At 39.7% G+C, this 70,445-nt stretch overlaps 6 protein-coding genes across 11 annotated transcripts in view; 2 read left to right on the forward strand and 4 right to left on the reverse strand.

The window, feature by feature from the left end:
- Positions 1–12,965: 12,965 nt before the first annotated feature.
- Positions 12,966–33,979, forward strand: LOC115731572. Of its 5 annotated transcripts, XM_048285236.1 has the most exons (10): positions 12,966–12,985; positions 18,345–18,527; positions 18,958–21,591; positions 21,683–21,786; positions 23,053–23,122; positions 24,213–25,004; positions 30,830–31,032; positions 31,558–31,681; positions 31,816–32,022; positions 33,321–33,979. In XM_048285236.1, the coding sequence occupies exons 2-10, from the start codon at positions 18,369–18,371 to the stop codon at positions 33,459–33,461; spliced, it is 4,434 nt and encodes a 1,477-aa protein (XP_048141193.1). In that variant the 5' UTR covers positions 12,966–12,985; positions 18,345–18,368; the 3' UTR covers positions 33,462–33,979. The 5 variants fall into 5 exon arrangements, with proteins under 5 accessions (XP_048141193.1, XP_048141194.1, XP_048141192.1 ...); XM_048285237.1 differs by lacking the exon at positions 12,966–12,985 and having other exon boundaries at positions 18,222–18,527; positions 24,213–24,962; XM_048285235.1 differs by lacking the exon at positions 12,966–12,985 and having other exon boundaries at positions 18,225–18,527.
- Positions 33,980–34,111: 132 nt separating this feature from the next.
- On the reverse strand, positions 34,112–35,568 carry LOC115731574 (probable WRKY transcription factor 24). The gene is made up of 2 exons (XM_030662238.2): positions 34,900–35,568; positions 34,112–34,463 (listed from the first exon to the last, which is right to left on the reverse strand). The coding sequence occupies exons 1-2, from the start codon at positions 35,340–35,342 to the stop codon at positions 34,286–34,288; spliced, it is 621 nt and encodes a 206-aa protein (XP_030518098.1). The 5' UTR covers positions 35,343–35,568; the 3' UTR covers positions 34,112–34,285.
- A 6,662-nt stretch (positions 35,569–42,230) lies between these two features.
- Positions 42,231–44,941, forward strand: LOC115740803 (endoglucanase-like). Its single transcript, XM_030674397.2, has 8 exons — positions 42,231–42,502; positions 42,717–42,929; positions 43,074–43,274; positions 43,365–43,442; positions 43,506–43,658; positions 43,763–43,871; positions 43,983–44,149; positions 44,368–44,941. The coding sequence occupies exons 1-8, from the start codon at positions 42,257–42,259 to the stop codon at positions 44,737–44,739; spliced, it is 1,539 nt and encodes a 512-aa protein (XP_030530257.2). The 5' UTR covers positions 42,231–42,256; the 3' UTR covers positions 44,740–44,941.
- Positions 44,942–45,603: 662 nt separating this feature from the next.
- On the reverse strand, positions 45,604–47,003 carry LOC115740886 (probable WRKY transcription factor 27). Its single transcript, XM_030674528.2, has 3 exons — positions 46,460–47,003; positions 46,259–46,372; positions 45,604–46,073 (listed from the first exon to the last, which is right to left on the reverse strand). Exons 1-3 carry the CDS (start codon positions 46,819–46,821, stop codon positions 45,614–45,616), a joined length of 936 nt encoding a protein of 311 aa, XP_030530388.1. The 5' UTR covers positions 46,822–47,003; the 3' UTR covers positions 45,604–45,613.
- Positions 47,004–58,862: 11,859 nt separating this feature from the next.
- LOC115740804 (probable WRKY transcription factor 29) lies at positions 58,863–60,545 on the reverse strand. The gene is made up of 3 exons (XM_030674398.2): positions 59,999–60,545; positions 59,798–59,911; positions 58,863–59,614 (listed from the first exon to the last, which is right to left on the reverse strand). Exons 1-3 carry the CDS (start codon positions 60,358–60,360, stop codon positions 59,155–59,157), a joined length of 936 nt encoding a protein of 311 aa, XP_030530258.1. The 5' UTR covers positions 60,361–60,545; the 3' UTR covers positions 58,863–59,154.
- Positions 60,546–66,946: 6,401 nt separating this feature from the next.
- LOC115740895 (G-patch domain-containing protein 1) overlaps positions 66,947–70,445 on the reverse strand; it is a 4,548-nt gene continuing 1,049 nt past the window's right edge. Inside the window, exons 5-11 of one of the 2 annotated variants that reach the window (XM_030674539.2) lie at positions 70,423–70,445; positions 70,242–70,308; positions 69,563–69,659; positions 68,716–68,894; positions 67,901–68,125; positions 67,700–67,816; positions 66,947–67,441 (exon numbers count right to left, since the gene is read on the reverse strand). The exon at positions 70,423–70,445 is cut by the window's right edge and continues 68 nt beyond it. In XM_030674539.2, coding sequence (XP_030530399.1) covers positions 67,376–67,441; positions 67,700–67,816; positions 67,901–68,125; positions 68,716–68,894; positions 69,563–69,659; positions 70,242–70,308; positions 70,423–70,445 — 774 coding nt within the window. In that variant the 3' untranslated portion in view covers positions 66,947–67,375. Of the gene's footprint in view, positions 67,442–67,596; positions 67,817–67,900; positions 68,126–68,715; positions 68,895–69,562; positions 69,660–70,241; positions 70,309–70,422 lie in introns of those variants that run through there. The other variant, XM_048285257.1, reaches the window with a different exon arrangement.

The raw sequence follows: 70,445 nt of genomic DNA on the forward strand, positions 1-70,445 counted from the left end.
TCCATAGGAGAAAGGGATTGGCAGGAGCGAGATTGGCCATCGGTTTGACTTGGTTTGGAAAAGGTAAATTGGCAATGTGAATTTCACTTGGAAGAGGAGGAGGTGAGCTTAAATAATTGGCTCCGACGAGTTTTGGCCGTTGGATATTCTCAACTGTTTGGGACCGTCCATGAAGACGATCATCCCAAGTGTTGTCATGGCTCGGTCTGCAGTCTTCTCCCAGACGTGCCTCTATTTATAGCCTCTGGATTCCCTGCCATAAAGGCAGGTGACATGGCCCATCCCCATTCTCCAAAATATTTTCCCAATTTTTTTCCCCCTAGAAACAAGAATGGAGGGTGGGGATGCAATGTTTCCGCTGCCATTATGGCAGGGGATCCGGTTCCCTGTTTATAGTCCTCTCGCAGGCGAGCCTGAAAGGTAATGAGAACCGTTTATGGACTCTGATGGTGTTGCCCTGCCCTTGCAAGCAATCCGCCGGAAGCGACCTGAAAGAGAAAGAGAACCGTTTGTGGCGTTCGATGGGGTGGCTCTGTTTCTCCGCTCCTGGAAAATGGAGCCAGTCGTGGGTTTGACAAGAGAGACTTCCTGAGACTTGCGTGTCTTCATTAAAAGCGATTGAGACTTGGCAGGGGCATTAATGGCCTACAGACACGGCCGCTGACGACACCTCTCTCTCTCTCGGCCAGTTGGCAGGATTACGACTGTGGCATTATGCACATTAATGCCACAGACCTGAGAGATGAGTTTGAAGAGATATTTTTTTTTTCCAAACATCCAGTCATATTTTAACACGTGTGTCTGATGACGTGGAATTAAAAAGCAAAATCTTGGTTGTTCCGCAGGCCATGGACACCAGTCACACTACTAGACACGACCGGTTCGGTGGAACCGCCGGTTCGGTGGAACCGCCGGTTCCGGTTCAAGAACCGGCCGTGTATAATTCCGGTTCCGGTTCGGAACCGCCAGTTCATTCCGATTCCTTTTTAATAATAATTTTTAAAATAATAAATAATAAAATAAATTATAAATTATAAAATACAATTAAATTGTACATTGTAATAAAATATGAAAAAAAAAAAAAAAAAAGGAATGGGCTTGAACTTAATGAATTATCATTAAGCGCCTACATATCTTCTTGGGGATAGAAGAATCAAAGCCCATGTAGTTCTTTTACCTTTGAGAACCCCAACTTACCTCATCGTCAATCGTCGCTACCCGTTTGTGGTACTGTGGCGGTGGTATCTCCAACATCATCGCTAAAAAATTCGTGTTCACGATCTAACTCTTGGTGTCGATATTTCGCCCTCGTCCAATCGCCGACACAAGCTTGAGCTTCCACAGAGTCCGGGCTTAATCTTGAACGGCGAGCGTCCAAAATTAATCCTCCAACACTAAATGCTTGTTCAACCGCAACGGTTGAAGAAGGGGTTGCTAATATTTGACGAGCGATGAGGGCGAGAACTGGATACTCGATTTGGTGACTCTTCCACCACTTCGGGATTTCGAAATCGTACTATGTTCGCATCACGAAACTCAAATTGAGTGGTTAAATATTTTTCTAATTCGTAAATACTACCTGTTGCCCCTTTTTGTTTTTTTTTTGCCTACTCTTAAGCATATTATACCCTCTACTAAGTGGACTACCACCTTCGCTACGTGAGGCGATAGATTGTAAAGATCCGTAATCACTTAAACCATATCTACTACAAAATTCTCCATATAATGCTACTATAGATTCTTTAACATGTCCTAATATATTTGAAATATCTATTGAATCTTCCAAATGTAAACAATCATGATAATACACATTCAAATAATCTTGTAAACCTTCTAATTTAATACGTGGATCAAAAACAATACCAACTAAATAGACAAGAGGAATTTGCAAATAATAATGCAACCATTTTTCTCGCATTACTAAAATAGTTCGACCTAATTCAATATCATTTTCATATTCACTAAAAACACTACCAATATTAACACACTCTATTAAAAATAAATGCGTTGTAGGATAATAAATATCGGATAAAGTCTTAGTAGCATCATTAAAAATTTTCAAAATATCTAAAATTTTCTTGCAAACGTCCCAATGTTGAGGAAGTAAAGTAATTTCGGGAATATTTTGTGAAATAAACATACATAATAAATCTTTATATTCAAAAGTTTGCCGAAGCAACTCGTACGTAGAATTCCAACGAGTCGGAATATCTTTTGGAAATCTTATTGCCCTTCTCCCATTTTATTTACAAAATTTTCCCCATGATTTCATACATTAGGGACGACTCCATAAAAATTTAATTGCATTTTTTATTGGGGCGAGAGAAGTGTCAAGAGTTCGTAAACCATATTGTACACATAAATTTAAAACATGACAAGCACATCTAATGTGAAAAAATTGTCCGCCAAAAGTTGGTTTGCAAATATTTTCTAATTCGGGAATAGAAGCGATATTTGCGGCGGCATTATCAAAACCAATTGAAAATACTTTATTTATTAAATTATATTCTTCTAAAACTTGCCTAATTATTCTATAAATATTATGAGCCGAATGGCTTTCATCAAAAACTCGGAATGCAATAAGTCTTTTTTGAATCATCCAATTGTCATCTATCCAATGACACGTGACACCCATATAAGAATGAATTTGCCAAGGATCACTCCAAATATCGCTACCCATATGCACACGTCCATTGAATTCCGCAAAAAATTTTGCTAAAGATTTTTTTCCTTTTTTATAAAGATGAAAAACTTCGCGTTTAAGAGTATTTTTTGGAATAGTTGGCGCTATGGAACCAACGCAGTATTTATCAAATATTTCATATTAAAATTTTCACCAGTATTAAACGGAGCATGATCAAGGGCAACATATTCACCTAATGTTTATTTATAAAGTGCTTCAGTGAAAAGAAATAAAGGATGAGGATTAGAAGTGGCGTACCCGAAAATTTGTTGTTGCGTATTGTCGATCCCCGCTTGCGTTGGATGTTTTTTCATCAAATGCCGACGGAATGTTCCGTAGCCGTCTCCTTTCGTAAATTTATATGTTTGCGAACAATATTTACATTTTACATTATACTTACCTTCGACTTCATCACGTACCTTGTCGAAGTGTAGCCACAAGTCCGATGTATTATCTCGACCCTTTCGTTCCGGCTCATTTGCCATTGACGTTTCTTCGACACCGGTGGGAGGATGAAGACTTTATTGTGTTGGGATGTGCTCGACGTTCGGAATCGGGACATAGTTGATATTATCGTCGTCGTCTTCCGAACTTGCATACTCACGAGGATCATATTCGGGAATGGGATACTCGGAATCTCCCATAGTCATCTTGCCCTTGTCGGCATTTCTGCTTCCACTTGCCATTTTTGAGAGAATTGATCGGAAATCCGATTGAGAGAATTGAGTCGGGATTGAGAGAATTGGGAGAATTTGAGCGATTTGAGAGGATTTCAAAGAGAATTCGAGAGATTGTTTAGAGAATTTGTGACAAAAATGAAAGGTGAAGCATATGTATTTATAGGCAAGAATTATTTTTAATTCTTTTTTTTTATTATAAAGCAACGGCCCAAAGAAGAGAGGGGGGAATGGGGGTAGTGGCGGGCCCAGGGGCAGAGAGCCCAACGGCTCTCTGCCCCCGGGGCCCCCTTTTTTTTTTTTTTTATAATTTTCGCGGTTCTGGGCCGGTTCCCACGATTCCGGAACCGTGGGCCCGGTCAACGGGCCGGTTCCGGACCCACGGGCCCAAATGGCCCCCTCTACACACCACCCCTCAACAGCACCGCGTCGGAGGCCTGGCCTCGAGCTCCTTCCATGGCTGGTTCTAGACTTGAGGCCATGGCAGAGCGAGGTTTGTGAGCGACACCGACGGCCATGGAAGGCCAAATTTGGAAAGCCAGCGGCATCACCTAGACGAGTGACGGCCGGTGGCATCACCGGCACGTCACCAGTCATGTTGGCTCATCCGAGCTTTGGACTAGGGAGGAAGAAGAAACAATTTCACTTCACAAAAAAATTTCACAGAAATTTTCTCGCGTGTATATTTTTAATGCATGGAAGGAAAAATGCTCGCTAAAAATTAATGTTGACAAAAGCTCACGTCGCCACGAAGAAAGATAAATAAGACAAAGAAAAATGACAACGAAAAAATAAATAATAACAAACAGGTGGGGATGAAAAATAGAAATTCCCTACAAGTAAATTCATCATCATCTTTTTTTTCCCCTCCGACTTAGCGATTGCATTTGATAAGCACAATTAATTTCCTCCAACAATGTAAATTCATGAATTCGAAATTATTTGGAGCAAATAGCTAAATTGTACTCTTCCGATGTAACGGTACGGTTGTTTTACTTTGCCGGTTATTTTATTCAAAATTACATCCTAAACAAAAGTACAAACTTTTCATTATCTCGACACCAGTTTCTTCTTTTGTATCTTTTCCCTTTTATTTTAAAAAATGCTTTTGCAGGCAATTTGGAGTTATTTTAAACCTAAAATATCAACACATAAATGATGACCATGTGGGTGCGCAATCAACAAACGAATGCCTGATAAACCAAAGCAAATAATTTGCAAGAAATGATAAAGCAAAACACGCCAATGTACTTTACTGGATTTTTGTTATTATCCTAGCAAGAAAATTAAACTACATACGTGTATGAATAAGATTAATTTTCTAGAGTTTTCTCTTTATTAAAGAGACGATAAAACAATGACATTGCGATGATGTGGCACACGTATGATGACATAACATGTGCAAGGTGTCATAAACATGGCAAGAGTTCGTGGCATAAATGGATGACTTGGCAACGTGAGATGACATGCACGATGATGTGAAAATCATGCAATGACATGGCAAACAGGACACGTTAATCTACGTGGCAAAATGACTAAGCATAATGACATGGCAACATCCAAGACAGTCTATGCACGTGACATGGCAATATGACGTAGCAAGTATGATGTGGCATGCATGATATGGCAAGATACAATCCTAATCTATACGATATGTATGTGATTTTTTTTTTGTTTATGAAGATTTGAAAAATTAATGTAATTAAATTATCTAATGCATGGTCCTATCGAATTCAAATTAAGAAGCAAGCTAATTAAATCTTATCGAAAGTTGTTAACCCATCCGAAGTCTTTAGATAATGCCTATGCGCGAAATCCTATCCGAAAAAGCTAAGACGCGACATTTTTTATATTTCCAAATTAGGAAAAGTTATCTGAATTAAAGAGAAGAGGCGTGTCCAACCCACTCAAGATATCATCGAAATCCAAGAGATCACAAGGTCAAGTTAATTCAAAAAATAACCTGATCTCTTACGGATTAAATTAAGATTACCCTTAGCCTTCCTAAAAATAAAAAGATCCAAATTCTCTACGGCTCAAATTAGTGATTACATTGATTTTGATACAAACACCCCTAATCGGATAATGCTTAAAACATCTGAAAGAGCAAATCAAGATTAATGTCAAATAATCCTACTTAGGCAGCACAATATTGAAATCAAATTCCGTTCGAGAAAATTACCTAACTCGGACGATCTGCTTCCGAATTGGACCGACTGCGGGACGATCAGGGAACGTAATAAATGGGAAGATTCTGCATGAATGTAATAATGGGAAAATCTTATCAATTGATCCTTTGTTTCCTTCTTTCCTCCGGACAGGTGCGTATATTCGGCTCTTCAATTGTCTGTGCCCAAGCCGTGAATCTCTCTTTTGCCAAAGAATACGCTTTCTTCGTCTCAAATTTTTACAACACCCACGAACTAGGCATAGGTAATTTTCGGCCGCGTGAATTTAATCCAATCAAGCTCACAACCCCACTTTGAGCCCGTTCGCTGTCGGTCCGATAAATATGCAAACTATATGCAAATGTTTCTCATATTTATATGCAATATAGCTAACATCTTTTGTTTAAGGGCCATAGTCGATCCCTAATTTTCTATGCAATGAATTCTTAAATGGGGTCGTCAAAATTTAGGTGCCAACACCGCCACGTCCGTGATTTTCGGCTTGACTTAGCCGAAAAATGGCTTAGTGGAGAGGTACATTTTGCCGAGCTTTACAATAAAATCCTCCATCATGTATTAGAGATAGTATTAGCTAGAATAGGCATGATGTTATCATAAGTATATCCTCGTTAGTCGTTTGTAATTTTGTATCATCCCCTTGACTGTATCGCTTTCATGACTTCATATTTACCGAAACAATTCTGTTTCGTGATTGGAATGACTGATTGGGAGGAATCTGGTAGGGCAAAGTTTCTTCAATAAAGTTTTAAAGATATTCTATATCATATCAAACTAAATTACTGAACTTGGAGGTGGGTTCTCCTCAACATTTCTTCGATGGCTGCCGTCGTTCACCCCATTTAAAACACATGGATTGAGCATTTCCTGAAGGCTGTAGTATGTTTCAGTCCTTCCATACTCCAAAGAACAATTGATGCATGGAGCGAAGATGTTTCCAGTTTCAATTTTAGGGAAAAAGTTTTTCAAAAAGTTAATTTTCAGAAAAATGACAATATTTTTTGGTGTTTGGCTAAAACTTGAAACTGAAAGGGAAAATATTCTTTTTGTAGTTTGGTATGAAAAATCGAGATTTCCCTTGAGAATACTACTAAAAAATTTGAATTTTTAATTACATTTGATTCTTTTTCTTTTTCTCTTTTCTTTCTTCCTTTGCCGATCGTCGGCCATGTCAACGGCCGGTCACTAGGGGTGAGCGGTTCCGGGTTCCTTACGGGTTTCACATAAAACCTAGAACTTACCCATTAGAACAGGTTCCTCATTTTTTGGAACCTGGAACCTACCCTGTCATAGGTTCTAGGGTCGGTTCCAATGTACCCGATAACCTATCAATTTCTTTTATTTTCTTTTATTTTTTTCATTTTTAGTTAAGCAAAAGGAAAGTGAACGCTACAACATCTAAGAAAAAGTAGAGGTGAGTGGTTTTAGGTTCCGTACAAGTTACATTTTGTTGCGACCTCGCCTTGAGCCTCCCTCGGAGGGTCCGGCGGGTTTAGAGATATTGCCATAGGTCAATGGTGTAGACTCTCCCAAGTCCTACCTCGCGTGACATTAGATTCATTTACAACCGATTATCAAACTAAAATGTTATTAAGAGTCGCCACTAGCCTATTGGGGTCGGCTAGAAACCCGTCGGACACGGGAAGGTTATCTCGATTCCTATGCAACCGGAGCTTCTAAGCTCGGAGACTTGTTTACGCTAACTAGATAATTAACGCCCTTTCGGTACCTAACCGATCGATATTCCTTAAGGTGAACACACATTCTGCATATCATTTTAAACTTATCGGGTATCTAACCAGTACTAAATGATCATGCATAATGTATTTCCGTCATTTCATGCAATTACCTATTTATACTTAACCTAACAATATAGGAAAATCGATTAACAGGTAATTTTTCAAAAGACAGTGTTATAAACATTCAATCGAGTAAATATGCCAAATAAATATCGGGATAAGCACATGCGGACCAAATCTATAATGGCAATATTTAAACAAACAACTCCGATACGCGGATCGAATTCACATGAAATCAAACCGGATTAGACGTCGGCCTTCATTCAGCAAGCCCCAATGGGCTACCAATTCCACGGGCAACACTGTCAATTGCCGCATTGGAATATCAATCTGATGCGTCGAGTATTTGGAACATGCACTCACTCAAAGCAGATGATTAGCAAAATTCAGTTAATTAAAAGATAAAACTAGCATTTTGAATTAAATTCTAATTGACATGCTAATTTATCTATTGAGATGTGCATTATGAAACAAATTATTCGGACATTCATATGCTAAGCTAGACTATGTCATGCGAATTAAACATGAAAAATAGATAACAATCGGGCATATAAAAGCCTAATTAGACACAATAGGCAAATAAAGGCATTTCCTACCTATTTCCTATTTTTTGCATTTTCTGATTTTTTTAAAAATATTTTTATTATTAACCATTTCTTATTATTTTATTTAAATAAATATAAAAAAAGGATCCGGGTTCGGCTTCAGTTTCTGACCCGACCCGGATTGGCCTCCCAGGCCTCAGCTCCATGCTCGGATTGTGCTCAATTCTAAGCCCAGTCCGAATTAAAACCCAAAATAGTTTTAGAGAGGAACAAGGCCCAACTCTACTAAGCTAAGCCCACACGCCTAAAAGACTATCCCTGCACTAAACCAAAAGCCAAGCCCATTTGTCTATCCCAACCCAAAATGGACTAATGCCCACTCCTCACCAAAACCTGCATTCTGATCTTCCTCTTCGTGACCTCTTCTTCCCTGGTTCATCGAGAGCCATGATGCAGATTTCGTTGCTCAGCGCCCAGGCGCCATGAACCACCGTGACGTCTCCAGCAATCTTGGACTTCTAAGCGGACACCGCACGAGCTTCGGCCATGCCGAACTCAGAACATCAGCCCCCACAGACAGCCTTCACCTTCTTCTACCTCACGACGTGCCGGAACAAACAACAATGTCAAGATCACCATGCTCGCCGGGATCTTCTTGCGTATCGCCGCTATCTGGATCCGTTCGCCCGCACCTCGTTGGACTGCTACCGTTCGGAACCATGCGTCCACCATTTTGCTTAAGCTGGCATCGTCGCTGGTTCGAGCTCATGTGCTGCATTGTTCACGCCCGCATCGCCACTGATCGAGCTCGCGTCGCCCCTGTTCACCTTTGCATTGTCTCCGCTCGAACTTGCGTGCACCGTTCAATGATCCTGGACACCAGATCGAGCAAAGAACCATAAGACCGAACATCACAAGTGCAACTGCTAGCTCTGACTAGGCTGAACACCACCTCCGCCGACGTCCAGCCCGAGCGAGGCCAGAACGGTCTTCATTTCCGTCTACAACAGTGATGGCCAGAAATGTACCGCAGCGAGGAAACTCAAGCTAGCTCGCCTCCGACAACTACCACCACCATCGACTCATCCTTACGACTAAACTGACCTGGACCTTATCACCCCCAGTAGGTTTAGCCATGAAATGGCGTCAAACGGAGGTCATCAGGCGGGCGTCAAGAAGGGACCAGTCGGGAATGGCTTCTTGGCTCGCTAGCTCCTCTTGGTCTTGGTCCCCTCTCGCTCAACGGAAATCTCCATCGCATTTACGAAGAGCACGTAGCCGTTGGAAGGCAGATTGGTTGCGAAACTAGCTTAGTCCACCGTGCTCTTGGTCTCCCGAGTACTCTCTGTTTTGCTCTCTTTTATTTTGCTCTCAGAACTGAGAGCCTCGGCCCTTTTTGTTGATTGAGAGCCCCTGAATGAGCCCCCGGGAGCTCTCTGTGAGGTCTCCAAAATCGCCCCTCCTTTTTTTTTTTTCGCCCTCCTCTCTCTCCTCTTTTTATAGCATTTCTCTGCCTCCTCCTTCAAGTTTCCTTGTGTGGACATGGGGGCTTTGTGAGCTTGTGGCCATGAATCAGCCAGAGAGAGAGGGGGGGTCTGACGTGATATGGGGTAGAGGTAGTGACGTGAAGTGAGATGGGCTGGCTTGTAGAAGAAAAAGAGAGAGATAAGGTAGGCTTGGGCCTTTGAAGAAGAAATAAGAAATAAAGGGGAGTTGGGCTATAAGAGAGAGAGAGAGACCATTTTGGCTGGGATAGAAAATAAAAGGGAATGGGCAGAATGGTAGAAAGAAGGGCCCGACGCAAATTTTTTTTATTTACTTCTTTTTATTTTTATTTTTTATTTTTTTATTTCACAATTAGATAAGAAAAAAAAATGCATACTTACTAATTAGACATATTCTATTTGATAAAGGAAATAAAATACGGGACCGCTAAAATTAGGTGTCAACACATTTAGAACGTGAAACGAATCTATTGGAACACGTTTATCATTTTTTGAACTCGAAACCTAAAAATTTGTTTGGCTCCAGATTATACACTCATCATCGGATACCATAGAACATTGTAGGACCATGCAAAAACATATACCAAGAAAAATATAAAAATTCGTTTCGGGATCGAGGGTCCAAGTTCCGGGTAGTGGAACATGGAACCTACCCATTGGAACAGGTTCCTCAATTTTTGGAACCTGGAATCTACTCCGCATACCTTGGAACCCGGAACCAAACAGGATCCTACGGGTTCCTGTTCCGGGTTCTCGGTTCTACCCTGGAACCATGCTCACCCCTACCGGTCACTAGCCACAAGCGAGGGATGAGCTTGCTAAGGCCCGTGAGCTAGAGTCTTGCCAGGCTCAAGCGAGGCTCTATCTCACTCGCTCCGGTGAGGTCGAGCTTGCCCGAGCCGAGCGAGATTTGGTAGGTCGACCCATCTATTTGACCGGACGGCTTAGGTTGTTCCATTGAAATCCGGCGGTCCAAATCACATATAAATGAGCTTCCGCATTCTCGGCCGCGGCAGCACAGGATAAAAAACCATCTTACCTAATTTGGTGTCTTGTAATGTACAAACACAAACACAAACACAAACTGAAAAGGCCCAAGTCAGAAGTCAACAACAGCCCAAACCAGGCCCAACCTCCATTGAAGAAGGAGGAGGAGGTGGAGATTAGAAAGCTTCGACGTTAAGGAGGACATTGTAACAAAAGTTACTTGCACGAGTGAAGTAACTTTTCTAAGGATCTATGCTATATTTATTTCACAGAAAATGAATGATTTGATTTTTTCTTCTAAAAACGATCGCTTTTAATGAATGAAATATATTTTCATCGCGAAAATATTTAGATATTAATTATTGTCGATAATAATTTTTTCATTAATTAGTTATTTCAAGCAATATAAGTGCTTATTTTTAGAAAAACATTTGTCAAATAATTCATTTTCCGTGAAACACACGGAACCCTAGTCATCGTTGGTTTTCCTTTGTAACTAGGTTATAAACATTAGCCGATGTTTCTACCCCGACATCGTAGTATCAATCATAGGTCTATTCCCTTTCACCTCTGTAATGGCAAACACGGGGTGAAGTCGAATACTAGTTTAGGCAAGAGCAGAGTCCAGGTCGGTCTCCATCGAATTTCAACGAATAGTATAAGAGCTGTTCACACAAGATGGGAGTCTATTTTCTCGAAAAGATCTAACTCACCCGTCATGAAATGTGGTTGATTTCTGCACACACTCAAACCATGTCAACTAATTATTCCCATTTGCTCCGATTGAATAAACCAAGTTGCTAAAATTAGGGCGGCACTTGTATAATATATAAATAATCGCGGGAATATGGTAAACAATGATGTTTGAGAAACTTCATTACGTGTTGGATTCCATTTCGTTCTAGCAAGGCAATCGAATATATAATTTCTTTGCTTTTTTTGCCGCTCTTAAAAAAAGAACAAGAATTTCTATAGCATGTAAAGAGAAGTTCAAAAGTGCATTGGGAAGCAACTTTGATTTAAACGGTATATAAAAAAATCACACTTGCAAAGGGTAAACCCTTCGTCGGACGCCTCCAAAGGGTTTAGGCCAGCGGCAAGCTTGATTTGGCCATTCCTGGCACCGGTGGTCAGCTCTGGTGTTTCAAGTGACGTCAAGTAAGGTGGAAAATGATAAAGGGCATTCTGAAATTTTGAAAATTTAGGGTGGAAAATGATAAGGGCATTCTGAAATTTTGAAAATTTAGTGAGGGCATAATTGGAAGAAAAAAATTTCTTACCATTTCGGAAATGCTAAAACCCAAAGCTCCTACATATTTGCCTTAGACTACGGACTTTAGAGGGTTTTGGAAATTCAATGAATTTTCACAGAACTCTCCAACAAAAAAAAAAAAAAAAATTGCCAAACGTCTTATCGACTAATTAATCGCCTATTGACCAGAATACTTGCTTCATCAGAAATGATTTTACGATGAACTCGATATCATGTGCATGCAACTTGTTCGGTGAAAACTTCTGATGCATTAGAGATCTAATTGTCCTTCATTTGGGGAAAAAGATATGAATTAAATTTTCGGGAGTGCCTCGTTATTTAAGCTCGCAGTATGACCTCTTGTGCTTCGCCGAGCTTGACCATAGCTGTTCAAGCTTCATCGAGCTCGGTAATGGTTGCTCCAATTTCCATGCTTCTTCAAGCTCAGCGCATGGCCACTGCAGCTTCTTCGAGCTCCCAGGTGGCCATGGTCACTTGAGTTTCGTCGAGCTCAGCCATGGTCGCTCCAGCTTTCAAGCTTCTTCAAGTTTGGGGCCATGGTCACTTGAGCTTTGTCGAGCTTGTGAACATCATTTCGTGGGAGGTTAAGCCTAGAGGCTGGTAACAAAGAGGACGCAACAATGAGCGATCGGAATTTGGGGATGCAGCGGTTGGAGCAGTGATGGAGTCGAGTGAACGGCCATGGTGGACGGATTTGGGTGATGACGGACCACTAAAGAAGAAGAAGATGTTGGAGTCGCAAATGCCACATCTGCACAATCTCTCTTCGATAAATAACAAAAATTCCATGTCAACATTTCTGTTACTCAAATTAGACGAATTTAATGAAAGAACTCGATTATATTAATTTAATAAGTTTTAAGACTTGATCGCACTATTTACAAGTTTTAAAACTCGATTGCACTTGATAAATTTTAAAACGTTTTATGCACTTATTCTTTTAATTTACTAGTTAACTTTGAAAATTCCTAAAGGGTCTGCTTGTTTCGCGAAAAATAAATTATTTGAAAAATATTTTCCCAAAATTGATTAGTTATATCACTTGAAATGCAGCTGCACACAGCATCCAAGAAAAAAATGAACCTTTGTATGCCCAACTCTTCTCTTTTTACCTCAGAAGAATGCCCTTGACAGTGATGTTGTGTCGGATCTTGACTTACTATACAATTCGATATTGGCATGAACTGAATATCTTGTTTAAGAAACTTTTTTTATTTTATTATTTATTATGATATGACAGATAAGTGTACCGATGAGGAAAATAAGAATCCCCACCGGATAAAACATATTAAAAAAAATGAAATCTCTCTCTCTCTCTCTCTCTCTCTCTCTCTTTAAGTACCAGCCAAGGCTTAGCTTAGGACCCCACTACTCGTCGTATTTGGTTTGGTATTGCGACCGCGCATGACTTTGAGAGTCATGATGATATTATTTTGAAACACAATGAATTTTCCATTTTGAATTAAAACATAAAAATATTTTGAATTCGGGAATGATTCAATAGAAAAACTTGTTGAGGGTTCATTATCAATATGATTTATATCCAATTAGATGGTATCGTGGCGAAATAGATTCAATCAAACACATATAGTGCAAAATAAAGATTTAAACAAAAGGAATTCCGATGAAAAAGATCGATTAACATTAATTAATTACAAAAAATTAAATGATTTTAAATCAAATTCATTACCAAATTCAAAATATAACTTCCAAAAATGCTATAGATATGACCTTTTCTCATATAAATCGATTAATTATGAAAATAAGAAGTGTGTGTATGTATGTATATATATATATATATATATACATATATATATATGTATGTATCACCATTACGTTTAAATGATAAGCATGAGATATCTTATAACTACAACAAGACATATAAAAAAGGTAAATTAGTTGATATGCCAAGAGGTAATATCTCTATCAATTTAGAAGATGATAATATTATGAATCTGCATAAATTTACATATAGAAAATATTTTGATTGGAGAATTTTTGATTTTTGTCTGAGAAATAAAGTTGATGTTGAGTCCTGAATTGATATCGATCCCTATGGTAATAAAAATAGTAAGACTGGGGTTAAAGACTGGATTTGTTATCTCATGTTTGCTTTTCGTGAAAAAATACCAATTAAAGTGAAGTGTTTCTTCAAATAACAAGGAGTTGGGTTAGTTATTCAATAAAATGATATTGAGCTTATTTCCCATCTCTTCTCGAGAAACAAGTGGTCTATTTCTTTGCAAAATTGTGCTCAATTTCATATGTGGCAATTCCGCCAAGATCTCTTCATTAGTTGTGGGAAGAATCCGCCCGAAGAGTTTCCCTAACGATACTCCAAAGAAACACTTTAGAGGGTTCATCTTCAAGTAGTATTCCCTAAGCCTAAGGAAGAGTTTTTGTAAACCCACCAAGTGGTCGACTCCTTCACAGTTGCATTTTACGGTTTTATGCAACATCTCTTTAAAGATTTGCGTCGTAGGCGGTAGCCTTTTTCTCTAGCTGTGAAAGGGCGATTCCCCCTTTCCATTGAAGTAGGGTTCCAAACCCACCATTCCGGTCTATTATTGATAGGGATTTTACTGATTTTTATAATCATTTTATTTAATTTTCAAATTAAAGTGGAATGTTTCCTTTTTATCAAACATAGATGTTTTCGTAGTTTATGTCCTAAAATGAAGATCTCGTAACTAAAAAGTTATGACTTCAATTCAAGGATAAAGATAATATAAAACTCAAAAAAATTATTTTTCATTTTTGAATTTTAAAATTATTTAACCGAACCACATCTACAAAATGCCAGTACCATACAACGGCTTCAAAGCCAACGTGATGCTCCTTGGTCATATGACCAAGATAAAGAATCCGGGCTTGTAGGTACATTTATTTTAGAGAAAGCTTGCAATAATTAAGTAATGGGCCACTAAAGGAGTTACATAGTTTTTTTCCCTAAAGAGTGGAGGGATTGCCGGGGTATCCTTGGGTTCTCGGGGCCTCATGATCAAAAAGAAAATGCTTATACAGTTAGGCTGCGTTTGGTTGTTGGGATTTCTAATCATGATAGAATTGGATAGGATAGGATAAGAAATCCATATATTTGGCTATATCCTATCTCTTGTTTGGTGACTCATGGATTTAAAGTCGTATATTCTCATATCCTATCATATCCCGCATTTGGTAGAAATCGTATATCAATATAAAGGACATATATGTCCCTACGTGATGCTCATGAAATATTTCGATTTTATTACTATAAAAATAACGTTCTCATACACAAATAAACTTGAAAATATGCACATTTTATTAGAATTTCAAATTTCTTTGCAAAAAATAAAATAAAATGAAAATAGAAACAAATGAGACAAGAAAGTTGTCATCATCGTTTTCATGTTTGCCCCATGAACTTGAAGCCTTTTCCATACACAATCAAGCAGAGGTTGCAATCTATGGAAAATAGAGCACTCACCCGGAGGAAACCTTTTCATGTGTAACAACACAAGATCCTTAAGAATAATGAACAAGTTTTTCTTGGCGTTATCTTAGCGAGCTGACCCTCTCCAATCTATACTGACTTTCACCGCTGATTCGATTAAGGGGATGCGATCAACAAAAAAAAAAAGAAGGCGATTTAGAGAGAAAAACAAAAGAACCAGAGAGCGAGTGAGAGAGAAAGGAGGAAGGAGAGAGAGCTCGGGGACGCCATTAACGTTCTACAACCCCAGAGCATCCAACCTTTGGCCGGGCATTCGAGGACGAATCGAGCTTCAAAGTTTAGCTCACAAGCTTCTTGAAGTCCCATAAAGCTTCCCAAACCCACTCCGTCACGCCTACGACCTCCCGAAAGGGGAGCTCGGTTTCAGCCCTCTCGAGCTGGTTTTAATGGCATCTCACGATTTAGACTAGGTTTCTTCAAGATTTTTTATTCATTATGCTCCTAGTGCTCCCCCGATCTCGAATCCCTGTTCATTTTGCATTTTGGTTGCATGAAAATCACCGAGTCGACCCTAAGCCCGAAAACCTAACATGAACTCGTGAGTGAACCTTTGCGATAATCGGGTAAGTCCCCTCTCACTCCTTGGATGCTGTTTGACGTGTTAGTGTAGAGATTTAACATAGAAATTGCTCTGTTGTTTCTTCACCGGAGATTAGCTCTCGGCCGAAGCTAGTTAGTGTAGTTCAAGGTTGATTCGGGCTTCAAACTATTTTGATTTTCGAAAATTAAAAAAATTACAGAAGCAAGTTGTAACGTGGGTGAAGGAGTGCGTGAATGAAAGGGTAGGGTTTCTAAAAATTAGCTTTATATGACGGATAAGAGAAATCCTATCCGACCTTATCCGACCTTATCCTACCCCCTCCCCTCGGATTTTTTTATCCGAGTTATATCCCTTCTAAATTCGACATTATACTATCCAGGACACCTACTAAACACGGGCTATGATAAAACATATTCTATCCCGAGTTTTATACGGACGACCAAATGCAGCCTTAGGGTTTTGTGGCTCTGCATTGCTGCTAATCCACCTCGCACCTGATGGGATTCAACATAGATAGATGGGACTAAAAGGGCTCCTGGCGAAATCTACCTTCAACCCGCAGCAAAGAATTCGATTCAATGTTCCGAAATGCCTTACCCATGGGGTACAAACTCGAAACTTAATTTGAAAGTCATATTTCGATCCGGATGTTTTCGGGATGCTCCTAATAACCAACGAATGGCAAGTGTTTTTCCTTGTGTGGAGAGATTTTCAAGTCCATGGCCAAGTCCTTATCACTTCTTGGGTTGGAATTGCTATCTTATTAGGTTTAGCTAGTATAGTCGTTCGGAATCCACAAACCATTTCGAATGACAGTCAGTATTTTTTCGAATATGTCGTTGAATTCCCAATTAAGAATAAGGTTGTCGAGGACTACCCTAAACCTACATGTGGGCGGGACTTTCGGTTACAATATCTAAGTTGGGAAAGCCTTTCTAAAAGCCAATCGATTATTGGATTTCGCCAACCCAACTACCAATACCAGGGGATTCCTAGATCCGATATCATATCGCATTAAGATTCCAGTCTTCAATCAAACGGAATAAAAGTAGGAAATTGATTAGCTAGAGTAGCTGCAAAGAAATCTCGTGACGGAAGGCATCGAAATAGAACCCGAAGTATGACATTCAAGAGTTTAGTTGGTTCTTAACCACAGCACACCAGGCTAATAAAATATATTTTCGTTATCAATAATAATTCATGCCTAGATTTTTTCATGGACAATAAAAATATTTTTCGTTCATACATTTATGTAAGCAATACAAGCAATTATGTTTTCAAATCGTGAAATTTTCACGAAACAGAATGACCCTAAATACATCTAAGAATCGTGAAATTTTCACCGACAATCCACGCATTTTCTTCATGTGATAAATGGAAAATTTGTAGGGAAATGATTAACTACGTCTAAGAATTACTGACTAATATATCATCGTTTGAAATTTACTTTTGGACCATAGAAAGTCACTATAAGTATGAAGAGATCACTAAGATCTTGCATTCGAAATGATGAAACTAACCAATGAGAAAATTGGCATTATCTAATAAAATACAAACTTTCTCTTCTAAATGCAAAATTCCTAACCAAAAACTCACTTTCATAACAGAAAAATTCGCTACTCAATGAGGAAAACTTAAAACTTCTATCATATGAGATGCAATGATAGCTCTTGGGGCATGGTGGCCCGTAAATCATGTCAATACCCGAATCTGTGATCGTGCTTTCGAGGCCTACTCTAGTGTTGAGATGCAATCCCAACCCATTGGATTTGTACATTTTAGGGACTGATGAGTGGCGATGCAACTTTTGCCTTAAAAACATGAGGGCGGACAATTCGATTTGATCCCAGAGTAATTATCAGAAATCTGTGCAATTGGAATGCTAAAACAACTAATTTCGGATTGAGTCTAGACAAATTATATGGCAGCTGGATCCCTCCAATGGGACGAGCTTTAAAGGCGAACTTCGACGCCTCGTACGTAGAAGGATCCTCGTCAGGCTCCATCGCCCGTGTCGTCCGAGACTCGACAAGAACTCTAGCGGACGGAGTGGCGAGCTCGGCTCCTCTGATGTCATCGGCTGTTCAAAGCGAAACCATGGGAAGTGTGGCTAAGTGAAAATTGGGTCGGATCGTCCGGCTTTAGTTCAAGCCCTATTTACTTCAGATCTTATCCCATGGGAAGTCTTCGTCCTTAACATGGGCCGATTCATTGGGTCTCTCTAGCTCACTGCTCTATTAAAGCTAATAGTGCAGCAGATTGCGTACTAAAGCCCATAGATCTAAGTTGGGCCTTGGTGAGCTTTAGCATCACTCTTATGTAAACTGTCGTACTCCATGAGACCAGGACGTGAGGTTACAGGTTAGAGGTTCACTCTCAAAAATTAGATCGTAAATCTCAATATTCATAGAGAATCTCGGTGAACCGGGCGCGGCTCGGTTCGGGAGAAAATTGCTGTGGCTTTTTCTTTGGTCAAAGACTCAAAGCCTCAAAGGTACAAAGTCTTCAAGCCCGAACCGGTCGGTTTTCTGATAGAATTAATACGACCGGATCGGCCCGATAATTACCGGTGGTCGAAGCTCTCGTCGCTCGTCGAAAAACGTAGAAAGATGAAGATCGTCGCTCGCTCTTTCGCTTCGATGTAGCTCGCGCGCGCTCTCTCTCTCTCTCTCTAAGACCATGAAGTGTCGATCCGTGGCGTGCATATGGTCGGCGACGCCTCCTTCTCTCCACCGGGTCACCGCCGCGGCCGTACTCAATCAGCCTCCGACGCTCTACACTGGCGGGGCCGATGGCTCCGTTTTTTGGTGGAACCTTGCCGGCTCCGAAGCCAATCCGGTAAGTCGAATCACTTCTGTTCGCTCAGCTCTCGTTTAATCTATATGCTCTTAATATGTCCATTCAACGACGCTGTCTCCGAACGAAGTGTGAGAGAAAGTTGTTGGACTTATCTCGAAGTGTGAGAGAAAGTTGTTGGACTTATCTCTTTGTTAATGTGTGTGAATTCGAAAATGTTGTCGTCCAGGTGTTCTACCTTCTGAGATCTCTGTTCGAACTTTGCTTCTATGTGCTGTAATTATGTTAAATTTAGGAGTTAGTACTAACTAAATGGCTCACTTTTCGAGAGAGAAAATCTGTTAGTTATGCATCTTCCGACGATTTCATTACGTTGGATTGTGTTTTCCGTGTAATTTCTGTTGAACCTATGCCGAGACAAGAACTATGTAGAATCAAAGCAAATGATATCTCCATGCGGTTTAATGTGTAGGAGATTAAGCCAGTAGCTATGTTGTGTGGCCATGCTTCATCAGTAGCTGATCTAGCCATTTGTTATCCTTCCGCGGTGGTCAGAGATGGAAAGACAGAGAGTTCAAGTTGTGGAGCTCTATTAAGCGTGTGTAAAGCTGGTGTTATGTGTGTATGGAGCAGGGGCAGTGGACACTGCAGACGCCGGAGACAACTGCCACCTTGGGCGGGGAGTCCATCCCATCTATGCACATTGCCATCTAATCAGAGATATGTATGTATCGGTTGTTCGTTTGTCGATGCTAGCCATTGGGTTGAGCATCAGGCTGTTGGATCCACACAGGAAGTTGAGCTTTCATTGGACTCAGAGTATCATCATAAGAGACCTCCCAAGTGCACTGTAGTAATTGTGGATACTTATACCCTCACCATTGTACAGACAATTTTTCATGGAAATTTATCTACTGGGTTACCAAGGTATATGGCTATCTTTTTATCTTCCGAGGATAGGGAAAAGTATTCTGCAGTCCTTGTTAATTCACATGGCGGGATGCAACAGGTTCCAATATCAAAAGACTCTCATCCAGATGGGGAGAGTCCGGGTGGCTTGCCCAGAAATGCTTCTGAGCCTAAGATAATTGATTGTACGAATGGTTTTATGGAGGATGGGGTAGTATTGTCATGCGCCACCAGAGGAAACATTATTGCTCTTCTGTTATCTAATCGCTGCATCTTCAGGGTAGTGGACACTGCTGTTACTATTGGAGAGGTTTCTCTGACAGATGATCTTTGTCCTCAGGGCATTACTGGTCACATGCATGGTGCTGCGGGATGCATGTTTCTGGAAAGTAGTTACCATGAGATTCTGCCTGGGCAATCCCACAGACTGTGCAGAGTCAATTTTATTATTTGGAATGTCGAAGGTTGCGGAACTCTGTATCTTGTTTCATATTCAGATGGCTTATTTGATTGTAGGCCTCTCTCTTCAATATCTGCTGCTTCTCATCCAGAGCGTTTAAAACTGTCGGTTTGTTTCATTCAATTGAAAAATTATCTTCTCCGCATTGAGTCAGTTTGCTTTGGTGTAAAAGAACTTTTCCAATGGAAACCCCACATCACAATTTGGTCATTGTCAATGTATCATGATGATTCAAAGCACTTTCAAAAGTGTGAAATTGTTGGGGAAGGTGTTTCTTGTTTCGACTTGCTTTCAGACTCTTCCCCAGTCCATGAAACCAAGGATTGCGATGGTTTGGAGCAAGGTGATATAAATAATTCCGAGTATCCCAATAATCTACATGCAGGAGACGATAGCCCTTCACTCAACGATCGTATTGTATCTTCTTCCATGGTTATTTCTGGTAATTCATGTGCACCCTATGCTGTTGTTTATGGCTATTGCAATGGCGACATTGAAATTGTACGATTTGATTTAGTCCATGCGCCGGGTTATCATAGTGAAAGTTCTTCTCTCGAAATAAATTCAGCTGTCTGTAGGAGATATTTCACAGGGCACACGAGTGCTGTACTTTGTTTGGCAGCTCACCAGATGGCAGGCAAAGCAAAAGGATGGAATTTCTGTAAGGTCTTGGTGTCTGGAAGCAAAGACTGCACAGTTCGAATATGGGATCTTGACAATGGCAATCTCATCACTGTAATGCACCATCATGTGGCTCCTGTCCGCCAAATTATTCTCCCTCCTAATAAGACTGAGCATCCTTGGTGTGATTGCTTTCTCTCCGTTGGAGAGGATTCGTGTGTGGCTCTTGCTTCACTCGAAACTCTAAGGGTTGAGAGGATTTTTCCTGGACATCCCTGTTATCCTGATAGAGTTGTTTGGGATGGTGTAAGAGGTTATGTTGCATGTCTTTGCCAAAACTATTTAGTAACATCTGATACTAGTGATGTGTTATACATATGGGACATCAAGAGTGGAGCCAGAGAGCGGATCCTACGAGGAGTAGCTTCTCATTCAATGTTTGATCATTTCTGTAAGGGCATTAACATGAAGTCAGTCTCTGGAACTGTGAGGGATGGAAGTACTTCTGTTTCCTCCCTGCTTCTTCCCATTGTCGAGGATATTGGTTTTTCTAAACCTCATATAGAAAACTCAGAAAAGGGATTTTCTTCTGCTGGTGCAATGGCAACGTCAACTAAGAGAATTGAGTCCTTTACTCATAAAGCCCTCATTAACAAGGAGAGCTCTACTGAATCCTTTCAGGCCAGCTCATCTATTGTCCAAAGCATCAAGCACTCCATTAAGTGCTCTTGTCCATTCCCTGGGGTAGCAACTCTTTGTTTTGATCTCACTTCACTGATGCTTCTTCCTCAGGGGGACGAGTTATGTGCAAGTCAAATTAGGAAACCCGACTCTCCTTTGAAGAAATACAATGTTGCTGAGTTTGCAGATAATGGAGCTGGTCCAAACACATCAAACAGTCACATGGAGTCCGACTGCATTAGGTCGCTTGAAGAGAGCATTGTACGGTTTGGTTTGTCGGTTTTGCATTCATGGGGGGTAGACAATGGGCTTGATCATTTGCTAATTACTGACATGAAGTTGATAAGACCTGAGAACTTCATGATTGCACCAGGTTTGCCAGGGGATAAAGGGTCCTTTACAGTGACTTTTCCTGGTACAAGTGCTGTTCTTGAGGTATTTTGATGAACTGTATTTGCTGCCAAGGACAAGTTTTCTTATTTCCACTTTTATAAGTTTTCTGAGACACTGAGTAAACACATTTCAGCTATGGAAATTGTCCTCCGAGTTTTGTGCAATGAGGTCATTGACCATGGTATCTCTCGCCCAACGCATGGTTAGCCTGTGCCATTCCTGCTCAGTTGCTAGCAGGTATTGATTATTAAGCATTCCCACCTAATAGTACATCCTAAGTTTGGCTAGATTTCGATAGCAACATTTTATTTGAATGACTGAAATTCGTGATTTTTTTGGGTTTAGGCATCCAAAAATTCAAACTTTTGCCTTCAATTGAAGTTTGCTTGATTTGATTTTACTAGTCCGCTCAATTGATTAACACATCTCTTTAGAACTTCTTGTCCTTGGAGTGCCCTATGGAGCTTTACTTTAGTATGGTACCTGAGTTTATACAAGTTGTTTTCAACTGATTAGATGAATTTAACGGTATTTAACTACCTGGTTTGCAAAGCAAAAGATAGCTTCTAGTTATACTGATGAAATTCGTATTGTAAGTTCATATATTACTGATAAAAAGTGGTAGAATTTTTGAAAGATCCATAGGCTGTCTACAAAGATCGATCTAGACTAGTGTCTATTGTCATAGCTTGTCTACATAGATTGATCTACTGTGATAGTTGATTTTTCTCAGTTATACAAATCAATAAGGACTTAGGGTGGGTTTGGTTCAGCATTCCCAAGGGACTTTCAGCTCCCAAAGCCCATTGGGAAAATGCTGAAGCATTTGGTTCAGCTTTAAGCCAGCATTTAACCAAATGCTGGCATCGGGAAAGCTGAAAGCCCAATGCTGGTAGGGACCAGCATTGGGCTTTCAGCATTTGGCCCAATGCTAAGAGATTTTTCCTTCCAAAAGTAGCCTCATTAATTCCTTATATTTTCGATTTTGCCCCCCTTTTTACTGTTTATCTTCTTTGCCGGTTCGGCAATGGGTAATTTTTTTAATAAAAAATTAAAAAATTGCATTCAAAGCTCCTTTGGAATGTTGTTTTTACCAAACACCATTCAGCCTAAAGCCCATTTTCAAATGAGATTTTACCAAACATCATTAGTATTTTTCTAAACCCCTTTAGGTTAAAGGCATTTGCATTTCCCCAAAGCTCATTTCAAATGCTGAACCAAACCCACCCTTCTTGGTTGATGCACCATTATATTTGTAGCATGGTAATACAGTTTCTTGAATGACTCTTTAAAGTTGGGGTGCAGTGAATGCATATACTAGTAGCGAATTTTCTTTGTAAATTTTGTTAATCTACTTTTCAAGGATTTCTCACAGTGCATTTCAGTATTTTTCTTGAAGCATTTGGCATCAAACCATCTTATTTCTTGAATTGTCCATTCTATTCACTTTCCATCTTAAATGTTTTCCAAAATTGAATGGTCTACCTCTTATTTGATTTGCAGTACCCTGGCGGCATTCTATACTCGGAACTTCGCAGAGAAAGTCCCAGAGATTAAGCCACCTTCCCTCCAGGTATAGCAATTTCTGGGATTCCTTAATGCCCTTTTTTTTGCAACTTTTCCAGCAGTGCGGCATAAATGAACTCCGGACTTGTGTAAGAACATTTAACTGACGCAAGATTGCGTAAACTCAATACATCTTTTGTTATTGTGCTCCCGGCCTCCTACTAGTTTGGATTTTTTTTTTCCTTTGGGGTTCTGTCCATGGAAGAAGGGAGGGAGTGGGTTTGGTGTGAGGATGAGAATACCCGTAATTACGTGTAAATTCCTTTTTTTTTTGGTAACATCTAGAAAATCTGTGTTGTGTTTTTTCGACTTGTATCTTGTGCCCTAGAGTTAAGTCTTATTTTTGGATTAGTAAATACAAGACGACAAGATGAGTTTACGTTACGGTGGAAGCCCACACAGGCACTCATATAAACAATGTCGTTTGTTTGGTTATATCATCTTGGAGTAGGATCTAAGAGTAAAGCTAGGCATACTAACGTAGCTCTATAAGCTAGATATATTGAGTAAAGTGTAGATTGCAAATTTTTTAAAAGAACTGTTTCATATTCAGAATGCAGTAAAATTTGACCACATCACTTAGTACACCCATTTGGTAACCATCTTAGTATATCTTTCGTTATCCAATCTAACTGATAAAAAAACATATAAACTATGTCAATTTGGGAAAATGATGTTGATAAATCCGGAAAGAAGCTGCTACTTACAACATCATTATTCTTGTTCTTCAAGTGCTTGGCTATCTCTTGCAGTTTAATACACTTGGTGTCAAATCTCCAGTTAAAGGAATCTAATGTTTTCTGCTTGTATAATGCATTTATCCTCAAGACGGATTGAAGCTGCTCCGTTACTGTTTTGACTGTTAATATAGAATTAAACTTCCAATGAGTAAGATCATGAAGCTATAAATGCAACCAATTATATACAGAGGAAAACTAGAGGCTTTAAGTGAGGGTGACTTATCAATAATTTATGTCTCCTGCCCTGTGTATGGTCTCGCCAAACATTAGTCTTTTAAAAGGCTTCTGGAATTCTCCCCTAAATGCTACATAGCACAAGTGTTTGTCCATCGTATTGAAATTTTCTCTGTTGTGCAGTTGTTGGTAAGTTTCTGGCAAGATGATAGGGAACATGTAAGGATGGCTGCACGATCTTTGTTCCATTGTGCTGCTTCACGGGCAATACCTCTCCCTTTGTCTAGTCAAGAGGTGACTAATCACATAAAATTTGTGAGTTCTATGGCTGGGAAAAATGAAGATGAACATGAAAATCCAAAGGAAAAGACGGTATCTGACAGAGCAGATATGGAAGAGCAGGAAACACAAGAAATTTTGCAGGCTGAGGAATCCAATATTCTGATATGGCTAGAATCTTATGAAGTGCAGGATTGGATTTCATGTGTTGGAGGAACAGGGCAAGATGCAATGACATCTCATATTATCGTTGCAGCTGCATTAGCCATTTGGTACCCCAGTCTTGTAAAACCAAGTCTGGGCACGCTGGTTGTTCATCATCTAGTGAAATTGGTCATGGCTATGAACGAAAAATATAGTTCCACTGCTGCAGAGCTGTTGGCTGAAGGTATGGCAGACGTATGGAAGGCTTGCATTGGATCTGAAATCCCCCGTTTGATTGGTGATATCTTTTTCCAAATTGAGTGTGTAAGCGGTACATCTGCAAGTCCAGCCATACCCAGTAAAATTCGAGAGACTTTGATTGAGATTCTTCTTCCAAGTCTTGCAATGGCTGACATTCATGGCTTTCTTAATGCCATAGAAAGCCAAATCTGGTCTACTGCATCTGATTCACCAGTTCACTTAGTATCCCTTACTACACTAATTAGAGTTGTGCGCGGAGCTCCCAAGAATCTGGCTCAATTCCTTGATAAGGTTAGTAAAATGGTCCTTTAAGTTTTGTGTCACAGAAGCAATTCTTTAAGAACTCAAAATGGAGTTTGATCGTATATGTATGTCGGCAGACTAGTGTCTCATGTCACGCTTTTTTTTCTTATTTCCAATGTTTTTCTTCTATCCTCTGGGGTGTTTGAACTATTACATAGTTAGCCATTTTATACAGGAATAAAACCTTCCTTGGCTCATTTAGTCTACTGGTTTTATAAGTAATTCCCACTTTTGCAGTTTACTTAAAAACTTCTCTGCTTGTGCTTATCTAAGTCCAAAAACAGTGGTGCATTTAAATAGTGGTTTGTTTCAGCCACTTTTTGAGTGTGCACTCTCACGATTCTTTTTCCATCTTTCCTCCAAGTGCCCAGTTGCTTCTTCTATATGCCTTTTCCTTCTGGTCTTTTCAGTGGTATTCCTCTTTTTTGGGTTCGCACCATGCGATTCTTTTATTTGCTTCTCAGTTAGTATATACTAGTGTATGAACTGTACCTTGTTCTTGTGATTGTGCTGTCCTGGTCTTGATGAAAATATTGTAAAGAGTACTCAATTCATTTATTTGACGAAAGAACGACATACTTATACATGCTAGGGTGAACTCACAAGACTCACAAATCCATAAAGACCATTCTACCCTTTTTTACTCTTTAACACTCCCCCTCAAGCTGGAGCATGGAGATTAAGCATGCCCAGCTTGTTACGTATATACTCAACCCTACTACTCCCTAGGGATTTGGTGAAAATATCAGCCGGTTGTTCGCCGGTCCTAACGAAACTAGTAGAGATAACTCTAGCTTGAAGCTTCTCACGGACAAGATGACAATCAACTTTAATATGCTTGGTATGCTCATGGAAAACTAGATTAGAAGCAATATGGACAGCCGCTTGATTATCGCACCATAACTCCATTGGTGCGGGATCTTTGAATCCAAGTTCAGCTAATAGCCGACGCATCCAGATTAACTCACGGGTAGCTTGAGCCATAGCTCTATATTCTAATTCTGCACTTGATCTAGCCACAACACTTTGCTTCTTATTCTTCCAAGATATTAGGTTTCCTCCAACAAAGGTGCAATAACCCGATGTAGATCTCCTATCTATAGGAGATCCCGCCTAATCGACATCTGAGAAGGCTTCCACCCTTACGTGACCATGATCCCTCTAAATGAGACCACGACCTGGATCTTTCTTCGGGTATCTCAGAATTCTGATTACGGCATTTCAATGTGAGGTACAGGGGGAAGACATAAACCGACTCACAACACTCACTGGAAAGGAAATATCGGGTCGAGTAATAGTTAGATAATTTAGTTTTCCAACAAGCCTCCGATACCTTTCTAGATCATCTAACAGTTCACCATCATCCGCCATCAATTTAAGGCCTACTTCCAGTGGTATATCCAGTGGTTTAGCTCCTAGCATACTTGTCTCAATAAACAAATCCAGAACATACTTCCGTTGCGAGATATGAATACCTTTCTTCGCACGTGCCACTTCGATGCCCAAGAAATATTTAAGTGATCCCAAATCCTTTGTATGAAACTGCTGTTGCAAATACGGTTTCAACTCTTCAATCCCTGTAGAGTCATCTCCAGTTATGACTATATCATCCACATAAACTATAAGAAATATCCGACCGGTTTCGGAAACCCGGTAAAACATTGAATGATCTCCAGTACATCTACATAATCCAAACCGGAGTACCGCCTCAGTAAACTTCCCGAACCAAGCTCTGGGAGACTATTTCAAACCATATAAAAATTTTTTTAAGCTACAAACTTGGCTAGACTCCCCCTGAACAACAAACCCAGGTGGTTGCTCTATATATACCTCTACTTGTAAATCGCCATGAAGAAAGGGATTCTTAACATCAAACCGAAATAGAGGCCGATTAGCAAAAGTAGCCAAAGATAATAAAAGACGAATAGAGGTCATCTTAGCCACAGGAGAAAAGGTATCACCATAGTCAACTCCATAAACTTGCGGATACCCTTTAGCAACCAATCTAGTCTTGAGACGAGCAAGAGAACCATCCGGGTTAACCTTGACGGTGAAGACCCACTTACATCCAATGGCTATCTTTCCTGCAGGTAAAGGAACAAGATCCCAAGTCTAGTTTTGATCCAATGCCAATAGTTCCTCTTCCATAGCTATCATCCAGCCTGGACTAGATAATGCCTCAGAATGAGTTTTAGGAATAGGATGTGTATCAATAGTCATTAGACTAGCTCGACAAGAGGCAGATAAACCAGAATATGAGATGAATCGTGCAATAGGATGTTTCGTGAAACTACGAACTCCTTTGCGATGTGCAATAGGAAGATCAAGATAAAAAAGTAACCGATTTACCTCGGGTTTGGAAGACGAAGAAGACGAGATAGGCTGCGATACATCTGCAGGGGGCTCCACATGCCGACGAGGACGTCTATTGTAAACATACTGGATAGGTGGAGGAGAGACGGGAGGTACCAAAGTGGGTGTTGATTCCATAATAGCATATGTCAAGGAATCATCATCCACCGTAGGGGGCTCCACCGGAGTATCGGAATAAATAGTAGACTCAAAAAAGGAGACATCTGCAATAATGAAGTACTTGTGCAAAGAGGGACAATAGCACCGATATCCTTTTTGAGTACGAGAATACTCTCCAAAAATGCATTTAAGAGAGTGAGTATCAAGTTTAGAAAGTCCTGGACGATGATCACGCACATAACGGACTCAACCAAATATACGAGGTGGCAAATGCAATAAGGGGTCAGAAGGAAAAAGAAGAGAGTGGGGAATTGCACCTTGAAGAATAGAGGATGGCATGCGATTGATAAGATAACACGCAGCTTATAACGGCGTCGCCCAAAAGGATTTATCTACCTTCATTTTAAACATCAAAGAACGAGTAATTTCTAACAAGTGGCGGTTCTTTCTTTCGGCGACACCATTTTGTTGTGGTGTATCTAAACAAGAGGATTGATGAAGAATACCCCGTTGGGACATGAATTCAAAGAAAGTCTTAGAAAAGTACTCTTTGGCATTATCACTTCGAAGAATACGGACAGAGGATGAAAATTGAGTATGTACCTCGTTAACAAATGCACAAAAAATAGAGAATAACTCGGAGCGACATTTCATTAGATATAGCCAAGTGGCTCTTGAATAGTCATTTGCAAAAGTAACAGAGTACTTGAAACCCAATTTTGAAGTAGTAGGACATGGACCCCAAACATCCAAATGAACTAAAACAAACGGCCGAGAGGCCTGTTTATTGACTCTTGGTCTATAACTAATACGGTGCAATTTCCCAAACGGACATGACTCACACTCGATACGAGAGAAAGTATGAAAACGAGAATCTAACTTCTTCAAATTTCCCAAAGAGGGATGACCCAAGCGACAATGAATTTGATGTGGAGAAGCTGCTGAACAAGCAACACTAGTAGTATTGTCAAATACATATAGCCCCCCCAACATATGTTCTCTACCAATCGTCTTCTTCATCTTCAAATCCTGAAAAACACATGAATCGGGATAAAAAGTTATAGAACAATTATATTCTTTAGTAAGATGACCGATGGACATAAGATTAAACGGAAAATTTGGGAGGTACATGACAGAAGACAAAGATATGGAGGATGTCAAGGGAACTGTGCCTATCCCTTTTACTATGGATAGAGAGCCATCGCCTAATGTAACATTGGACACAGACTCATGAAAGGTAGAAAAGATACTTGAAGACCTAGTCATATGATCGGTAGCACTTGAATCAATGACCCGGGTGTGAGAGACAGATGAGAGACACACTGTTGCATTACTTGTCCGAGGAAAAGTAGGCGTGGAGGAGGAAACCGGCCGAGAAATCTGGAACCGATTGTACCTAGCAAGTTCCTCTTCCGACATTCTGATCGTTGTTCCTCCTTTAGAGGAGCGAGAAGGAATACCGGACTCAACCGCATTAGCTACATTTATTGCAACCGAATGAGAGGGCCTTCCATGAAGTTTGTAGCAGAAATGCTGAATATATCTAGGCATACCGCAATAATGACATGTCCGTGCAAATCCAGTATTATTCCCGTTGTCACTAGACGTACCACCGTGTGACCGTGGTTGGCCTCTACCAAACCCACGGCCGCTACTACCACTACTAAAGCCACGACCACTTCGACCACCACCACGACCTCGACCGCCACCTCGTTTCCCTTGGACCGCCAAGGAAAAACTATCACCGGTGGAGGGTATATCTTTAGATGAGTCACGTGAAACCCTTAAGACTCGAGAAAAAGGTCATTGTTAGTGAAGCCACAGTGTTTCCACCAAGAATTTGCGAACGAACCGCATTGAACTTTGGTCCGAGTGCTCCCAAAAATCCCATAATTGCCAATTGTTCTCGTTGCTCCTGCATCATCTTAACATCGGATGTAATTGGCAAAAGATGATTAAGCTCCTCATACATCTGTTTAAAATCAGCAAAGAATTGAGTGAGAGGCCAACCCTTTCTGTCGGCTCTAAAGAAATCCCGAGAAACTTCATAGATCCTTGATAGATTATTTTCTCCAGAGTAAAGGACATTCAAATAATCCCACAAATCCTTAACCGTAGTGACATGTGTAACCAAGGCAGCCACATGAGATTCCATAGAATTAAACATTTGTCCAAGAATCCTGGCATCTATGGTATCCCATTTAGTATCAGCAGCAGTTCGTTCACCTGTCGGATGGTGATATTGCTCTCTTCCAGTCAATATTACCATCTCAAATCTCTTCCATTGCTGGAAGTTAGTGACCCCGTCTAATTTCTTCTCTGTCAAACGACTAGAGGATGTAGATATGATTTCAGCCATAATCGGATACTTCTACTAAACTAGGAATAAAACTCCACAAATTATCACTACACCACCGATCACTAACTAAACCCACACTAGTTGAATCAAACCATATGCCTCAAAATGACCTACGCAGCTTTGATAAAATCAGCGTACCAGCCACCACACACAACACCACCCCGCCTTTCTCAATCGATCCACATATCACCACACGCAATCAGCTAATCACCATTCACAATAGTACTATGCCCTCTTCACGCATATCAGTAACCACGTCAAATTCCAGAATACCCATCCACTTCACAATCATCTGTACAAAAGCATTTAGAGAGGTGCAAAGCGTTTACAAAGCACTTACATCAGCTGTTATGCCTTCGTTTGCACCTCAAGCAGCAGATCAGAAGAGTACTGGTTATGCGACCACCCAAAAGATAATCGTACCTCAACTAGCAAAGTCAGAAGCAGCCAAAAAATGAGTCGCTGATCCTGGATTGAGTCACGCGACCACTAGAAAGGAGTCACCGGGCCTGAGCTATGTCAAGTGATCGCCGGAAGGGAGTTGTCGAGCCTTGGTGAGGTCAGGCGACCATCGGAAGGGAGTCGCCAGGCCTGGGCGATGTCGGGTTTTGGGTTGCCTGGCCTGGGCAACTCAGATCTTGGCAGGCGACCACCGGAAGGGAGTCTCCAGGCCTAGGTGTCGTCGGGTTTTGGGTCGCTTGGCCTGGAGGTGCTTGACCGACGCTGGTTTTGGTGGTGATTTGGTGGTCGACGTTGATGGAGATTAGTTCTAGGGTTTAGAGGTTAATTTGGCTCGGATACCATGTAAAGAGTACTCAATTCATTTATTTGACGAAAAGAACGACATACTTATACATGCTAGGGTAAACTCACAAGACTCACAAATCCACAAAGACCATTCTACCCTTTTTTACTCTTTAACAAATATGAAATGCTGTTTTTGGAATGCCTTTATGTGTCTAAGCATGGTGCTGAATTGCAGGCAATTAACTTTATCTTACAAACCATGGACCCTGGCAACTCAATCATGCGAAAAACTTGCCTTCAGACTTCAATGACAACTTTGAAGGAAGTTGTTCGCGTATTTTCCATGGTAGCACTGAATGACAATTTGACCAGATTAGCTGTTGGTGATGCCATTGGAGAGATTAGCAATGCTAGCATTCGTGTTTATGACATGCAAAGGTATGATGCAACATTATCATGGGAGTTCAGATGAAGGGTTTTTTCTTCTTTTCTTTTCAATTGCAATTACTAGATATCCTGAGAATGGTTTTACTTAATGGATGAAAACAAGGAGTAACAGTATAGAAGAGAAGGAAAAGGATGCCATTTGTCTATTGAACTTCATAACCATCTATGTGTGATCTTCCCTCTCCATGTTTATGATTGAATGAACTTTTCCTCTGAGTAATATATTTGTGTAATGTGCCAACTAAATCATTAGATCATAATGGCTGACAATGGTTGTTCCCAATCAGGTATTCTTCTTTTCTGTAGCAATCTTAATTTAACGAACCAATTAACACTGATGCTTTTCAATAGAGTTACATAACCCAGTTAGCTGCTCATCTCTACTATGGAAGTTCACAAAACATGCATGGAAGTACAAAATAATATAGAAATATGCCTCTGAACTACTCTTAACGTTAATGGTTATTCATCAAATAGAATATTCATCATTTTTCTTTGTCCACTCTGTCTAAACAGTGTGATGAAAATCAAGGTTCTGGATGCAAGTGCACCTCCTGGTCTACCGAGTTTTCTTGCAGGATCTTCTGGGACAGCAGTCACGACTGTGATTTCAGCATTGAGTTTTTCTCCGGATGGAGAGGTAATTTAATTTGTCATTTGAACCTTTCGATACTGTCAGCAGGCTTAACTGTTCTTAACTCATGTCCTCCTCCGAAGTGTCCTGAATGGGTTTTCACTCTTAGTCAACCATTTCTCTCGAGCTTTCAATTGCAGGGTTTAGTTGCTTTCTCTGAGCATGGGTTGATGATAAGATGGTGGTCATTAGGATCAGTTTGGTGGGAGAAACTCAGCCGCAACTATGTTCCCGTCCAATGCACCAAATTGATTTTTGTTCCTCCTTGGGAAGGATTTTCACCTAAAACTGCTCGGAGAAGTGTGATGGCGAGCATAATGGGACCTGATGGGCAATCCGGTCCACAGGTAACGTTTTAATTTCATGGTGATATGATCTCGTGCTCTTTGGGCCTTGCTTACATGCCTTCACTTGGGCTGCTGCATGTATCATGGTAGCATGTCAGTACAAGTGGCCTGGGAATGAACTGCATGGGTTTGGATGCATATTCATTACTATTTTTCTGTAATGAGGTGGATTTCTTAGTGAAAAGCTTTCTTTGTCTTGAAAATGAACAATTTTAATATAATATAGAAATCTAAAGGAGCGGCCAACTACTATTTGAAGTTCTAGGCTTCATGTTTGATAATCTAATTGATCAGTTCTCGAACAAAAGAAAACTCTATTTGACATGTGTTTAAGCAAAAGTCAAAATAGCATTCTTGGGCTAACATCAATTTGCTTTTTGTTCTAAGGATTCTCTCATTAATTGACTCCACTAATAAAGTAAGAACAAGACTCTAGATTGCAACGTAAAGAATTCTCTCTCTGTATCTCTCATTAATGGCCCGTTAGTAGTCAATTCATTCAATATTTTCTTGACAGGGAAGTTTTGAGGGAATAATCCAAAATTGACAGACTTTGCACAACTTCATTAAATGGCCATGGTTTGCATAGTTTTCATAGATAGATCCTTATACATATGAGAGTAAGCTGACCTATACAAGATATGGGAGTGATTTCATGTTAAACGAGGTCAGTTGGAGTGGTTTTCATGTTAACTAGACATTGACTTGTATGGGGTTTATGAAGTACTTGTCTAGTGGTTTAGCTCTGCACGAGATGTAAAAGGAAATGTCAACTTTAACAGCCTGAAACGATTTTCCAGTTTACATAGATTACAATGGGGGTAAATGTAATTTAAATTTTTATTTTAGTTTTACCATGAAATTCAAATATATGTTATTATTACCGTCTTTTACGGATAATGTTTCTATTACCGCATTTACAGGATAATTTGTCTCCACTTTGTATTCTGCCCAAACTTTAAATGAAATACAGTGTATCCTGCTCTCTTGGCTTAGACTCAGCTTTTAAGTCTTAGCACGTAGCAATCTAGCTGGTACAAGTGGCAGGTCACATGTTACACATGGGGCATGGCTTTTGTCCCAACATATGGATCATGGAACCATGTGGCATACCACATTTTGTAGAGGGTTGGCTATGTCATGTTGTGTCAAATGCACCTGTACGATCACGTCAGTTCATTGTTAGGATTCCGTGCAACATAAAGTTGTTACTTAGGTTTGTAAAGACTAGCAGTAACAACAACAAATGTACAAGTTATGACTTGTTGATCCATTCTGACCTGAAACTTAAAATGTAGGAAAAGTTAAAGGGCGCCGGCGAGGACAGTTTGAACATTTTGATTCATAATCTTGACCTCTCATATCGCTTAGAATGGGCCAGTGAGAGAAAAGTTGTTCTCACAAGGCATGGCCATGAGCTGGGAACTTTTCCATTATGAAATTGCTACTACATCATATCGTGCCCAAGCTTGTGCATTTAAGAAGACTGCTCGTGCTGCTTTTGATGAAAATGGAATCGGAATGGTTCTAGCATTGTCATCAGGCAGTGTCTTGATGGGTTTCTTAAATCAGGTGTAGAGAACTTCCCCTCCATCGGTATGGCATCATCAGTTAAATGCTCAAGGTTTTTACAAAGTTGGGCAGAACAGGATCTCTGTACTGGTGGTCAACGGTGATTATACTTTCCATTTTTTGGGCATAGCAAAATAAGGTTGAGGAGGAACAATATCAACTACTCTCTTTTGAGCTGGGGATTTGGCAGGCTGATAGATGCCGTTGACCAAACGATACCCGACTATAAGTGCGTCTTGTACAAATTTTTCATTTTTCTTATGCATTGTTGTCTTCTTTACTTCAGCATAAATGTTGTCGTAATGGCACATCACCTACTCGATAATGTTTACAGGTATTTTGTGAGACTAATAGTCTTTTGCGAGTGTAAATTTCAGTTTCTTTCCAATTTCACTCTTCAACTCTGATGATATACCTGCTCTGACATTCTGTAGTATCTACTAATGTTGTACTATAAGCTGAGATAATGACATAAGCTGAGATAATGACATTCTTTTCACATACCCACCAGTTGAGTGGTATTACGTTGCCTGGAAAGGCAGATGGGCTTGCAAGCTTATTCTGTTCTTTACCAACAATTACCAAGGTTTTTTCCTGCATCTTGTCAGTCTTCATCTTAGGACATTCGATCCACACAATTTCTCCCCAGATTCTGCTGATTTGTCGCGTTCTGGATACCAACGAACTGGAACTAGAAACCAGAGAGCAGTTGCAGTTGTCGCAGAAGCGGGGTCAAGGTCTCCATCAATTTTTCGCAGGGATGGTTGTGAATACCTTCATACGTCGTCACGACGATGCTCGAGTCTGTCGAGAGTCGCTGGATTTGCTTCTTCACGGTGCATGTGTGGTGAGTACAACGGTAGTAGCTCCTTGTTCATGTCGAGTAATTAAAAATAAACTGTGAGAAGCTTGAGTTGAAATTGTGGCTTAACTTCTACAATGCATAATTCCAAAATAGTTTGGGCTAATCTTGATGGACTATGCAGTTATTGATCCTAAAAGTGCAATGAATCACGTACATAAGATGGAACCTGTTTATATGCCCCTGGTATTGATCTACTGGATACGCTAAATCCTCAAGTGAGAGCCGAATAACATCTCAGGGACATTTTCCAGGTCAAAAAGATGACGCACCTCCTTGGATGGCTACCACTAATGCTATTTAGGGTCACCAGCTCGAAGCTTGACAAACAGCATTTACATTGTTCTCGTTGACATGGTTACTACTAGAAGTATCATGTTGAGGCTCTTTCGAAACTGTACGAATCAAGCAAAAGTTTTCAAGTACGGGGAGGTTAGTCTCACCTTGGATGGCCACTGTTCTTCACTGCTTTCTGGCCGTACTTGCGCCACCTGTAACCATCGTCAAGAATGTCGTCGGCACTCTTTGTGTGGAATGCAACCCTCGGCGGAATCGCTTTTCTCGTCTTACCAACTTTCTTGTGGCAGCTTCTACCTCCATTCTTCATTCCATCACCTCCATTATTATCACCTCTAACGCTTGAGGATGCATTTGTTGGGGAAGGGTGGTGCTCCGCAAATTTATCCCAGCCAGATAGGAGGCTAAACCAGTCCATTTCCATGGCAAACTGTTGAGGGTCTAAGGATTGCGGCATTAGCGCAGGAGGGTGTAATACCGGGGTTGATGGGAGCAAGTGCGGGTTGATGCATGGGAACATATTTTCAGCCGGAGCCAGTGGCAGCTGCGGAGGCGGCGGCAGCGGCGTTGGCGGGATTCTTCCATCCATACGGCTCCACCGGGAAAATGGAAAGGCAAAGGAAGGTTTTGATGAGTTAGACGATGGATTCTGGAGGTGTTGGGATGCAAGTTAAAATAGGTGGGAATAAACTCTCCCCTTCAGGCAACCCTCTCGAGCTTTAAGGGTGGCCCGGATTACCTTAAATCCACGAAAGAGACAAATGGGATTCAACTACCTCAACTGTCCGAATTGGCTGTTGGTAAGACACTTGGGACAAAGCACTCTTCCTCACTCTTGAGAATATTCTTAAGCTCTCCTAAATGAAAGAGAGAATGAAGAGGGGTTACAAGCACGTCTCGTTACTGGGTCTGGAATGTCTTGAAGTACAGAGGCTTACGTTTTGTTAAACAACTGATCCGATAAGGATTAAACTACGAGAGACACCAATGTGATGCGGTTGTGGTGGGTTAGAATAAGGGTGTCGATTTCCAAGCATCAAGAGAGACCGACCCTAGATACAGAATCACGTCATTTGTAACACGTTTCGCAAAGTCTTCGCAACGCTGCGACGATAGCTTGCCACGTCATTTTGTAAAACCCCATCTCATATCAAATTACAGCTTCTTACCTCCTCGAGTTAGGAATAGTAACACGTTGTTATCTCGTCTCTCGAGCTATATTTTTCTGCGTAGTCGCTATCGTCTTCCGCGGTTTTAACTTGTTCTCCCGGACAAGGAAACAGTGGTGCTCATCATCAGTGGTATCGCCACATCTTGAGACATGCTTATGATATAAAGGAGAAACCACGGACCGATACAGACGAAATGAGAGAGAGTGACGCGGGATAAGCATATCGTGAGTGTCATAACTTGTGTACGATGTTTATTTAAGTATCATAACTTTTTTTTCGCTCACTTGAATGTTGCAAATTTGAAAAAACGATTACTTAATTGCCATCGCCGATTTGTCTCACCGAAAATCTTACGTGGGTGATAGAAAATCTTACGTGGCATCGCCGGAGTAATTTTTTTTTGAATTTTTAATGTAAAAGTGAAATTTTATTTTATTCTTATAGTTATTTTGAATTTTTTTTTTTCGTTTCCCCCTCTTGGCCAACGAGGGTCATTGTGACGGCCCTCGCCGGCTACGGCCGGCTAGCTTAAGGGTGAGGGCCGCCTTCCCCTTAGCCGGGGGGACCGCGATGGCCCTAGGCAATGGTTGTTGCGGCCCTCGCAGATCCGGGCGAGGGCCTTCGCGGTCCCTCCAGCCATGGGCGAGGCAACCCTCACCCGGACCTAGCGAGGGCCATTGCACCCTCTATGGTCGACGAAACCCCTTCGACCGTGGCGGAGGGCGCAACGGCCCTTGCCAGGTCTAGGCGAGGGCTGCCTTGCCCATTGCTGGGGGGCCACGACGGTCCTTGCTCGCAGCTGCTAGGGTGGCGAAGGCGGTCCGCCATGGCCGTTGTGGCCCTCGCCCTTGGGATAGCCGGCCTTGGTCGGCGAGGGCCCTCACGATGACCCTCGTCGGCCATGGGAAATTCAAGGTTTTATTTGTATTATTTTATAGAAAATATTAAATAATTAAAATAAAAATGCCAAAATAAATAAAAATTTACAAAATTTCATAAAATTTTAAAAAAATATAAAAAAAAATTCACTTGTCGCTGAAAAATAAATAATTAAAATAAAAAGTCAATGTAAGACGATTTGCCGGAAATAACACTCAAGTGAATGATTTTGCTCCGATATGGCACTCAAGTGAACAAAAAAAAAAGTTATGCCACTCAAGTAAAAGTCATACAAAAGTTATCGCACTCATGATGTACTTATTCCGAGTGAGGTTGTCCATTGTAAAACCAAGTGAATGGAAGCGACTTTGGGTGTAAGGGAAACATAATCCTCAACTTGCACCAGAATATAATTAATGGTGCGAGTGCAACGCCTAGATGACAAAAAGTTGTCATTCTTAGCTAATTGTCCAAAGAAGCTTCCTGCTAACTTACAAGCTAGCGTGCACCAAAAAACTAAACTACGGCTACGTAATAATCACGTCTCTCTCTTTCTCTGAATATATTTAGTTTCCAGAGTGCCCTTTGAAAGGGGTAAAGAAATTACAAAAGATTGTGTGGTCGTGTACGATTCCTATAGGCCATAGTGTTTGATAATGCAGAGACAAAGTTCATAGTTTAGACCGCATACGCAAGGATCTTACTATCTAAGAGCCCATGATACAACCTATACGTTCTATGAATTGATTGAGTTCGGGCTTTCGACCTATGCCTGTCACCTTGATTCGACTCTGCTCATAATTTGTGGAATTTGAATATGTGACATCCAGTCCCTCAACTGGCTATCCTAGCGCTCCAATTAGTTACACCAACCCGGGATTGACGACGTCGGGTCTTTGTCCGTGCATCCCATTTTTTGTGTGAGCATTTCATATATGCCAGACTAATTATAGCCAAAACTTGTATCAGATTGATGATAGCAAGAGAAGGTTACATAAATATTTAGTTTAAACATCGCAAGTTGTCTATATTCATTTCGTGCAAAAAAAAAAAGGCAATATCCAATGTAACCCCAGCTGAAACTCATCATCCTCGTCCTCTCCGCACATATGCTCTTCGTCTAATGCCACTCTACAAGTTTAGAAAAGCTTGAAAAACTAGAACTCGTCCTCAATGGCGAGAAGTGACCCGCACGCTGTACCTTGTTGCATCGACAACACAAGAGGGGAGACCACCTAGTTCTAGGTTTGATTCGATTGATCATGTCTCTTCAAGTGATTGAATTTGCAAATGTGGTCCGTCAAAGGGATAGTGAGAGGTTGTAGATACGAGAGCAATCGCGTACGGAGGCACGCCGAACACAAGCGAATTAGAAACGACAATGGAGAGTGTAAATGAACAATAAAGAAAAGAACACTAAGACATATTTACATGATTTGGCAATTGAGAAGAGTAGTTGTTTCTGCGAGATTTTGTGGGACACTCCCTCTCTCACGTATAGGTTGAGAGGTAAATAGGAGCCTGGAAAGATTTGAAGTCGAGACCTCCCGCTCCGATACCGTATGAGATTTTATGAGATCACCGTCAACTGATTGAGGGTAATCACAAGTGAGAATGAAGACTAATATCTCGAGAACCCCCCGTATTGCAATATACATGCAAAATCCACACATATTGAGAGGAAACAGAGGTGGCTTTCAAGGATTTTACGGAATAGGAATGTTTAACATCCTCAACAAGAACAGGAATTCTGTCTTTCTTTTCTCTTTCTTCTTGCTCTACTTCACAATCCGATTTCTGCCATTGCTATGATCTCTTATTTTGCAGAGGTTTTTCTGCAATTTAACTGTAACGCTTTCTTCATATACAATCACAATGTTCATGTTACACGTGAATGGAGCAGCGGGAACAATGCAGTAAAAACGGAAAATTATAAAAAAAGTCTAAAAACTATTGTAATTGTGCCAATTCAGTCATTAATCTTTTTCTTTTTGTCAATTGAATTCTAAACCTTTTACATTTGTATCAATTCAATCCTTTTGACCGGTCGGCGCTGACATGGACAATTTTAATAATAGTTTAATATTTTTTCAATTATTTTATTTTTTTATTTTTTCTTTCTTTTCTTCCTCTTTCTCTTTCTATTTGTTTTTTTCTTCTCACTAGCCGATGAGCTCTAGCGATGCCGGCCATAATGGGTTACAAAAAATAGACAAGAAAGAAGGAAAAGAATAAAGAAAATAAAATAAAAAATTCGTTGACAACCCCGACGTGGCATCGCCAATCGAAAGGACTGAATTAGCACAAATGCAAATGGTTTAGGACTTAATTGGTAACAAAAAAAAATATTTAGAACTAAATTGACACCATTGCAATAGATTTAGGATTTTTTTTGGTAATTTTTCCTAGTAGAAACTATTGCATGTCAAGTTCTTCTCCAATTGTTCCACAGAAACAAGCCAACTGTTTGGTATGAAATTGATATGTTGAATTTTTCGTGTAGAAAATCCCTATATTTTGCCCTCTTAAAACATAGATCTGTCCCCAATCTTTTTGGTCACCCTCTTTGGAAAGTCTTTTAAGTCACACAAAAGAGGCTGGTAACGTAAATTTTAGTTATTATAGGATTAATACCACGAAATATCTCAAGTCCGGCAAATTAAAAAATTACAAAAACGAAGCATTCGTTTTGAACAATAAAGAGCGATTAATCAAGTTCGACAACACATTTTCCAACAAGCCTTACAAGGAGTTCTAGGAACTCTGAATAGTTGTTTGAACAATGAGTTACATCTACATACTATCGGTGCTAATATTGGCATGTTTGGGGCGATGAAAGAAATAACTGATTAGTCCTTCTACTATAGGCATTATTTTTTTTCTTATCCTAAATTAATTTTTTAACCACCAAAAACCCCAAACTTGTATACCTAACAAATTTACCCTCCGTTAGTTTTCGATAAATTGGATTAATATCACGAAAACCTCAAATTAGTACGCCGATTACAAACGGAGGATAAAAACTCCAAACCGGTACACCCGCTAACTGCCACATGTCATCCGACTCGGTTATTTGACAGTAAATTCTAACGAAAACTAATGGATGGTAAATTTATTACAGGTGTATCAGTTTGAGATTTTTTATGGTAAAAAAAATTAGTTTGTGGTAAATTTTTCACAAATTTACCAGTTTGAGATTTTTCGTGACATTATTATAAAGTTGGTAATCACTCTAATTGAGGTTAACCTATTCTAAAAATAGTTGGTACATTTGAACAGTTGGAAAGCAAGTCAAGTAAAAGTAGCTATTCAATCATAACAAATTTGGTAAATATAACAAACAACCAATTAGCATTAGTAAGCAAGCCAAATAAGTTGATTACTAAAAAATAATTGGCAACTTAATTAGAGAAAAGTAGTCACAAATATATTTACTTGATAAATCGTTGTTGTTGGTAAGAAATGTAAATAAAAGGTGGTAAATGATAGGACAAATGTTTTGCTTGTATGACATAAGGGAAGTTGGTATGTCAAAAACAATTCAAATAGACATTAGTAAAATAAGGGCTTAAGTACACCCCAAGTGCCATAAGTTGTGTACGGCGCTCACTTTAGTGCCAAAACTTTCAAATCGATCACTTTAGTGCTAAGTTTTTGTAACTTCGATCACTTAAGTGCCAACTTCTTTTAAAAACGATCACTTTAGTACCAAAGCTAACGTGGCTTGCAGAACATTCGACACGTGGTATTTTTTTATTAATATTTGAGATGACGTGACTCGGTGAATTTGATACTAAAGTGATCGTTTTTAAAAGAAGTTGGCACTTAAGTGATCGAAGTTACAAAAACTTAGCACTAAAGTGATCGTTTTGAAAGTTTTGGCAATCAAGTGATCGAAGTTACAAAAACTTAACACTAAAGTGATCGATTTGAAAGTTTTGGCACTAAAGTGAGCGCCGTACACAACTTATGGCACTTGAGGTGTACTTAAGCCGTAAAATAAGAGTTTGTAATGCAAAAGTAGTTGATAACTTAATATGAGAAAAGTTATTAGTCACTCCAAGTGTGGTTGATAATTTACCAAAAAAAGCTGGTAGATTCTAAAAAAATTAAGCCAGACAAATAAAATGACAACTCAATAGAAAAGTTGGTAAATATAAAAAAAAAAAAAATCCCAAAAATATTGGTAATAGACAAGAATGAGACTTGGTAAATTAAAACTAGTTGGTAGATTAATACGAGAAAAAATGCTAAGTTGCCCAAATAAAGATTGGTAAGTTCACATGAGAATTGATAAATCACATGTGTCCGTAAGAAAGACAAATAAGGTTTGTAAATAATAGCAGAAGTTGATGAACGAAAAAATCAAATAAAAATTGATACATAACTAACTGGTAACCTAAAACAAGATGGTAATTTCATCGGTAAGATGTTGTTAATCATCCAAAGGAATAATTCGAAAATTAAATTACCATTTGGAGAAGCATGTGGTCTGCGTAGGAAACTGGCATTTTCCCTTCTCTTTTTTTTCCCGTTCTATCCTACTTCTATGTAAGAGCAGCAGTATGAGTTCATGGACATGGATGAGAATCTTTGAGGTATGTGGTAAAGTCTGGTTCAGCTTTGGAGTCGACAACTAAAACACGAAACCAAGGAGTGAATTTGGAGAAGTCTGCTAGAAAATGGTAAAGAAATTGTGGATCTTACATAGCCAAAAACAGAGAAATTATTGGAAGCTGAATGCTCATGCCCACGTTGAGGAATGGGAGGTTAGAGTCTTATCTTCGTCATCTTCTACACCATCCTTCCTAAGATACTTCACGCAATGTCCACTCTGCTACATCATTCCCACATTTAACACACCTGCATATTTCAGTCCAAGCCGACAATATCGTGCAATTTCGTGGAACTACTGTCAACCGTTCTAAAAACTTAAACTGTTAGATGAATGTGTGGTTTAATATTTCAATATGCCAAAAGCTTATTTGGTACAATTTCTGATTTTCTCGTATTTGGTAACTTACAAAAATCTGGCTAGAGCCTATTGATGGTTACGCGTTCTTCTGCTTAGAAACTCGTCCCGTCTAGAGAATAGAAATAGAAACTATTACTGAAAAAAAATTGTTCCCCAGAACGAAAATTTTACCATACAATCTGAAAGATTCGAACTCAAGACCTTCTTACTTTAATATCATATGAGATTTCGTGAAACAGCAACCAACCTTTCTAAAAGCTTTAGCTATTAGATGAATGCATGGTTTAGTAGCAAAATAGTTCAATACATAAGTTAGTCTCAGAAATGCATCTTGAGAAGTTAGGCGATTTTTTTTTTTTTTTTTTCTGACATCTTAAGATCGCATCCATTTTTGGTAATGCGCTTCTTCTATATATGGAGTCGGACCTGTCCACATTCCTTCCAATTGATCAAGCTTCTCTAGCGGGAGAAAAAATCATGGGCCAGCGGCATTGTGGGATGATGTTGTTCTTGATATTGTTCTGCTGGTGTGTAATGGCGAGTCATGAAGACTTGGCTCACGCCGAGGCAGACCAAGGGTTGTGCCTCGGAGATTTTGACTACGGTGACGTGCTCAGCAAGGCCATTCTATTCTTCGAAGGCCAGCGGTCGGGGAAGTTGCCGGCGGGCCAGCGAGTCAAATGGAGGGGTGACTCTGCGCTATCAGACGGCAGGCTTGAGAATGTAATATACTTCCTGAATCACTGTTTATGTCCGACACGTCAATTACTCATACATCTGGACGGAATATCGTCAGTTTCTGTCTTGAAGTTTATTATATTATCGAGTTAGAGCATTGTCCTATGTTGTTGACAACCCTAATAGACATACAATTCCTTATCATTGACCCGGAAAATTTGTCCTCCAAATCAGAGACCTGATGGTGCTTTTTCGGCAGGTGAACTTGGTTGGAGGATACTACGACGCCGGCGACAACGTCAAGTTCAGTTGGCCGATGGCATTCACTGTCACCCTGTTGAGCTGGACTGCTACAGAGTACCAGAGGGAGATCTCCGCGACCAACCAGCTCCGGTATTTGCAAAGCGCAATCAAATGGGGGACCGACTTCCTATTACGAGCTCACGCTTCGCCTACCACACTATATACGCAGGTCCGGTGCTGTCTCGTTCTACATCAGATGTATAGCCTAATTTGCTTTACCATCTGAATTAAGACTTGTACAATTATTTTCGCTGATCTCGATCATTGTAAGAGTCATTATAACGCGGTCTAACGTTGCACGTCACTTTCATAGGTGGGAGACGGAAACTCGGATCACCAATGCTGGGAACGCCCCGAAGACATGGACACGGCCAGGACGCTCTATAAGATCAACTCTAGTTCGCCAGGAACAGAAGCGGCAGCTGAAGCGGCCGCCGCTCTTTCTGCAGCTTCAATTGTTTTTAAGTCCGTCGACTCCAACTACTCCACGCTGCTTCTGAGGACATCGAAATCCGTAAGAGCTGAGAATCCCTGTGAATATAGATTCCTCGTACCTCATAAATTATAATGTCACACTGAGGCACGAGCACTGTCACTGTTTCAGCTGTTTGAATTGGCAGACAAGTATAGAGGATCTTACCAGGGCTCGTGCCCTTTCTACTGCTCTTACTCAGGCTACCAGGTAAATCCCACAAAGTCGTTGGTTCTTTTCCTGAAATCATTGACTAAACTCAAGTTCTTGCAGGATGAGCTTTTATGGGCTAGTGTTTGGCTATACAAGGCAAGTGGAGACAGCAACTACTTGAACTATGTGTTGAGCAACCAGGGTTGGAGCCGGGCGGTTTCCGAGTTCAGCTGGGACAACAAATTTGCTGGCGCGCAAGTGCTCTTGGCAGAGGTAACATCCTTCGTTGATCGAAAACACTATTACCGTCTTCCGAAGCTGAAACATCCGATTATCTCTGGCGGAAATGTATCCACTAATCCAGCTCCTTTGATCAGGAGTTCCACGGTGGCAAGAACAGTTTGGCCCAGTTCAAAAGTGACGCGGCATCATTCGTGTGTGCTTTGATGCCCGGAAGTAGCTCTGTCCAGATCAAGACAACGCTCGGTACACACTCTCGGATTTTCTACTCCATTGGGATTTTCAAATTTCCACTCTTGTGATAGGTGAGCTGCCCAGGGAAAGAGAGTGAATAGCTCAGATACATCATGTTTGCAGGTGGTCTGCTGTATACTCGAGACAGTTCGAATCTGCAGTACGCGACGAGCGCGTCAATGGTGCTCCTGATACATTCAAAGATGTTGAGCGAGGGTCACATCGACGGAGTCCAATGCGGGTCCGCGCATTTCTCTGCCTCTCAAATTAGAGAATTCGCGAAATCACAGGTTAAACGCTACGTTCCTCCTCAGACAAAGGCATACAGATCCTAGTCATATTACGCGTATCGAGATAATTCGAACAGGAACATAACGTTGAATTGACAAACCAAGCAGGCGATGGATCCATGTTAAATCCAGATTGAAACGTGTTCGTGAACTTCAGTCACCCAAAATGAAGTACGTAGGGAACATTTTTGTGATCATGGTATGTTAATGTTTCTCAGGTGGACTACATATTGGGGAAGAATCCTATGAACATGTCATACATGGTGGGCTGGGGCACCAAATACCCGAGGCAGCTTCACCACCGTGGCGCATCGATCCCGTCCATCCACATCCACCCTGCTAAGGTTGGCTGCCATGACGGTCTCACGACGTACTATTCATCAACCAGTCCGAACCCGAACACGCATGAGGGGGCGATCGTGGGCGGGCCTGACTCGAATGACCAGTTTAGTGATTTGAGATCGGATTACTCACACTCGGAGCCTATGACGTACATGAATGCAGCCTTCGTGGGGGCAGTGGCTGCTTTGGTTTCTGGAACCCAAAAAGAGTGTGTGGGGACGAAGAAGACGGAGATTCGTTCGTTGTAATAAAATAGAAACATACATTCGCTCAAAATCAAGTGCTCTTAAGTGAGAATGACTTTAAAGAACAGTGGGATGACCACTAATGCATTTGTCACAAATTCATACCAATCGGCAGAATTATTTAAATTCTGATGTAAAAGGTTTATAGAGATTTATGTCTTTTTTGTTCTACTAATAGAAGCAGATAGCATGATGTCAGGTCTAATGACACGAAATCAATGGGAAATTTACGTTAAAATCATAGGACCCTATGAGATATTATTACTGCTAAGACTTTGGTTAACTCCAATAACAATTGAATGAAAGCACATAACTCATGTGAAATAATTTATTGAAAGAAAGACATTTTCCTACTATCTTAACATTTGTATAGATTATAAAGGTGTGTTTGTTTTGCAGAAAATAAATAATTTTGAAAAATAATTTTCAAAGTATAATCGCTTGTATCGCTTACAAAAGCGAATGAACGAAAAAAAAAAATCATCGAAAAGGAACCCTAATGAACTTTTGGTCCATTTTGACTCTTATATGTGTTTATCCTCTTTTTATGGTTTTTTTTGTCTTTCTCATTTATTGCCTTCCTTTTCTATGATTCAGTAGGGAAGAGGATGGGGCCCGTGGCTTTGGTCACCCGGTTGACAAAACGCTCCAAAACGTGCACAAGTTGATTGCATATCTAGAAAATTTGAAAAAAAAATTATGTCTTAAGTCTCTCAATTATTGAAACACATGCATGAGCATGACGTTCCATGATCCTTGCAGTTATTAAATTACAATTGAGAAGCAAACTTAAAAAACCATCATCACTTGGACAAGAATACCTCAAGATGTGATTCGTTAATATCATTCTGTCGAACGAGTTCTTTGTGAGGCGATTTTAGCTGCAGCCGGCGAGGCCTAGATCCATGACCATCTCGTTTAACTCCTCGAACCCCATGAATATTTCATCGCTGAAGAACGACGTCCGGTCAACGTTGTTCTCGTCGCTCCCACCCAATAACCTGCTCCCGCAGCTGGACAATTGCTCCTTGTCTTCTTCAGAAAGAGTCGCGACGAGCGGAGGAGTCGTTGGAGACCGAACGGCGGTCAAGCCCGGAGACTCACATGCGCTGTTGGCTAGAGGCCCACACCTGTTGCCTTTAACTATGGCGGATTGCTTTGCTTTAGGGGGAGCGAACTTGTTCCTGGTGCTGCCGGCGAGCGTGTTCCGGCGAGTCAGGTGGGTGTGGCTGTGCTCGCCGGTGTAGGCCACGACAAAGACGCTGGGGTCGGAGCTGCTTCGTTCGACTTGTTTCCTTGCCAAACAACCCTTTGAGCTGCTGCACCTATAGTAGCTCCTATTAATGCACAAATTTTTCCAACCCAAGCAACACATTCAGTTAGGTCAAGTGAAATAATGTGGGTCCGAGAGGAAAAAAAATTGAAACGTTGCCCGTTGCCAAGAAAATTTGTGGAACTGAGATTAATTTAAACTCAGCCATTCAGTGCAAATTGAAGCTCAAGTTGCATCCTTTGGACCGACCTGGGATAGGGCGAACCCTTGATCGGTTTCTGGCCGTACTTGCGCCAAGCCCACATGTCCGACGAGATCCCGTCCGCCGTCACATGGTGCACCTCCCTTTTCTGCTGATTCTTCCTAATTATCCAATTAAACCTAATCAATCTTTTGATGAACATCAACGCGCAAACCAATTCTCATAATAAGAAGATCTATTTCTCTTACCTTCTCCTTTGTTTAGCTCCATCATAATGAACTGCCTGGCTCGTCGTCGAAGCATCCGTCAAGGGCTCTTCTTCCTTCAGCTTATTCTCGGCCTCTTCAATCACTTCTTCGGATTTCGATGCCGCATCACTCACAGACAGCGGCACTGGATAGAACGGCTTGTAGAGCTGCTCCCAATCATCTAAGAGTGCCGACGTCTCGGCAAACTCAGGAAACCCGGCGAAGAGGAACTCTTCCTGTTGCGGGCTGGCAACAGACCACCACATCGCACAATCCGTGACGTCGTAACAAGTCTCGCCAACGCTGCACCCCCGGACGACAGCCTGCAGATCCCAATCATGGACGCAGCACGTGGGATTCATTGCACAGTAGGAGATTATCTCAGATCAAAGGTTTGATAAAAAGAAGGTAAGGGAGGAGGATGTTTATATATTGGGAGAGATTTCGGGTGACGAATTCAAAAGTTGCGAGCTTGAGGTGTCCAGTTGCGCCTCAACCCCCGAGTTCTTGCATCAATATTCTGGGTTTGACTATGCGGAAAAAGTCAGACGATTTTAAAAATATGATGGGCATTGAATGAATGGATGCGTGAATCAGCAAAAGATATAGATAGTCCTTCTTATATACAAGTTGCAGGAGACGCCAAGACTTTCTTTGGATCTATTGGTGGCTAAAGTTGATTCTCTATCTTTTTCCATTGCCCTTCCTTCACTTTCGGGGATGACTTTGAACTTTTGGCGTTTATGAAAAGCTCCAATTGTTTTTTTTCTTTTTTTGGACTGTTTACAAGTCGGCTGTGGACTTGGGAAATTGGGGGAGATCTTGCTGGAAAACTTCTGCCTTACTTTTCGGGTCAGTCCACAATATGGGAAGAAGAAGAAGAAAATGAACAATCTAGGAAATTTCCCGCTTAGGGTTATACTATTGTTCATAAAGTAAGTAACACAAAGATCTTAGAGGTTTAATGGGATAAGAGTCGTTTCATGAAAATGTCAAACTTGAAAGTTTGAAAATGGCTGCCATATGGAGAAAGTCAAAAGGAAAAATATATGAATAAACAGATACAGAGTTGCTAGTGGGATTGGTGCAAATTTTATTGGAATTCTTGCATGGGGATGCCACTATATCCATAAACAAAATAATCCTCTGACGTTTGTGACACAGTGGTAACGATTGACACGAATTTCACGACATTGCAAAAGCTCGCACACAAGCGCAAAGGATCGCTTGAAAGGCCAGTATAAAAAAAAAAATACAATTAAATTATATTCACTAGAAATTCTAAAACTTATCAGTAAAGTAAAATCAAGTACTAAAACTTTCAGAAAGTGCAATCAAATTCTAAAACTTGATAAATTAGTGTGATCTAGTCCTTCCGTTCACTCCGTCCAATTCGATTAAAGAAAATTGCCGACATGGCATTTTTATTAGGGTTAATACCATGAAAAACCCTAAACCGGTACACCCGTGACAAATTTACCCCAAACTATTTTTTTGACCACGAAAAACCCCAAACCGGTACATATGTGACAAATTTACCCCAAACTATTTTTTTTACCACCAAAAACCCTAAACTGGTATATTTGTGACAAATTTACCCTAAACTAATTATTTTGACCACGAAATACCCTAAACCGGTACACATGTGACAAATTCACCCCCCGTTAAATCGTCACTTTGTTTTGGCTTTTGGTCCGCTACGGTATGGGAGGACACAACCCTTGGTGCTCCACCCATCCGTGCGCTATGGATGGTGTCATCGTACAAGAAGAGACTACTGAAGGAAGGAGGTTCACGATTTGACATAAATAGATAAGCCTTAGGGGCAGCCGGCGGCGAAGATCCCGACCATGGAGACCATGGGGATAACCTGGTAACAATGATACGGAAAGCAAGTCTTCGATCTTACAAAGAAATGCGATGGCTCGAAGACCTCGTCTCTAATGCTTTTGCCTTCCACGAGACCGTACTTGTCAGATCCGAAGATCGTCTATCTCAAATTGATAAACCAGTAACAAATAGAGGGTTAGAACCCCATATTGATATACCCGTCAACTATCACATGTCACTAAATCAACAATTTGATAGTTAAATTTAATGAAAATTAATGGAGGGTCAATTTGTCACATGTGTACCGGTTTAGGATAAATTTGTCACAGGTGTACCAGTTTAGGGTTTTTTGTGGTCAAAAAAATAATTTGGGGTAAATTTGTCACAAGTGTACCAGTTTGGGGTTTTCCATGGTATTAACCCTTTTTATTACTTTATCTCTCCTACTTGGCGTTGACGTGGCTGAAACAAGAACAATAAGTCCAAAGCAACGTTGTGGTAGTCCAAATTTGATTTTTAATATAAACATTAATTAATTTTTTTTTTAAAAAGCAAAACCAGCGAGGACCCATGCTAGCTCCCATTGCTGTCGGCCCCCATCCTCACCGAAAGGGCCGGCGATGATGGGGCAAGGGTCGGCAGGGGTTGCCGGGCCTTTAGTGACTTAATTACACTTTGGTAGCAAGTTTTAAGACTTCTAATGAACATATTTCTAGTACCAATAATCAATTTTAGAACTCAATTGCACTTTAATGGCAGGTTTTAGGTTTGCTAACACCCTAAATACTAACACAACCCTAGGAATTTAGAAAATCAAATATAAGTGGAAAGAAAGAAATAGGAAAAAAAATCAGCTTTTGGAACCGTGCTGTATAAGCTCATATCGCAATGATCAAAGTCACCTATGCTCCCAGATTAATAAACCAAAGGTGAAGGGGCTCAGCTCAAGAAGAAGGACAATCGTGGCTCGTTCCTTTCAAAGTCTCTGCTCCTTTTCAGGTTCATGGTTGGTGGAGAAATCATTTGTACTCCGATGTCGATTGAACGAGTGGTTTAAGGGGTTCGTACCGTTTCAAAGAAACTGTGAGTTACATAACGAGTACATATTGCAAAAAAAAAAAAAAAGTGTAGGATAAGTGAATCGGACCTCTAGTATGCACACAGTAAAAGGTTCTTCACTTTTTGCCGTCACTCGGTAGTCCGGACTCTTCCTCGAATAATTTGGATAGCTCTTGAATGGTGAAATTTTTCAAGTACCTTATTGGAAACACAAACTGCTTTTGGTCGATCTTGCATGCAGAAATAGGAAAAAAGGATCTGTCATTAACCATTTTGTCCCCACTGAATGGTTTCTTTCTCCTTTCTTTCTTTTTATTTTTCAACTTGCCTTAACTAGTGCATGGTGTGGATATACACATTTTCCTGTGGCAATAGTTCAATTTCATCGGTTCATACTGCTATTTAAATGTCTTCTGGCAACCCTACGGAAGGTGGAAGACTGAATATATCACTATCTATGTACTTGAAATTTCAGAAATTTCTGGGTCCCCCAGCATTGCTCGCCAATGTGACACGGCGTGTCTAACAAATTACTCAATGCCTCGGTTGGTATGGATAATACAAAAACCGGCAGGAACCGACACTGGACTACTTTTCGGTGACCTTTGATCTTGTGATTCATCGAGAGAATGTGGTTAATCAAGTGGACAACCAAAGTCAGAGGGCACATGTCAGAATGAGCAATTGAAGAATGGCTTTTGACTTTGTGATGAATATGTCGGATTTGACGAGATCCAATTCAAGTATGTGGCCTATCAATTCTAGTATTTTACGAGAATATTTTTGTCAGATCCAATTGAGCTTCTAGAACCCATATCATAAACCTCAATAGACAGTTGAGATTAGGCTACTTTAGGATTGGTCCCATCACTGCCTCTATATAAGATCTCTTTTTGTGGAGAACGGCTAACGCTTTTCTCACGCTTTTGCTTCTTCCACAAAATCACAGAGGAAAAAAAATACACATCTATCACAATTATTTTAGAGGAGAGTGGTGAAGATCTATACCATAAAAGACATTCTCTCTTATCGGATCAATAATGGCTTCCTTTGATTCGGATACGTTACATCTATCAATTCCGTTTTACGTTCGTGTGATTGAAAGATCCTATCAATTTAACATGTGGTATCAAAGCGATGGCTTATTCAACGTACGGACATAGTTATAATGTTTATTATGATCTTTTGTCGCCTTTTATGATTGATTCATGGTATTTTGTTGATGATGGAATAAGTATATGACGATAATTGATAATGCTGCCAAAAGAAAGAACACGCAGCCGTGCTTTCCTTGCAGTGGATCAGGTGCTCGTAAGTTACCTCGGACAACCCCTTTTGACATAGTGTTGAGCCTCGAGTAGTGGAGTCATGTTGCTAGAGTTTGCTATTTAACATGTTTGAATTGATTAAGATTCTCGGGACGCTCTATACTCGTTGAATTGCACTGCTTTATGGCAGACCATTGTATAGTCTTGAATTCCTCATATGATCTGACTCACTAGATCCAGACGACGTCAGTACTTAAGCATTTGTCTGTCTAAGTGATGGTACTTTCTATTTGACGAGGATATTGCTTTCTTGTCGAGAACCTTGAAATGGGACCAATTGCGGACAATCTGAATGCACTCCTGTACGGCATGATCAGTAGTGCTTGATAATCTCCTTCCTTCTGAGATCGGTGACGGACTTAAAAGACGTTAGTTTTGAGGGCAAGATAATCTATTATGTTCAATAAATTTTTATACTTTATAGTGATTCTAAACTATTTGAGCAGTAATCAGCCCAACGAAAGATTATTGTTTTAAATAGATTTTGATATTGATAAAACTGTCTAATGTTACACTCATGATTAAATTCGTAACTGGCCCGACAGAAAGTTAAAATATTTAATTTTGAGTAGAATGATAATCTGATATGCAGATAAATTGCAAATATGCGATTCGAATTAATTCTGCCCAACAGTAATTTAATTTGATTTATTATTGCCTTATGAAATTTGATGATAAGTTTTGAAAGAATCCATTTAAAGTGTTTATAGTTGGCCCAACGGAAGACTATAGATAACTCTTGGATTTCTTTTGGTAAAGTTATGTGTATTTTACCTTTCGTGTAAGTGAACTGGTTATTTTTCAGTCTACTATAATGATGAATTAAACCATTTATTTGTTTTTGTGGATTTTCTAAAAGGTACTAATGTGCATAATTTTACTGATCTAGCATACAATCCTACTGTTATTACGACTGAGTGGTACAAACTTTAAGAAGTGGAAAGAGCAAATAAGCCTCATTCTTGGGGTCATGGACTTGGATTGTGCATTACGTGTTGACGCTCTCGCCGAACTCATGGATGAAAGCTCAAATGAGCAGAAATCTGTCTATGAAAAGTGGGAGCGATCCAACCACATATCTCTAATGATTATGAAAGGCTCCATAACGACCGCTATTCGGGGAGCATTCCTTACTCTAATAATGCTAAGGAGTACCTTGCTCACATTGAGGGGCGCTCTGATGGTACTTCTAAAGTACAAGCCACTGTTCTTATTTCCAAAATGATTAACCTCAAGTATAATGGAATCAATGGTGTTCGTGAGCACATTATGCGGATGAATAATATGGTTACTGAACTTAATTCCTTGGATATGGAAATCTCTAAAGGTTTTCTTGTTCACTTCATTATGACATTTCTTCCTGCACAGTTTGGTCCTTTTAAGATCAACGATAATACGCAATATGAGAAATGAAAGATGAGCGAGCTGATTTCTATGTGTGTCCAAGAAGAAGAGAGGCTGAAATCCGAACAACCTGACGGTGCTCATGTAATTGCTTTTGGTTCAAACAAAGGAAAAGGAAAGATGCATGGCAAGGATCACAATTATGGAAATAAGGGTACTCATAACTCTATGATTAACAAGGCTGGTCCTTTTGGTTCAAAAGGATCAAGTGGTCCTAAATGTCATTTTTGTAGAACTAAAGGACATGTGAGGAAAGAATGCTCGAAATTATGGCACTAGCTAGAGAAGAACGATAATACTTTATTAAGACATATTTGTTATGAGCCATATCTTGATGATGCTCCTTTAAATACATGGTGGATTGATATTGGTGTAACTCTATACATAACTAATTTATTGCAAGGATTCCTTTAAAAGAAGAAGCTAAATAAGGGAGACCCAAACATTATCGTGGGAAATGGAGAAAAGGTTCTAGTTGAAGCATTTGACACTCTTCATTTGGTGTTGAAAAGTGATTTCAATTTGGATTTAGTTGATACTGTTTATGTTCCCAGTATTACTAAAAACTTAATTTCTGTTTGAAAACTTGATGCTTATGACTATTCGTTTAAGTTCGAGAATAAAAATTGCTCCATTTCTCGTTATGATAAGATCGTTGGTTATAGTCCGTTAGAGGTAAACCTCTACAAACCGTATTTAGATTCTTTGTTTGCTGAATCATTAGTTTCAATGAATATGAATGACAAAGTTGCTAAAGCTGGTAAGAAACGAAAATCAGAGAATGAAATTCCTCAAAATTATGGCATAAACGTCCGGGCCAAATATCACAAGGTAAAATGGAACGCATCATTAAGGATGGAATTCTACATTCTCTAGATTTCTCTGATTTTGACACCTATATTGAATGCATTAAATGAAAGTTTCCAAAGGGCAATAAATATGGTGCCACAAGAAGTAAGGGACTTTTACAAATTATCCACACTGACATTTGTGGCCTTTTTCTTACTCTTGGTATTAGTAGTCATAAGTATTTTATCACTTTCATCGATGACTACTCACGTTATGGTTATGTCTATTTTATCTATAATAAATATGAAGTACTATACATGTTTAAGATCTACAAAGCCAAAATTGAAAATCAATTCGACTTAAAGATTAAAGTTGTAAGATCCGACCGTGAAGGAGAATATTATAGAAGGTTCTCCGAAATAGGTCATAATCCTAGTGCTTTTGCTTTATTTCTAGAGCAATGCGGCATAGTTGCTCAGTATACAATGTTGGGTACTCCCCAACAAAATGGTGTTGCTGAGCCACGAAATCATACTTTAATGGATATGGTACGAAGTATGATATACCATAGCACTTGACCAGAGTGTCTTTGTGTTAAAGCTCTTAAAATAGCAGTGCATATCTTTAATCGGGTTTCCAAGAAATCCGTGGTTACAACATCTTATGAATTGTGGACAAAAAGAAAATCGAGTTTGGGATATCTTCATGTATGGGGTTGTTTGGCTGAGGCAAAGATATATAACCCATAAATGAGGAAACTTGGTGCAGCCTAGGATAGGCTACTCGAACAAAAGAATTGGGAGAGGAACTTGCACACGCGGACTAGAATGAACAATGATTACGGTCTTCGATGGTTGCTCTTCTAGGCCTCCAAGGAAGTTGATAGGACAACGATTCTTCTAGATCGATGACTGCAACTCTTCAAGGATGCAGATTTTTGAAAACCTCCGACTCTTCAAGGACAGAGTGAAAACTCTTCTAGGTTTTCGAGAGGGTATGAACTCTTCAAGGTTCGGGATAATTGCATAAAGCAAATTTTCATTAATCAAGATTGTTTGTCATCTACAGCAATTAGATGGCATTTTATAGCCAAAGAGACGCAAATGAAAATACTAAAATCAAATCTAGAAACTGGAGAACATTAAGAACATAGAAACCATAAAACATTAAAGTTCTTAGAAACTATAAGCCATTAAGAGCGAGATATTTCCCAACGTCTTCGTAACTATCCCAAGGTGTCCTCAAGCTTCCAATGTGTAGGAAATGACAAAGCCTTCATTATGGGGTGGACTCGCGGATGCGGTTTCCGATTTGTGTTCTTTCGATATTGGTAAGACTTGTCGAGCTTGAATGCGGGCTGATCTCCTCGGTCGAGTGAGCTCATCTTCGATGCGGGCTGCATCAAAACTCAACCAAGGACCATAACTTGTTATTTCGTTGGTTACCCTGAAAGATCAAAGATTTTAGATTTTATTGCCCTTTCACATACCAATAAATTTGTTGAAACTAGAAATGCGGTATATTTAGAAAATGCTGATTATAATACCCCTAGAACAATAGACCTTGAGGAAACCCGAGATCAAGTCTCAATTCGGGATTGTGTTTTGATTCCTATTATTCAAGAGTCTAGTGTATCATTAAATTCATCAGAAGGTTCTAGTCCACTAGAGGAGGTACCCAATGAAGAAGATCATAATATATAGCCTATTCTTCCTCCCATTGATGAACAATCTCTTAGGAGATCGGGACGAGAAGGGAAATCAGCTATCTCCGATGATTACATCGTATATCTAGATGAGTCAAACTATAATGTTGCCATAGAAACTAATCCCATCTCTTATGATGAAGCCATTACAAGCGATCATTCAACTCAATGGGTTGAAGCCATGAAAGATGAGTTGTACTCCATGAAAACTAATGGTGTCTATGACCTGGTAGAGTTGCCTAAATGGGCTAGTGTATATATCTCAAGATTAGTGGGAGTAAATTTATCATTCTAGTACTATATGTAGATGATATTTTACTTGCTAGCAGTGATAAAGACATTTTGTATGAGACCAAGAGTTTTCACATTACTTTTCACATAACTTTGGGATGAAAGACCTTGGTGAAGCCTCTTTTGTAATAAGCATTGGGATTCATAGAGATAGATCTCGAGGGATCTTAGGACTTTCCTAAAGAGCTTACATTGAAAAGATTCTCAAGAGACTCAATATACATAATTGCTCTCACAATGTTGCCTCTATTGTTAAGAGTGACAAATTTAACTTAGTGTAATGCCCTAGAAATCAACTAGAGCTTGTACAAATGGAGCATGTTCCCTATACATTGGCAGTAGAGTCTTTTGTACACTCAAGCATGTACTCGCCCAGACATAGCGTATGTTGTTGGAATGCTTAGCCATCACTAAATAAACTTGGGAATGGGTCATTAGAAAGCAGCTAAGAAAATGATGCGCTACTTATAGGGTACAAAAGATTTTATGCTTACCTACAAGAGAACAGATAACCTTGAGGTTATTTGTTATTCTGATTTTGATTATGCTGGATGCATCGATACTAAGAAATCTACATCAAGTTACATTTTTATGCTTGCTGGAGGACCCATCTCATGAAAGAGTGCAAAGCAGTCCATAACTGCATCTTCCACTATGAAGGTAGAGTTTATAGCATGTTATGAAGCGAGTTCTCATGGTCTCCGGTTGAGGAACTTCATTTTGGGGCTTGAGGTAATTGATACTATTTCGAGACCACTGAAGATTCATTGTGACAATCATGCTGCTGTTTTTGTCTCAAAAAACAACAAGTCAAGTGGTGCATCCTAACACATTGACATTAAGTATCTTGTTGTGAGAGAAAGAGTTCAAAATCAAATTGTGTCTATTCATCATATTAGTACGGAAGCCATCTTAGCAGATCCCATAAAGAAAAGCTTACCATCCAATTTCTTTCTAGAATATGTTGCTAGCATGAGTTTGGTTAATAGCCTTTAGTGTAAACCATGATTTTGGACACATAATGTATTTTCATATTTTATTATCACCTCATGTAATGGATTTTAAATTTATGGTTTGTTGTCTCTTGTTATGTGTGCACATTTGAAGCCTTTTGAAACAAACAATTATGTACGGACCTCATGAACATGTTTATACTATGAAACGCTATTGTTCATGACTATTAAGTCATTAGATGTTGTGTTTGATGTTTGTACTGGGATAGTAACTGGATAACGGTATTGTAGCATTGGAACATGGACAACGGCTTCAATTTTTTTATGTATAAATGTCAAACATGACCTTACTTAAGGGATGCTATATATGCTTGATTATGTTGTGTTAAGCCTCATGAATCAAATCGTTAATAGAACCTTTGACCAAGTGGGAGAATGTTGGATTTGACGAGATCCAATCCAATTATGTTGCCAATCAGTTCTATTATTTAAGTAAGTATATTACGGGAATATTTTTATGACATTCAATTGAGCTTCTAGAACCCATATCTTAAACATTGATGGACGGTTGAGATTAGGCTGCTCTAGAGTTGGTCCCATCACTCCCTCTATATAAGATATGTTTTTGCGTCGAATGGCTAACGCTTTTCTTACGCTTCCGCTTCTTCCACAAAATCACAGAGAGAAAAAAAAAAATACACATCCATCACAATTATCATAGAGGAGAATGGTGAAGATCTATACCCATAAAAGATATATTCTCCCTCATCGGATCGACAATGGCTTCCTTTGATTCAGATGTGTTACATCTATCAATTTCATTTTATGTTCGTGTGATTGAAAGATCCCATCGATTTAACAGAAGAAGCTTGCTGTCGAAGTGAAGCTAGTTAGCTAACATCAATTTGCGCAGCTTCTTGGTTTTTTTGCTATGAGCATGCACTTTTACATAGGAGAGGATCAATTTGTTAGTCTTGTTTGCACCAGCAATGCGCCTTTGGGTGACCATATTTATTATAATGAAATTACTCCCTGTTTAATTGAAAGAGATCCACTTTTGATGTGGTTTTTTGTTTATGAAGTTGTTAGTATGTCTCTTTTACATTCTCTTAACACGAAAGATAAAAGTTACACCGTTTGTTTTTTCAGTGAATTAAGTAATTGTTGAGAGATGGAGGTAAAATTATAGTAGTTTTTTTTTTGTCGAAAAAATTATAGTAATTTAGTGAGAACAAGAATGGAAAGTCCTTTAATGGAAGAAAAAGTCTTGGTCACACCAAAAGACTTTTCAAATATAGGTTTACCAAATACTCTTGTATTTCCTCAAAGTTCTATTGAATTACAGTTATCAAACAGTCTTGCATTTCCCCAAAGCTCTTTAGGCTAAAAGCCTTTGCATTTAGCCTAAGACTTTTTCCTAAAATCAAACCAAACGCACCCTACATATTGGGGAAGGATCCTATGAACATGTCATACATGGTGGGCTGGGGCTCTAAATACCTGAGGTTGCTGCACCACCGTGGCGAGTCGATCCCGTCCATCAATCCACCCTGCTAAGGTCGGCTGCGATGAGGGTCTCACCACGTACTATTCATCAATCAATCCGAACCCGAACATGCATGAAGGGGTGATCGTGGGCGGGCCCGACTTGAACGACCAGTTCAGTGATTTGAGATCGGATTACTCGCACTCAAAGGTGGCAATGTACACGAATGCGGCCTTTGTTGGGGCGGTGGCTACTTTGGTTTCTGGAACCCAAGAAGAGTATGTGGGGAGGAAGAAGATGGAGATTCATTCGTCGTAATAAGATAGAAACATACATTCACTCAAAATCAAGTGCTCTGAGTGTGAGAATGATTCCAAAGAACAATGGATGACCATGAATGAAATTTACCTTAAAATCATAGGAACCTCTGAGATATTATTGCTGCTAAGACTTTGATTAACTCCAATAACCATTGAATGAAACCACATAAATCATGTGAAATAATTTTCTGAAAGAAAGACATTTTTACATTATCTTAAAATTTGCATAGGCTATAATGGTGCGTACTTTTTTTTGCTGAAAATGCACAATTTGGAAAACATTTTTTGAAATATAATTTTTTGAATCTAAAAAAAATCACCGTCTGCGACAATATTTAGATATCAACTGTTGTCCACGATGAAACTTCTTTTATTGATCAATTATTTCAAGGGATATAAGCAGTTATTTTTAAAAATATATATATTTTTCGAATCATTTATTTCCCGCAAAACAAGCATAGCCTAAGAGTAATCTCAACATTCGTAATTGATTCACATAAAAAGATCCTGTATTCTCTTTGATTCTATGTTGCCCTTTTTCTCTTCGTGAATTTTCTCTACTCTGATTGCTCTAAAGTCCTATTCTTAAGTCCTTTAACCATTTTGACCAAACAAAAAAAAAATTCCTTTTAACCATTTGAGTTTTCTTCATTAACAGAAGCTAATTTTTTGGATTTTCATTGTTCCTTGATCTTCTCTTCCGCAATTAAAAATCAAAAATTCGTTTTCTTAGGGACAAACGGTCTTTTAGGAATGGGTAAACAAAAGAAAAGGAATCTGAAAAGGAACCCTAATGAACTTTCGGTCCATTTTGACTCTTACATGTGTTTATCCTCTTGTTATGCTGTTTTTTTTTTTTTTTTTTTTGGCTTCTTTCTTTCTTATGTATTGCCGTCCTTTTCCTATGATTCAGTAGGGAAGAGGATGGGGGCGGTGGCTTTGGTCACCCGGTCGACAAAATCCTCCAAAACGTGCACAAGTTGATTGCATATCTAGAAAAATTGAAAAAAATTATGTCTAAGTCTCTCAGTTATTGAAACACATGCATGAGAATGAGGTTCCATGATCCTTGCAGTTATTAAATTGCGAAATACCTTTTTAATTCTTCATTACATCTCCGGGAAATTCGGACAAAGTCTTATTACTGCCTTCGGTCTTGCACTTGTTTCACTCGGACATGTTCATGTTTAAGATTTAGTTCCACATGGGGATTTGCAAAAGACATTATCTATGCACCTCACTTTGTAATTTTGTGTAATTAGCTGATACTTAGCTGATCAAAACCCAGCCAACCCTTTTTTAAAATTCCCTAATGAAAGCAGTCTTATCCGGTGAGCCAAAATTAATGGCGCTAATGAAATTTCTATACCGTATTCTTCCATGCATGTCATAAGTTATGGATCTTCTATTTCTTTTTCGATCTTTACAATTGAGCAGCAAACTTAAAAAACTATCATCACTTGGACAAAAATACTACAAGATGTGATTCGTTAATCTCGCTCTGTCGAACGAGTTCTTCATGTGGTGATTTTAGCTGCAGCCAGCGAGGCCTAGATCCATAACCATCTCGTTCAGCTCCTCGAACCCCATGAATATTTCATCGCTGAAGAATGAGGTCGGGTCGACGTTGTTGTCGTAGCTCCCACCGGATAACCCGCTCCCGCAGCTGGACAATTGCTCCTTGTCTTCTTCAGAAAGAGTCGTGACGAGCGGAGGAGTCGTTGGAGACTGAGCAGCAGTTGAGCCCAGAGAGTCGCACGCGCTCTTGGCTAGAGGCCCACGCATGTTGCCTTTAACTATGGCGGATTGCTTTGCTTTAGGGGGAGCGAACTTGTTCCTGGTGCTGCCGGCAAGCGCGTTCCGGCGAGTTGGGAGGGTGTGGCTGTGCTCGCCGGTGTAGGTCACGACAAAGACGCTGGGGTCGGAGCTGCTTCGCTCAACTTGTTTCCTTGCCAAACAACCCTTTGAGCTGCTGCACCTATAGTAGCTCCTGTTAATGCACAAAATTTTCCAACCCCAGCAACACATTCAGTTAGGCCAACCGAAATAAGGTGTCCGTGAGGAAAAAAAATTGAAACGTTGCCCGTTGCCGAGAAAATTTGTGGAACTGAGATTAATTTAAACTCAGCCATTCAGTGCAAATTGAAGCTCAAGTGGCATCTTTTGGACCGACCTGGGATAGGGCGAACCCTTGATCGGCTTCTGGCCGTACTTGCGCCAAGCCCACATGTCCGACGAGATCCCGTCCGCCGTCACATGGTGCACCTCCCTTTTCTGCTGATTCTTCCTAATTATCCAATTAAACCTAATCAATCTTTTGATGAACATCAACGCGCAAACCAATTCTCATAACAAGAAGACCTATTTATCTTACCTTCTCCTTTGTTTAGCTCCATCATAACAAACTGCCTGGCTCGTCATCGAAGCATCCGTCAAGGGCTCTTCTTCCTCCAGCTTATTCTCGGCCTCTTCAATCACTTCTTCAGATTTCGATGCCGTGTCACACGCAGATGGCAGCACCGGATAGAACGGCTTGTAGAGCTGCTCCAAATCATCTAAGAGTGCCGACGTCTCGGCAAACTCAGGAAACCCGGCAAAGAGGAACTCTTCCTGTCGCGGGCGGGCAACAGACCACCACGTCGCACAATCCGTGACGTCATAACAAGTCTCGCCGACGCTGCACCCCCGGATGACGGCCTGCAGATCCCAATCATGAACGCAGCACGCGGGATTCATTGCACAGTAGGAGATTATCTCAGATCAAAGGTTTGATAAAAAGAAGGTAAGGGAGGAAGATGCTTATATATTGGGAGAGATTTCGGGTGACGAATTCAAAAGTTGCGAGCTTGAAGTGTCCAGTTTCGCCTCAGCCCCCGAGTTCTTGCATCCATATTCTGGGTTTGACTATGCGGAAAAAGTCAGACGATTTTAAAACATAATGGGCATTGAATGAATGGATGCGTGAATCAGCGGAAGATATAGTAATCCTTCTTATATACAAGTTGCAGGTGGCCCCAAGCAAGACTTTCTTTGGATCTATTGGTGGCTAAAAGTTGATTCTGTATCTTTTTTCATTGCACTTCCTTCACTTTCGGGGATGACTTTGAACTTTTGGCATTTATGAAAAGCTCTAATTGTTTTTTTTCATTTTTTGGACTGTTTACAAGTCGGCTGTGGACTTGAGAAATTGGGGGAGATCTTGCTGGAAAACTTCCGTCTTACGTTTCGGGTCAGTCCACAATATGGGAAAAAGAAGAAGAAAATGAACAATCTAGGAAATTTCCTGCTTAGGGTTATACTATTATGTATGACAAAGATTTTAGTTCTTTTGACAGGATATGATAGACTATGTGAGATCACTACTAGAAAAGCTATTAGATGAAGTCGGGACCTGAAAAAGAAGAGGCAAATGGGACCCGAAAAGATTTGAACCGAGCTTAAGCTGTTAGATGAAGGCGTAGTGTGCTATTTAATTACTCAATCAGAATATATGAGCCGTTTCATAAACATGTCAAACTCCAAAGTTTGAAAATGGCTGTCACATGGGAAAAATCAAAGGGAAAAATAAACAATCGAAATAATTGAATAAACACATTAAGAGTGGCTAGTGAGATTGGTACAAATTTTATTGGAATTCTTGCATGGGACGCGACTATATCCATAAACAAAATTATCCTCTAACGTTTGTGACATGGTGGTAATGATTGACACGAGTTTGACGACACTGCAAAAGCTTGCACACAAGTGCAAAGGATCGCTTGAAAGGGCTGTCCAAAAAAAAAAAAAAAGTTATGTTGACTAAAAGTCCTAAAATTTGCCACCAAAGTACAATCGAATATTAAAACTTTCAAAAAGTACAATCAAATCCTAAAACTTGATAAATTGATGAAATCAAATCCTTCCGTTAATTCCGTCCAATTCGGCTAATGAAAAAATTCCTATTGGCATTTTTTTATTACTTTCTCTCTCCTACTTGTTGCTGATGTGGCTAAAACAAGAAGATATGTCCAAAACGACGTCGTTTTGGTCCAAATTTGATTTTTAATATAAACATTAATTAAATTATTAAAGAAAAAAAAAAGCAAAACCAGCAAGGGCCCCAGCTGGCCCTCGCCTCTGCCACCCCCATCATTGCCAAAAGGGCAAGGATCGGCTAGGGTCGCCGGGCCTTTGGTGACTCAATTGAATTTTCATGGTAAGTTTTAGGATTTCTAATGAATATATCCCTTATATCAATAATCAGTTTTAGGATTCAATTCTATTTTGGTAACAAGTTCTAAAACTTCTAATGCACGTATCCCTAAATACTAATATAACCCTAGGAATTTAGAAAATCAAATATAAGCGGAAAGAAAGAAATCTGAAAATGATAATAAGTAGCAAAAGGGATGAAAGAAAGTGTAGTAACTTGGACTTAAAATAGAAAAAAAAAAGGTTATCCTAAACGTAGGAAAACAAAGGATTTTGGGGCCGAAGAAAATCCTAAATAGGTATTCCAATCCCGGAAAATAAAAATAAAAATAAAAACCGTCAAACGACTCCGGATGGCGATTGCCGAAGTCAATAGATAGAGAGGGAGGCAGGAGAGGTCGCGGGGCTTGTGGCGATGGCGATGGAGGTTCGGCTAGTTGGGAGTTGGGGCTATTGTCGGCCGGTTGAGCCGGCGACCTTTCGATCGAGTGGGTGGTTCGATGAGGAGAGGTGTGAAGAAAATGGACATGTGATGTGATCTCGTGAATAGGACACCAGATGAATCCATTGTAGTGGGGCAGCGGACCTTCACCTTTTTGGATCCCCATTCGATCACTCGGAAATATGCATTACTTCACAAGAAATTACAAAGATTGGCGTGACCATTAATTCTTCTACACTTCTTTGATATTTAATGCTTCAATTATTCAATTCAAGTGGACATATACCTTATAACTTCTTTTTCTCGTGATTAGTTCTTATATAGGCTCCAAAATTGCCGCGTCGAGATCGGCCGATCAAATGGACTGAATTGGCGTAATTGCAAAAAGGATTAAGACTCAATTAGCCAAAAAAAAAAAAACATTAGGACTGAATTGACACGATTGCAATAAGTTTAAGATTTTTTTGATAATTTTCCATACTTATCGGTTTACCTAAAAAAAAAATTATAAGTTAGTCGATTTCTTTGGACATTCTTCTTGATAAGTCAAAACTTTTATAATGATGCAATGAACTAATTAAAAAAAAAAAGATTAGAGACGGCTGAAGATTGTCTCCGTCTATGATTGCCGAAGGCCCTTTCTGATTGCGAACCAACTATGTGCGGAAAAGATTGACCACAATCCGGATAAAAAGTCTAGTAGATAAAGGCCATGTCTTTTCAGATTTGAGTTCACACTAAAGTTTACAATCTTGAAAGTGATTAAATCACAGTTTATGTCGTCCCCATAAAGTAGAGACCACCTATGTTCTTGCCCGGGCGGCCGTATTGTCCTAGAGGCCTTGATTTCCAGGCCATGCCCGGAGATATCTTTCGTCAACTTTCGACAAATTTGATAAAAGTATTAAAAAAGTCATAAATTTATTATAGTAGAACTAACTTTTATTTAGACCAATTTAGTCCTAATTTTTTTTACATTGGAATTAATTTAATCCATCTGCCTAGTTTCCATTGAAAATCGCTGACATGGACGCTAGCCGTCCCACGTAACACCGCCAACGCCGACGTGGATAATTTTTTTATAATTTTTTTTATTCTTTTCCTTACTTTTTTTCTCCCCCTTCTTTTTACTGGTGGTCGGCCTTGACTAGGCGAGGGGGAGCACCGGAGGCCTCCCTTGCCAAATTTCGCTAGGCCAACCCTCGCGGTGACTAGTCACATCGGTGCCAGCGATACCATGTAAGATGGCCAATGTCCACATCAGCAGTTTTTGGCCTAAATTAATTGGATGGAGTGAGTTACTACAATGCAAAAAGGTCTAGGACTAAATTGATCCAATAAAAAAGTTTAGGACTGAATTGATACCAATACAATTAGGCTTAGGACTTTTTTAATACATTTCCCCGCAAATTTTCTTGATCCACTTGCGAGAAACAAGACCATACAAGCGAACATTAGAAGATTCAACCTTGCCCTTAAACGATTTCCATGAACTAATTTACCGTGCTGATGCAATGCGACCCGTGCTAATGATTGAACAAGGGAACTTTCAGATTAAATAGAGCCGGGTGCGGTTGAACGAAATAGAGAGGAGCTTACTCATTTCGGACCTATTTCCTATCCAATGGGGGAAGTAGACTAGGAGTGTCAAAAGTTGTGTACGGCACTTATTTTAGTGCCAAAAGTTTCCATCGGATTATGTAAGTGTTACAATTTTTTAAAAACGATAAGTTAAGTGCCTACTCCAATTTACTTAGCCAGAAATCTGCATTTTTTTATTACTATTTGTAGTTGACGTGGCTAGTCAGCAATTAAAAAAAATAAAAGTTGAAAAGACATAATGAAAAATAAAAAAATACAAGCTTAATTAGATTAAAAAATAAAAAAGCCAAAAATTCAAAAAAAAATACAAATTTTTTAAAATAAATTAAAATTAGATTTAAAAATTTGCTAAAACTAATTTTTTTTTAGAATGCAAATTTTTGTTAAATTTAAATTTTAAAATAGGCATAAAAATTTATCATAAAAAAGATAGAAAAAAAATTAACAAAAGAGAGGGGGTGGAGAATAACCAAGCGGCGAATTTTTTTTTTAAAATTTTTCATCTTTTTTAATTTTTTAAATGTTTCTTATTTTTGTTATTTTTTATATTTTAGTTTTTTCTAAATTTTTTTAGAACTTGTTAATTTCTCCCCTCTTTTCTTTAGTTTTTTTACTTCAACCTCTTTTTTTGAATTTTAATTTTTTTGTTAAATTGTTAAGATTATTTTTAAATTTAATTTAAAAAAGTTTCAATTTAAAAAATAGTTTTTAGAACATTTTTAAATCTAATTTAAATTTATTTTAAGTTCTGAAGTCCCCGTGGAATTAATTTCTTTTAAAAAAATTCCACTTTATATTAAAATTTTAATTATAAATGTCACGTATTAATTTTGGCTGAAATATCTCGTCGAGGCACGTAACTAGTCGTTTTTTCTCAGATTTGGCACTTAATTAATTCGGCGAAAACTTTTGATATTAAAGTGAGCGTTGCATATCACTTTTATCACTGCTAGTATTCTTCTCCTCCTATGCAACTATGTACGCACGACTGACGTGCGCTTATCATGGATGAGCAACTGTACAATAACTTATTTAAAGCCTCAAAAAAATCACAAGCATGAAGAGAGCGGTGGTCATTCAATGGGCGGTCCCTGCGTCCCCTCCCTTTTCCACGCGCAACTTGGCCGTAGCTTTTAGCTTCGAGGCTCGTCCCACTCCAAAAGTTTGGTACGTTCCAAATCCAAGTTGTCTAAATCTTACGCGCGAGGAAGATTAAACAAAGGAATGGGAGAAAAAGTCCACCTTCCGAAGCGTGTTTGGAGGAGATAGTTGAACCGCCACGGCGGGGACGCTGGGATCACGCCTGGAGTCAACAAGAGCGGCACTGAATTATTACCCAAGTTGAACCCTCAATGAGCACTTTAGCGTAACGGAAGTAGTACCAAAAACCGAAGATATTGCCCATGGCAATAGTTTAGGGATGCATGAGGTGTATAAAGTGCCAGTCTTGCGTGCGAGGGACAAGGCCACCGGCATGCTTCACCGACCCTGGTGCCGGGCCAAAACATCCTCCTCGACAATGGAGAGAACAAGAAGAAATTGCTGGAATTTGTTTCAATGAATCTAGATCCGACAATATTCAAGTAATAGCGAAGAGATCTCCATCATAACATTCATTCTTGTGATGTGATTACTCGTATAAGGCGTAGAAGAAAGGACTTATTGACCCGCCATCTAATAGGTCCATCGAAACTTCGCGGTTTTGCCGATGTGAGTTGGTTAAGAAAGTCAACGATTCAATGAACCATCGGCACGCCCATCTCTATCCGGCATACAACGATGTGCATGAACATCATCGATAAACTTCGCTTCGGGCAGTACAAAGAGATTCATGAATCCCCCATATAGTTGAGGGACATGAAGGGGAAAAAAACAAAAAACAAAAAAACCAAGGGGAAGTAATGGCTGCACATTGCCGTAAGCCCAAGGGAAAGTAACTTGAATTGAGAAAGTATGTAGCTGGGTCCAGTACGGGGCACTATCATTATCTCTTTCATGATCTTTGCGCAATATCAATACGTGCTCCTTTCTTTTGCTTTAGCCATCACGATGGTAGATAGTGATTTTTAGATCCTTTGGGCTATGTACTAGGGAATAATATTAGAGTGGAGACTACTAGTCCTAGCTAGGGTTGAGATTTTTAGAAGGATCTACTCATAAAAGAAGGTGAATGTTGGAAAGGTACTGATTGTGAAATTGGTTTGGTGGTGGAGTGGTGGGGTTGCATTGCATGGACCCAAATCTTGAGTTTTCTAGGTTCCTTTAAAACATGGTGGGTTGGGGGGAAGCTTCTCTAGTTCGTTTAGTTATGTGTGAAAAGCAAATGTTGTTCATGAGGTTTGTTAGGTTCTCTCTCTCTCTCTCTCTCTCTCTCTCTCTCTCTCCGAGATAGAATCGACCTGAATATTGTTTGATGAACGTATGTGTAAAGATCCGATTGTACAACTCAATGACTCAATGTTGGGCACTAACCACATCTATTCACACTCTGCGACTTGGGTTGAAAGGAGCTCGACACTGTACTGACCGCGCGAGTAAAGATCATTGGAGATTTCACTGATGAGGGGAACAGGTATGTACATAGTTTACGTCAAGAACTTATAATCAGATGTCATTGCTTATGAAGCCAGATGAACATATTCTAAAGGGAAATATATTGCCATCAAACTCACGGCATCTCCTAAGTCCACTTGAATGGACTCCTCACTAATTAGTGCTTGTCTGGTGGAAGCAGTTCTTTCACCATTTAGATCAAATGGATTCCAATATCAGGAGCTCCCCACGTCAAACCCTAGATGAACCTTAAATGAGTTGGGAAAGAGTTTCATATATGAGTAGAATTTACCCGTCTCTCCGTCAACAGAAGGTCATTTGGCTTCATCAAGAACTGCAAAATAGCATCCTCGGTGGAGAGAGGAGCACGGGGACGAAGCAAATGGGTTGGTTATAGTTGGAAAAGAGTGGAGAGAGAGATCAGGACCACATGAAAAAAAAAAATTAACAGAACTGGTTCGGATGTTGGTGCCAGAGCCAAAGGTATTTACGGGCATTCACATTTTAGTTCTAATTTGCACTGTAGTAGCTTCATTGAGGACTAATGGAAGCAGAAGCAGAGTATGGCATCCTCATTTGTCATTCCCAAGAATCAGTCACCGCATAAATAATGCTAGTGTCAAATTACAATGATAGGAGTTTTCCAAATGTGCCAAAACAAACAAATCCTCCTCTCAAAGAGAACTACAACACCAACTCTTTCCAAGCCCTCTCTCACTACTCGATGATCCCCTCCGTTACATCTTCTATCCAAGCATCTCAACATCATCACCACGCTAAAAGAGAAACAATAGAGAACATATATCTCGTTTATGTCCTAGCATGACAAGGAAAGAGAGAACAATAACCTTGTCCCAGCTGACCCGGCAAAAAAGCTAGTGATTGTACAGCCGCCTTTCTCTCCTCTAAAACTCAGCTGCAATATACATTTCGGTGCATGCAACTAAATCTCTACAAAAATTTTCAGCGTTTCCTGGACACGAGGCTCACCGTCTTCCCCTCCACAGAGAATTTCCTACTGCTTCCCAGCTGCAGCAACAAACAAAAACTCACTCAAATTTGCTCAAAGACCAACTTGCAAATCGTAGCAAATCAATAGTCCCAAAAGATATCAAACAGCAACAGCACCAAGAGAAATTTTTGAATTCATCATGAGGGCACAAGTTTTGTTTTTATGGTATAATCAAGTAATCAACGTTGGACTACTTTTAGGAATTCCGGCAAGAACGAGTTAAAAGGTTTACTAGAAATCCCATGATACAAAATCTCCGGGAGGTCAATAAATACCTTTCCTTTCAAGTGAGCAATTGCATCTTTCTTGGAAGAAAAGTTTGAAAAAGCAGAAGACGACTGTTCCTCCACAAGGACTTTCAGCTTCTTTAACTTGAGTGAATTCCCAGGGACCTAGAACGCATCAACTTGATAATTAGTAAACCACACATTGTGACCTTAAAAGTTAAAAACATATCCTAATTTGGGAAGACTTGCCTGACGAAGAAGTTGCTTACACAACTTTTTCAGATTCAATTTTTGCTCGCTTGCCTTACCCCTCTCTAGCATGTCATCACATTTTCGCTTTAATGAACCTGAATTTGAAGAATCATCATCGCTACTGTTGTTGAATGACGTCTTTTTCCCTTGAAAATGGCAACCAGCCACTTTCTTCGGCCTGTCCTTAATCCCAAGTCCTTGCTTTCCAGAAGTTGCCTTGTCCTGAGACGTTAATATATTAACGGTGATAACTCATTGATTACCTCCACCCAACACAGCCAATGCCAAATTTTTTTGATGTTTGTTTAGCGAAAAATGAACAATTTGGAAAATAAATTCCTAAAAATGATTGCTTGTATCGCTTATAAAAAAATAGACGGAAAATATGTTTATCGTCAAAGAAATTGTTCGGAAATAAATTGTTAATTTCAAGCAACGAATTTCAGGAAATCATTTCCCAAATCAAATATTTCCCGTGAAACAAACGGATTCTAACTTAAGATCCTTATCTCTACTCCGCACTACTCAAATATAACATTCTTAACCCATGCAGGAGAGACGATAAAACAAAGTATCAGGCGTACACTAGCAATCCAGGGAAAAAACAAAAAAAAGGAATCGAATGTGTTGCATCTTCTACAAACAACAACAATCCCAAAATTCATGACTAAACAGGTGTGAAATAATTTTTATTTACATATAAAGTACTGGCCTATGTAAATTTCACGAACTAAATTCACCTAGCAATACAAACAAAGTGGCCAAAAAAACCATACGGACAAGAGAGTTTGGCAAGATAAAAAGTCAAGCACCTGGACTAGCTTGTAGAGATTCTCTTGATCCTCTTCAAAAAATGCAGTTCTTTCATTACATTTCCCAGCATCCTTGCTGCCAACTATTCTTTTTCGAGTAGATCCTGCTCCAAGAAAACCTCCAGAGACAAAACCATACTTGGAGCCCCACCACTCTGGCGAATTCTCATCTAGCTTTCCTGTAAAAAGGAGCTATCATCATAACCATGGAAGCAAGTTCAGGCCACAACATGGAAACAATTTTCTTTCTCTAAAGCAAAACCACCATGTGCATAAAAGAAAAGCAGGAAAGCTGCTACAACTGTTGAAAGGCTAAAAATCATTATCATATTAGATGCACAAGTTGGGGTCTAATTATCCAACAGTTAAGATCAATAATGAAGTAGATATTCTCGGTTGATCAAGAATGAGTCTGATAAAGACAAGACAGAAGTACCAATAACCAGTTGCCTAAGGAACAGATATGCTAGACAAGTGCCAGGCAGCAAGCGTTATGTCCCGAAAAGAGTGACTATTTTCTAATAACGCTATTGACTATTTTCAAATGGTACAATTTCTTCTATCCTCTAGGTGGAACTATACATGTAACAAAGAACTGCAACAGAAAAGGGTGAGACGCAGGTGGCCATTTTGCATTTGGTGGTTTAGTGCTTGCATACACTGAAGATGTGACTCAAAAATGCCATTGCCATTACCGTAACTTGAGCCCTCGATCAAGTTGGGCAGTCCTAACGTGCTTTGTACAATGATAAAATCCAATAATCAAGATGCCTCTCTAACCTTTTCAAGATTTTACTTGATCTCCTACATTAAAAAGGACCTCAATTACTTGTTTCTGGAAAATTACCTTCAGTGGCAAGGACAGGGCTTTCTGATGTATCCATGAGATAACCTTCCTCGATGGGATCCAGATTTTCTTGTGGCAACTCCTCTACCTTTTTCACCTGTATAAATATTACCAAGTAAAATGAGAAAATAGAGAACTCATATAAAAAGTATAGCTGCTAGCCTACTTCCAACCGGGAACCAAAAAAAATAATAAGGGTCTCTAAGAAAATGTTCTTGAATCTGAGGTAGCACTTGTAGATTTCTCCTCTAACAAACGTACCATGAAAATCAAAATATGATTCATCAAATAAATGGGCAACCATCCGACCAAAATAAAATAAAATAAACAGACAACCAAATCTTAAATAGCACACATTGACTGTATCAGATATTTCTATTGACTAACAGACTTAAATAATTCCCCACCTAGTATGTATCTTCCATTTATTATAGCCATACTTGTAATTTGATTAAACGAAACTGAGAATCAAAAACAGATTGGAAAGACGGCATGTTACATATCACAGTCTTTGTCCAAAATAAAATGATAAAGTTTGTTGTTGACAGAAGGAGCCTGTGCTCGTCCTTTGTTGTACACAGGGACTCAAACCGAATGGCAATTAATTGAACCTTATAAACAATTCATGATAACAAATCAAGAAAAATTTGACAAAAGGCAGCTACAGCTATCAACGTACAAGAATTCCTTCAAGATCTTGTGATGAATAAGCATGGACAAGCTTCCCCCTTTCTCTCTTCTTATACCTATTTATCAAGGAATAGCAGAATAGCCGAAATTACTAAAAAGAGAGTTCACTTCATATGCATAAACAGATAGACACTGCAGAGCAATCCTGCAGCATTGTAAAAACTACACACCTTCCCCTTGCTCGAGTAGCCTT

Source organism: Rhodamnia argentea, chromosome 9 (assembly GCF_020921035.1).
Source record: "Rhodamnia argentea isolate NSW1041297 chromosome 9, ASM2092103v1, whole genome shotgun sequence".
Lineage (NCBI taxonomy): Eukaryota > Viridiplantae > Streptophyta > Magnoliopsida > Myrtales > Myrtaceae > Rhodamnia > Rhodamnia argentea.

Excerpts from the sequence above, each read along its gene's own strand:
- LOC115731572 (XM_048285236.1), top strand. The coding sequence starts at position 18,369 with ATGAAGTGTCGATCCGTGGCGTGCATATGGTCGGCGACGCCTCCTTCT. Across the intron at positions 23,123-24,212 it reads TTAAGCCACCTTCCCTCCAG|TTGTTGGTAAGTTTCTGGCA; the intron begins GTATAGCAATTT and ends TCTGTTGTGCAG. Across the intron at positions 31,682-31,815 it reads GTTTTTCTCCGGATGGAGAG|GGTTTAGTTGCTTTCTCTGA; the intron begins GTAATTTAATTT and ends TTTCAATTGCAG.
- LOC115731574 (XM_030662238.2), bottom strand. The coding sequence starts at position 35,342 with ATGGATGGAAGAATCCCGCCAACGCCGCTGCCGCCGCCTCCGCAGCTG. Across the intron at positions 34,464-34,899 it reads AAGAACAGTGGCCATCCAAG|GAGCTACTACCGTTGTACTC; the intron begins GTGAGACTAACC and ends GACATGAACAAG.
- LOC115740803 (XM_030674397.2), top strand. The coding sequence starts at position 42,257 with ATGGGCCAGCGGCATTGTGGGATGATGTTGTTCTTGATATTGTTCTGC. Across the intron at positions 43,275-43,364 it reads TTCTGAGGACATCGAAATCC|CTGTTTGAATTGGCAGACAA; the intron begins GTAAGAGCTGAG and ends TCACTGTTTCAG. Across the intron at positions 43,443-43,505 it reads GCTCTTACTCAGGCTACCAG|GATGAGCTTTTATGGGCTAG; the intron begins GTAAATCCCACA and ends AAGTTCTTGCAG.
- LOC115740886 (XM_030674528.2), bottom strand. The coding sequence starts at position 46,821 with ATGAATCCCACGTGCTGCGTCCATGATTGGGATCTGCAGGCTGTCGTC. Across the intron at positions 46,373-46,459 it reads GGAGCTAAACAAAGGAGAAG|GAAGAATCAGCAGAAAAGGG; the intron begins GTAAGAGAAATA and ends TTGGATAATTAG. Across the intron at positions 46,074-46,258 it reads AAGGGTTCGCCCTATCCCAG|GAGCTACTATAGGTGCAGCA; the intron begins GTCGGTCCAAAG and ends GTGCATTAATAG.
- LOC115740804 (XM_030674398.2), bottom strand. The coding sequence starts at position 60,360 with ATGAATCCCGCGTGCTGCGTTCATGATTGGGATCTGCAGGCCGTCATC. Across the intron at positions 59,912-59,998 it reads GGAGCTAAACAAAGGAGAAG|GAAGAATCAGCAGAAAAGGG; the intron begins GTAAGATAAATA and ends TTGGATAATTAG. Across the intron at positions 59,615-59,797 it reads AAGGGTTCGCCCTATCCCAG|GAGCTACTATAGGTGCAGCA; the intron begins GTCGGTCCAAAA and ends GTGCATTAACAG.